Genomic DNA, 72,089 nt, shown 5'->3' on the forward strand with positions numbered 1-72,089 from the left:
TCCTATAAAATGATCTATCAGGAAAGTGCCTTTGACACCATACTTTAACAAGGCATGCATATCCCTGACAAGACAGTAGAAACTTTCGTCGTATGATTTACCTTTTGATCATGCCTTGTGTCAGCGGTACTATCTCCCAGAAGGGTATTAAGAAGTACATCAATGATCCCTCTGCTCGGTCAAGCGGGATAGCTGCTCGGCTGGGAACTTCTCCGCTCGGTCGGACTCGACTGCTCTTCCCAGCGGTGACTTGACTCGGTAGCTTGTTTCCGCCCGACCGGACTAACGCTTCGGTCGTCCCAACGTTCCTCTGCACCGTGATGACCGCTTGATGATCTTAGCTATACGGGTGTTTTGTTTGGACCACCCTTTGCCGATCAGATGGTTCGTGCTCGATTGGCCACTGCAGTAGAGCTTCGCTCGACCACTACAAGAGAGTTCTGCTCGACCCCTCTTTTGGTGAACCCATTAGTTTTTTGATGTTAACCTTTTTAACTTTAACCTCCATACCAAATGTTATCTCCGTCCTTTGATTTGTACTTAATGACCCCCTTTTATCATTGCATCAGGATATTTTTTTCTTAACCCAATTATTCTTTACATAGTTAAAATCATAATTCAATAAGATATTTATATCTATTGAAATTAACCTTAAAATTTATTGAAACAAACACGGTCCGCCAACCTAATAAATTGAAATTATGAACTTCCGGGGGACCGACAATCACCTCTAACTAATAAATTCTGACAGGTAGAGACCTAATAAATTGAAATTATAAACTTCCGATAGACAGGACTAATAAATTCTGAGCTACATTATTTGGAACTGAAATTTTCTTTCAAAATTATTAAGACAGAATTTTCATTAATTATTTGACCGAGTCAATCATATAAAATGATCGACTTAAAAATTAATAACATGCCATTTATTACCTTATAAATGGCAATTTAACCAATAACGTAATTTTTTTTCTACATCACCACATATATGATTTTGAAAATATTGAAACACCTTATATCTCTTTGTTTTTTTAGTTGTCTGTTTCTTTCTTTTCATTGTTGCTAATTTTTGAAAATCTATAACACCGTGTTATTAATTTTTAAAATCAGTGATATTATAGAGTATAAACTCCGAATCATTATATATTGTTGATATTTTAAAATCTGGCTAACAAAAATTAATAATATTATGGAATATAAACTCTGAGTTACCGTATGTTATTGGTTTTTGAAAATCAATAATATTATAGAGTATAAACTTTAAATCATCATATGTTTTTGATTTTTTTTAATCAACAATACTCTACTGTTAGTTTCAGTAGTATTTATTTTTAAAAATCAGCAATATAATATTAGCAATGCCAAATAGAGTTGCATTGGATTCAACTGATCCCCTATATTGGCAGTGTCAAACAGCCCCAATAAATTTAAATTTTTAGAGCAAGGTGACATAGTTCGTCTCTAAGGACGCATCCAAATAAAATTTTAACGAGGGTTAATAGAAGTTTTTTTTACAATAATAAATATATTTAATAATAAAAAATTCAATTCGACATAAATAAGTATTTGAACTCAGCGAATTGCATACAGCTTAACTATAAACCTTCCGGCTCTACTGGTTAAGATAAAGGGTTGATGAATAAACCTACAATGACAAGTATAAATAAATTAAATAAACTTAATGAGCTATAAAATGTTACTTGGAGATGGTAATTGATTGTTAAATTAGTTTTTTTTACATGCATTTGTCTAGAAAAAAATATTAGATGATGACACTGGGAGGACATGACAAAACTAATTAAAATGCAGCATACATGCTGTAAACAGTCCAGAGCAGTAAATGATGGAAATTTATCCAATTCAAACAAATAAACAGAAAAATAAAACTTACCTTATCATCACCACCTAAGTTCAGCATGTTAAACAATAAATGCCGATAGGAATTATCTACATTAAAAGGTTACAGTTACAAACTAGAATGCAATAGTAATATCCTACAAAGCTATGATATCAAAAACCCAAAGCATCTAAGAAACTTTCTAACAATCATTATCGGGATGTACCAAATTTGGTGTAGTATGGACAGGATTGTTGGAATGATGTTACGGTGTGCAATTCCCATCTTCTTCAAATGAGAGAGATAAAATAGAATATCAGAGAAATCACAAACAAAAAAGAAGATATGATGCTTGGCGATCACGTGGGTCAGCAAGACAATGAGATAATAAGGGGAACAGGGAAAGCATCTAAGTAACTAAGTTCGCCCAGGTTCTTAAAAAGCAAAATTAAATTGTTAGCATGATGCTAATTAGAAGTAGATATCCGTTCTACCGCCTACTATAAATTCACACTCCATGTAGGGATCAGCAATGGCCTGGCAGTATTCTTGCGAGAAAGAAGAAAAAAAGGAAAGACAAGGTCAAGGAGGGATTTTCAGGAAGCGGACGACTAGGATCCAATTATACGCTTCGCTTATGCATTTCATCAAACGGATATTGCCAGGCGAATATTGGACGTAGAGCGAGGACATCTCCCGCGTGCAGGTCACGCAACGAAGAAGCCAACAGTGCTCGGAAAATGTCACTGGACTTATCTGACAGTGCTCATGATGGAAGTTGACGCCAAGCGGTTGGCTGCTCGCTGGACGTCTTGGGAAAAATGGATGACTATGTTGGAGATTAATTAAACTTTATTTTAATATTGATAAAATTTATAAAGATAGAAGGATGAGGTGGTAAGTTTGATCAAACTTTGTGATAGGATTGTTGAGTTGTCAAGATAGGATAAGAGTTTCGTAGAGATATAATTTTAAAAAAAAATCTTGATTATTAGTGCTTATCCAATAAGCCTATAAATATGTACCTCTTTTCAATGAATGAAGCAAGTTGTGTGTTTTGTTTTATTCTCCTCCTCTCCACGTAGAGATTCTTCACCTCTTCCATATTTTTTTTTTTCTATAATCCTTTTATTTCTTCTCCAATAATTTCTTTTTTTCCAACAAAGTGGTATCAGAGCCATGTCGATGCTTCCTATCCCTCGTCTTGTTGATTTGAAGTATGGCAATTGGAGTATCCAAATGAGTGCCTTACTGGAGAGCGAAGGCTTGTGGGATATTGTTGAAAGAGGCTATAAAGCGCCTCAAGAAGGAATCGACCAAACGGAGACAGAAAAGATGGCAATGGCGGAACAAAAGAGAAAAGATAAAAAAGCTCTTTTCTTTATTTATAAAGCTCTTGATGAAGCTACTTTTGAGAAAGTAGCCGAAGCTACAACTTCCAAAAAGGCATGGGAGATCCTACAAGTAGCATACAAAGGTGATGAAAGAGCAAAAAGTATTCGCCTTCAAATCCTGAGAGAGGAATTTGAATCGTTGGAGATGAAAGAGTCCAAAAATATATCAAACTACTTTACAAGGATATTGGTTATTGTCAACCAATTGAGAAGAAATGACGATAACATTGAAGATAGTCGTGTCGTAGAAAAAATTCTACGCTCGTTGGAACCAAGGTACGACTATGTAGTTGCGGCCATAGAAGAATCTAAATATGTGAAAGAAATGAAGGTGCAAGAATTATTAAGCTCTCTACAAGCTCATGAAGCAAGAATGCAAAGAAGAAGGAGAGAGCCTATGGAGCAGGCTCTACAAACCAAGCTCACCATTATTGACCAAAAAGAAGAGTCAAAGACTGAAGGTTCGCAAGAAAATGGCGGTGGTCGTGGTAACTTCCGTGGACGTGGCCAAGGTAGAGGTCGTGGCAGGGGCTTTGCTCGAGATCGAGGAAGAAGTAAAGACAACAATCAAGGTAGAAACCAAAGGTATGACAAAAGAAATGTAAGATGTTATACTTGCAACAAATTTGGTCATTATGCAACGGAATGCCGCTCTAACAATGTGCAAGGGAATGCTAATTACGCGTCAAAAGAAGACAATGACAATGATGTAGTTTTGCTAGCAAGAAAGGATGGAGATTCCACAAACAAGAATTTGTGGTATTTAGACTCCGGGGCAAGCAATCATATGTGCGGGCATAAAGATATGTTTGTCGAGTTGGATGAAACGGTGAATGGACAAGTTTCATTTGGAGACGCATCCAAAATCCAAGTAAGAGGCGTTGGTAAGATTCTTATCAAACTTAAAGACGGAGCTCACACATACATCACTGATGTTTATTATGTGCCCGACATGAAAACAAATATTATCAGTCTTGGACAATTGCTTGAGAAAGGTTTTAATATGCAACTAAAAGATGGTAGTCTTTGTCTAAAAAAGCAAAGCAAACTTATTGCTCATATTCCTATGTCTAAAAATAGGATGTTTTCTCTTGATATTAAGCATGTTACTGCAAAATGCTTAAGTGCATGCATAAAGGATATTACATGGCTATGGCATATGAGGTACGGGCATGTAAACTTCAGAGCTCTAAAGCTTCTCTCAAGCAAAGGAATGGTGAATGGTCTTCCTCATATTAATGCTCAAGATGATATCTGTGAAGGGTGTATTCTTGGCAAACATCCTAGAGCAAGTTTTCCGAATGAATCGCACAATCGAGCTAAGAAGCCTCTTGAACTCATTCATACAGACATATGTGGGCCAATCACTCCGACATCCTTTGGAGGTCGTCGATATTTTCTAACCTTTATTGATGATTTTAGCAGGAAAACTTGGGTCTATATTTTGATGAATAAAGACAATGCTTTTGAAAAGTTCAAGGAATTCAAAGGATTGGTAGAAAATCAATCTGGCTATACTATCAAGGCAATGCGGTCAGATCGTGGTGGTGAATTCACCTCAAAAGAATTTGAAAAATTCTGCAAAAATCATGGCATCTGGAGGCCTTTGACAGCACCTTACTCCCCTCAACAAAATGGAGTTGCTGAAAGGAAGAACCGAACTATTCTCGACATGGTTCGAAGTATGCTCAAAACGAAAGAAGTACCGAAAGAATTTTGGACTGAAGCTGTAAACTATGCGGTGTATTTGCTAAATAGATCTCCTACAAGAAATTTAGAAGGAATTACACCTCAAGAAGCATGGACCGGATACAAGCCATCTGTATCTCATTTGAAGATTTTCGGGTGTATTGCCTATGCACACATTCCAGATCAAAGAAGAACGAAGCTTGATGACAAAAGTTTACCTTGCATTTTCATTGGCTACGATGCAAGATCGAAGGCTTACAGACTCTATAATCCAGTGAACAAAATGATTATCATAAGTAGAGATGTTGAATTTCAAGAAGATGGTGCTTGGAATTGGAACACTAATATGGTGATGATTCAAGAAGAAGAACAAGTGAAGGAGAAAGAACCAACTCCACCACCATCGCCTACTTCTTCATCACCCTTGGATGAAGAAGATCCTCCACCACAAAAGACAAGAAGTCTTCAAGAAATATATGAGGTGACAACTCCACTTAATCTCATTTGTCTTTATGCTAATGAAGAAATTGAATCTTTTGAAGAAGCTATTAAAGATAGCAAATGGAAGAAAGCCATGGATGAAGAGATGAAAGCAATTGAGAAGAATGAAACTTGGCATCTTACTACTTTGCCCGATGGCCATAAACCCATTGGTGTGAAGTGGGTTTATAAAGTGAAGAAAAATGCTCAAGGAGAAATAGAAAAGTACAAAGCGCGACTTGTGGCAAAAGGTTACAAACAAAAGGCCGGCATTGACTACAAAGAAGTGTTTGCTCCCGTTGCCCGAATGGAGACTATAAGGTTGATAATCTCTTTAGCCGCTCAACTAAAATGACAAATATTTCAGCTTGATGTTAAATCGGCATTTCTTAATGGCTACTTAGAAGAAGAAGTCTATATTGAACAACCGGCTGGCTACATCAAGAGGGGGCAAGAAAGAAAGGTGTTGAAGTTGAAGAAAGCTCTCTATGGCTTGAAGCAAGCACCGAGAGCATGGAATTCAAGAATTGATGCATACTTCAAAGAAAATGGCTTTATGCAATGCCCTTATGAGCATGCTCTTTATGTAAAAGCAGACAATGATAACATCTTATTGGTATCATTATATGTAGATGATCTAATCGTGACAGGAAGTTCATCTCAAATGATAAAATCTTTTAAGGAAGCTATGGCAAAAGCATTCGATATGACTGATATGGGTCTTATGCCCTACTTTCTTGGCTTGGAGGTGAAACAAGGAGTTGATGGTATATTTATGACTCAAGAACAATATGCAAAGGAGGTCCTCAAGAGATTTAGAATGGATGATTGTAATCTAGTTAACACACCGATGGACTGCGGAACAAAGCTATCCAAGAATGACGAAGGAAAGACGGTTGATCCTACACGTTTCAAAAGTTTGATGGGGAGCTTGCGGTACCTAACTTGCACTCGACTGGATATATTATATGGAGTCGGTCTTGTGAGCAAGTTCATGGAAGAGCCTAAAGAGACTCATTGGAAGGCAGCCAAGCGAATCCTTCGTTATGTCCCAGGTACTATGAATCATGGACTATTTTATTCTCACTCTAATAATTCTCAGCTTGTTGGATATTCAGATAGTGATTGGGGTGGAGACTGTGATGACCGGAGAAGCACTTCCGGCTTTGCATTTTTCGTTGGAGATACGACATTTTCTTGGATGTCAAAGAAACAACTAATTGTTACTCTTTCCACGTGTGAAGCAGAGTACATTGCTGCATCCTCATGTGTTAGTCATGCTATATGGCTAAGAAGCTTGCTAAAGGAGATCAAATTTGAACAAAGTGAAGCAACTCAAATTTGCATTGACAACAAATTGACAATTGCATTGGGGAAGAATCCAGTATATCATCAAAGAAGTAAACATATTGATATACGCTTTCATTCTATTCGGGAACATGTGAAAAATAAAGATGTTGAGCTAGTCTATGTGAAGACCAAAGATCAAGTTGCTGACATTTTTACAAAGTCACTCAAATTTGAATTCATCAAAATGCGGAATCTACTTGGAGTCACAAAATAAAGTTTAAGAGGGGGTGTTGGAGATTAATTAAACTTTATTTTAATGTTGATAAAATTTGTAAAGATAGAAGGATGAGGTGGCAAGTTTGACCAAACTTTGTGATAGGATTGTTGAGTTGTCAAGATAGGATAAGAGTTTCGTAGAGATAGAATTTTTAAAAAAAAATCTTGATTATTAGTGCTTATCCAATGAGCCTATAAATATGTACCTCTTTTCAATGAATGAAGCAAGTTGTGTGTTTTGTTTTATTCTCCTTCTCTCCACGTAGAGATTCTTCACCTCTTCCATATTTTTCTTTCTATAATCCTTTTATTTCTTCTCCAACAATTTCTTTTCTTCCAACAGACTAAAGGGTGGAGTAATTCGTGAGTGTAGACAAGCGGAGGTGATCAAGTTAGTTGTCGACTATCGACGAAGGACGATCAAGAGGACAGACTCCTCCTTGGCTCATTCTCCGATAGATCTTGACTAGGGCTGGTCTCAAATGGCTGAGTATATATAGATAAATTATAGAGTATTTTGTATTTGTATGGAAAAAATCAAATACTCAATGAGATATTTTATATTAATTACAAATTAACTTCATAATTTATTAAAATAAATCTTGATATGGTATCAATTGCACAAGCCCTTCGAGACCTAATAAATTGAAATTATGTGATAAAAATTATTCGCTCCCAATAATCCCTGCTAATCTATCCCTAAGTCTGACACGGAGAAAATATATCATGGATGACCATTAACTTATTAATATAGTGACCAAAACATTCAAGAATGTACTGAATTTCAATCCCATATATTTATTTCAATCCCATAATTTAATATAGTAATATCTCATATTAATTATAGTATTACTCCAAGAGACCCCAATAAATTGGACTTCCTGTAGACGGACAATGACCTTTAACTAATAAATTTTTAGCAATATTATTTGAAACTGAATATTTCTTTCGAAATTATTAAGACAGAGAGTTTGCATTAATGATTTGACCGAGTCAATTATATAAAATGATCGACTTAAAAATTAATAACATTAGCCATTCATTACCTTATAAACGACAATTCAACAAAGTGAATATATATGTTCCTGGTCACTTATACAATTTTCAAGCCATTATAAAAAAATTAATTATGGATTTTTTTACTGTGCGGTTGATTTTAAAAAAATCAGTAATAATATTATGGAGTTATGTTACTGATTTTCAGATTTTTTTTATTGATTTTTGAAAATTAATAATATACAGTGAGTTATAGTTTATACCGTATAATATTGTTGATTTCGGTGTTGAATGGTATTGTTAATTTTTAAAAGCAAGCAAGATATGGTGATATAATATTGTTAGTTTTTTAAAATAAATAATATAAAGTTTTTTAAAATAAATAATATAAAGTTTTTTAAAATAAATAATATAAGGTGATTCAGATTTTATACTTTATTAATTCGGTAACAATGATAGGCCCACAGACAATTAAAATAAGGAAGATAGATTGACGTAGAAAATAAAATTAAGTAGGGTATTCAAGTCTATCAAATAGATTGGCAACGATCGGGTGGATTGAGTATTATCAAGCGGATCGAGTACTGCTGAGTAAATGATATCAGTTTGAAAGACAAAGTAAGTTGGGCCTTTCTCGGGCGAATAAATTGTCCTCCGATCGTAAAGAAAGATCAGCAGTCACTAGTGTCGCATACCAGGTACCACGCTTGGTCAGACGAAGATAATTGAGGACAGTCGGGAAGCTTTAAAATGGACGAGCTAGCAGGCCTAATAACACTACTGAGCGAGTGAAGCCCGGTCGAGTGAACGTCGGTTGGTCAATCAAGGTCCCGCTAAATATCTTATTATATCTTTTTTAGAGTTTGTACCGTTGACAGCAGGACATGTTCAGTAGGTAAATAGTACTTTAGAAGCTTCCAGACTATCACGTCAAAAGATTGCAGGACTACTTAAGGAATGATGTCAGGATACTTTTCGTCTTATTTTTTTTAAGATACCTAGGAAAACATGCGTACGCATTGGGACGCGCACGAGCACTACAATGGCACTATAAAAAGGGTTTTCCATCCACAAGAAGAGGTATACGCAATTTCATTTTCTAAATCTTTTAGCTACATTTCTTGAGATCGTCGAAGACTAACTTGAGCATCGGAGAGTCAATGCCGGGAACCCTTTCTCGATACGGCACTGACGTTTTTGTATTACAAAATTATGTGGAGTGTGTTATCGCATTAACTGCATCGTCATATCCTCAGCTTGTTACCTTCACTTTTTCTGAATATAACATTCCCAAGTCCGATCCTTCGACCTACCAGGTCTTTCTGCCCTTCGGCCGGGTGGCTTAATCAAACCATGGTTGTCCCCCCTACCAGGTCTTCCTGTCCTTCGGTCCACTCGATCTACTAGGATTTCCTTATCTAGTGGTTGATCCTCTTTAATTCGAAGATAGGAGTCCCCATTTTCTTTATCCGAGGTAATATTGTAACCATATGACTTAGTCAGACAATCAAAAAGAATTTAGATATCTCGACAATTAGCATGATATTGTCCATTTTGGACCTAAGTCCTCATAGTTTTGCTCTTGGACTCTCCCCAAAAGTCTCATGCCAATGGAGATATCTTTTTTCTTTATAAACTATGATCTTTCCCATATATTTTACAATGTAAAATTATATTTACAACTTTACAAACCCAACAAATCATCCATAATATTGCTGATTATCACAAATCAGCCGCATACAATGATTCAAAGTTTATTAAAAAATCAATAACATACGGTGTTTCTACTGTATAATGTTGTTAATTTTTAAAAATTAGTAATACTGTATTATATATTTTTAAAAATCAATAATACTGTGTTTTTAATTTTTAAAAATTAACAATATAAGATGATTCAGTACTCTATAATATTACTGAATTTTAAAAATCAGTAATACCGTAAAAAAGTCCGTAATTATTTTTTTGCCTAAAAGGTTATTCAAAATTTTCAGACTAACAGTGAAAAGAAAGAGAGACACACATAAAATGAAAGAGAAACTACGCTGTTATTTGAATATTTCCAAAACTTCATGTGTGATTTGGAAAACACATATTCAAATATGTTATTTGATAATTTACTGTTTTATAAATCCCCGTAGTTGGGCTTCAACTATGGGTCAAGACGAAAGGCCCATTAAAGCTTCTCTATTTAATTCTCACGCTTCCCTTCTCTTATCCGCTCACAGCTCACTCCAATGGCTTCTTTAGCCACATCTGTAGCCCTCGCTTCTCTCCCGGCGAAACTCCGCCAGGCTCCTATCAGATTCCTGTTCTCCTCCTCGGTCTCCGCTCCCCCGCATCTCCGGTCTGTGAGGCCTTTGTCAGTTGGTGCCCTAACGTTCGATTTCTCAGGATCTTTTTTCGAGGATGGAGGAGATGAGGAAGGGGACGGCCCCTCCGCTGTCTCCGTTGCCTCGGTGGATTTGGAGGATAAGGAAGAGCCTCAGTGCCCCCCGGGCCTTCGACAATACGAGACCATGGCCGTGCTGCGCCCCGACATGACTGAGGACGAGCGCCTTGCCCTTATCCAACGATATGAGGAGGTAGTCTTCAGCTTTTCTTTCTACATTTTTTTTTATCGCTATGGCATTCACCGGAAGATAAACCATCCCCTGTTTTCAATTTTTGTATATCTTAGCTTTGACTTAGTTCCGCTTCGATTGTTATCTATAATTTATTCAGTGACGTTAAGCGCCATGTGAACTTTTCCTTTGTTTCAGAAGTACTGCAAACAAATGCAAGTAGGGATTTGGAATAAGCTCAAAAGTTGTCTAGGTTGTGTCAAGATTAATCATAAGTAGACTCTTTTTTTTTTCTTTGATTGGTTGTATTGAATAGTAGGGCTGTCCAAAACATACAACCGATAAATAAACTACGAGAAAGCTGCAGCTTAAATTCTATTCGCAAACAACATACAATGTTGGTCCCAACTTGGCTACATGGATGCTAGGAGTTCATGCAGACTGCAGAGGCGAAGCATGCAGCACTGTCTCACTTGCCCTCATTTCTAAAATCTGATAGACAACACACTATATTACTTGGTGCTAATTAATTAAGAATTTTCATTACACAAAGTTATAAGTTTTCACATAAATTTGATTCCCCTCTCTAGATGATGATAATAATATGCATAACTATGATTGCTTGTTACTGGTGAAAGTAATCAACTTCTTTTCCCCCTGAAACAGGGTAGTAATAATAAGAGCATAAGATGTAGCAAACTTCAACATCTTTGTATTTCTTAACTCTACATGTTGATTTACCTCTGCTTTAAATACAATTTTTATACCATGAATAATTTCATTTCTGTTCTCTCAAAACTGTCTTTTCATTGGAACACTCAATACTAATTGAGGTTGACGGGCATCAACACCTAACATTTAGTAATTCATTTCCATTGATTTGTAGTACAATATTTCTATTTTCCATCTCTATTTTTTTAAACTTTGATAATTGTATCTTTGTAATCCTATCTTCCATAATACCTCATTCGTTTTTATGTCTAACTTTTCTACTATACGAAGTTTTTAAAATTGTGTGGATTATTTCTTTAGCATTTTCTCTTGTCATTTTCTTTCTTATAACATAGTAAATTTATTTTCTTCTGATAATTACTTATACCATTGAAAATTTTTTTCTAAAGGATTTTTGATATTGCTAGTTAGTAGTAGTCTATGCTTATAAAGTTGTAATTATGGACTAGCTTCTTTACCTGCAATGCTTTCTAGTTACTATAATATTATATGGCAGATAGGCAAGTTCCTAGGCTACTATCTACATATTGAAACACTTGGGTGGTGAAGACCCCTACTTTGACCAACCTAGGCAAATTCTATTTGCTATTTGAAATTTTTTTGTTCCTATCATTTATCAGTTTTCTGGAAATCTGTGAAATCTGACTGGTTAAAGTTTGCTGTATGACAAATTTTTCTGTGTTTTCAGTTTCATGCATGAATGAGAATGATGTAGTATTTTGCCTTAGACTATTACTATCACTTAGCAAAAAAATTTAGGATTATTGTGGAATCTCGCCACATAAAAAAAAAATAAAGGAATTGAACCTTGACAAACTAAATCTAGTCAATTTCCGGTACACCCCCATTTAGTCATTAGCTGAAATGCATGGGCTAATTGAAAGGGGGTGCATAAGACCTAGATGATTCTTGTTATAAATCTAGCCTATCAATGTGATCTAGTGGTTCATAGTTTTCAAGATTTATACTACTAGGTTGTATCGAGACAAATAAAATATTGGAGCAGACCTAATCTTAGACTTGATGGATAGATTTTTTTGGAAAGAATCTCTCTATTATATTAACCATTGGGCCTCACACTGTGAACTAAGGATTATGCTACATTTCTAGATTTTAATCTCGACAAGGATATCAAGCATTAAATATCAGAAATTGTGTTACTCTACTAGTCCTGTACAGGAATTTGTGACTCAGATTTTTTAATCCGTGCTTCTATCATATCAAGCTAGTGAGTCAATTTTCTCCTCAGTTAAAATCGTGATAATTATCATGGCAAGTTAGCCTTGTGGCTCCTTTGCTTGAATGATGCATTCTTAGATTTTTCTTTCTTGTTCTATTCTATTTGGAGTACAAAGAAGGTTTCCCAGTTTGTCTTCAAATGATCATGCTTGAAAAGATTCTCTTTCGTTTGCTGAGTGAGGGTATAAAGATTTCCGTATGTCAAATGTTTCTGAATTTGAATTTCATCCTGAATAGTCTTGGTAGAACCAGAACACTTTTTGAGTTACCGCCATACAAGAATAACTTGTTGGATTTAATATCCCTTAAGGTAGGCTCACATGTGATTTAAGAGACTTGCGAAGGTTATTGGATTTCAGGTTATTGGATGTGAGTTTAATGTATAGAACCCTTTAGCCCAATCCGTTATTATTTATGGGCTGATAACGGATTGGATTCCTATATAAAGGGGAGATCCCCAAGGGTTTAGGGCATCATCTTGACCTAGTTTCTTGTCTCTATTGACAAGAAGCTTTTCGACTCCATCATCCCCTAAGTCCCTTGGAAGATCCTCCTCGTTGCTTCTACTTTTTTCTCAGGATCTTCTAGACGATGCTGAAAGACAAAATCATTGCTTTTCAATCAAGTTCTTTGTCATGCTTTTGTATTATTGTATTATGTCATATTTTTGATGAAACTAGATCTTCTTGTTCTTGTTTTTCTTATTCGAATTCTTGTTTCGGTTGTCTAGAATTCATGCGGTTAGGAGAAAACTCTAGTTTTAACATAACTTACATGGATTTTACCCTTTATTGGTGTGACAATGAGGTTACTTTGTAAGTTGGACCACGTCTAGAGCCATCAACTGGTCCTTACTAAACACCGTGCCACTTTATTTTTTGTTAGAATGGACCACTCTCGTCCTTATGGAATCATCCTGCTCGGAGCCACCTAGTTAAACTTTTTCATTGAATCTGTATTCATGAACCCTTTGTCAGTTAATTAGTCACTAGTATGATCTTTTGTTAATTTGTGACAATTTTATTTGCAACCTATATGAGTTCAAGGTAGGAGTATGTTCAATCATGTTTCCTGAGTAAATTTAAACATAATAGGAGTATGTTTACAGAAGGTGGACATATTTTTAGACATGATTCTGAGTGGTGATTATATCTTACCTTACGTGGTTGTAAGTTCTCCTAATTCTGTGAAATTTTGCATTAGGCATCCTACGGTTCATTGTTTAAACAGTTTTTGAAACTGTTTGTGTGAAAGTTTCGATTAGCATCTTATGTTTTCATTGTTTAAACACTACGAAACTGATCTTTTTGTTTGGTCAGCTTATGTTTTCTACTATGTATGCAGTTGCTCGTTGCAGGGGGTGGAATGTATGTGGAAGTGTTCAACCGGGGAGTAATTCCACTGGCATATAGCATTCGTAAAAAGAACAAAGCAGGAGAAACCAATACGTACTTGGATGGCATATATCTCCTTTTCACTTATTTCACCAAACCTGAGTCCATGGGGGTTCTCGAGTCTAGGCTTCAAGCTGATGATGATGTGATCAGATCGACAAGTTTTAAGATACGAAAAAGGAAGTACTAATCTTTGTTCATTAGAAGAGGATGCATGACATGATCAGATCTTGTAAAACAGTCTCGATCTTGTCAATCTTGGAAGTCCCTGAATTTAGTCACTCTTTGTACGCGAGATGATCACTTGGTATTTATCACAATTTATTTGAGATTTCCTCAAATATTAGTTTCTCCCAGTGCAAATAATTTAAAGAGCAGGTGTATTGGTTATAATGCAAGAATCAGTAAAAAAGTACTACTTGAATGCAACGCATGCACATGATTATAGAAATCTTCTTGGCTACAATCCCCATTATTATGATTTGACTATGCAGTGCGGCAATTCCGAAAAAGGCCAAAAGAAGTCTACATAAAGGGTGAGCTTTGATGACTCTTGAGTAATTTGTCCTATCGATTTGTGTTTGATTTTATCTGCTAATCAAATTACGGTAAATTAGAAAAAAAAATTTAATCATAATATTAATTTTATATGTAGTTTTTGTATTCAAAAAATTTTATTTCCACTCTTTGTATATAAAGTATTATTTGTTTTAACTTTCTTATGCAAATATTGATACCTAAATTGTCCTTCAGATTTTTTAGGTACAAAAATTTTAAAATTGAGTATAAAAAATCCAAAAATGAATATAATTATTCTTAAAGTCAGTATTTTATATTAAAAATTGAATATATTTTTTATTAAAATTGTCCTTATTATTTTTTAGGTATAAAAAAATTAAAAATTAGTATAATTTATGTTAAATTCAGCACTTTACACTATAATATAGTACTTTATACTATGATCGAGTATATTTTCTATCGAAATTAACTTTCATATTTTTCGATACAAATAGTCTAAAAATGAGTATAATTCTTATTAAATTCAACATATTAAATTAAAATTGAGTATATTTTGAGATGAAAAAAGAATCGTACTCAATTTGATAGAAAATATATTAGATTTTAAGTTAATATACTCAATTTAAGAGGATTTATACTGATTTTTAAATTTTTTGTACCTAAAAATATCATGGAGAATTAGGTAAAGATGTTTAACTGAGGAGTGAAAATAAAAATTTTCATGAATGAGGACTACATACAAAGATTTGTTTGTCAATAGGGATTGCATATAAAATTACCCATCAAACTAACTCTTGATGATCCAACAAATCTAGAGTAGGGCTGAGGTTGGAAAATAAATTTTCAGTTTGCAGCTTCGCTGAATCACTGCAGAAATAATTGATCGAGGGATGTTTCCACTGAAATCTTCGGATCGCTGACGGCTTGATTAGCAGATTGAACTGGGTGAAGCTCGCTCATAGATGAGAAAGGGCCAGTCTTCTTGGGACGTGATTCGATAAAACCGAGAAAGTGGGGCACGATCCAAAATTAAAAAAAAATATGGTGAAATGCCGCCCATGACTTTTCTTTGGAATGTGTTCGCCAACTTGAGGCGTGATCGATCGAGGCTTTTTATCGGGATCTGATAGCAGAAACTGTTCGTATAACGAACTACGTAGGCGTCTGCGCGGGTTGGCAGCCAAAAGGGGAGACAGCTTAGCGTGGACAACATGCACCAAGTGAAGCTAATAATTTCCCCCCCTCCCTCCATCAATATTCTCCCTCAAGTAAATACTCAAACAGCTGTTGTAAAACAGCATGAACAATTGCCATGACGCATTCTAAAAGCATTCGATGGACCTAGACATTATCGTTATCTCGTGAGGAATAATGAGTTCAAGAAAAAGTATGACAAGTCTGTACAATTTGAATGAAGTCTGCATCTGACGTGAAATCATTCTGCACGATATTGCTACTGTCACCTGATATGATCACAGGTTGAGCTAGCAAGCCGGCTGATCTAATCAATTTTTTTTTTTCATAGATCGGTTGAAAAGGACACCTGATGAACTGAGCACTGGCACTTTTTTCCTCCTCCTCCTTCTTCTTCATTTATTTCTCCACCGATGCAAAGATTGTTCCAAGACAAGTGATTTGGGAAGAAAGTAGACAAGAAGTTGAGCCAGTCTTTTCCACTGGAAACCCGGAATCAGTTAGCGCAGCCTTAAGCAATCTTTACTGGCACCTGGAAATCTGTACTGACCTCACTCTCCTCTGTCTCTGGTACCAAAACCCACGCTATTAACACGAGCTTCCCATAATTCGTGCATGATGGGAGGATGTCACACGGCTCCTGATGCCATGGCGGAGAATGTGAAGCCTGAGGTTGGCAATTGACCAGCGATTTGAGTTCTTGGCAATGGAGGATGAGCTTAGCAGAGCGGAGTGGGAGATCGAGGAGCTAAAGCGGAGGCGAAAGGAGGACGCGCAGGCGAACGAGAAGGTGGTCAGCATCTTCGCCGCCCGCGAGAAAAGATGGATGGCCGAGAGGCAGAGCCTCCGCCGTCAGATCCAGGCGCTGCTCGGCGAGCTCTGCGGCCTCAAGTCCAGTGACGCCGAGTCCGCCTCGAACTTAAAGACCGCCTGCAATGAGGAGTTGGAGGAAGAATCGAGGAGGAGAAAGGAATTGGAGAAGAAGGTGGAAGCCGGCGAACAGGTGGCGGAGGAGCTGAAGGAGAGGCTCAAGAAAGCAGCGCAGGATCACGCGGATGAGCTGCAGAAGCACAAGTCGAGGCTGGTGGAACTGCTGTCGAACCAATGCCGGATGGAGTCCGAGATGAAGCGCGCGCTGGGGCAGATGGAGGCGGCCAAGGAAGAGCTCGAGGTGGCGGTGCAAGAGAAAGAAGCGGCGGAGGCGAAGCTGTCGGAGGAGTGCGCACAGATCCGGAAAGACTGCGAGCAGAAGGACAAAGTCTTGGGCGCGGTGCTGAGGAAATCCAAACTCGACGCGGCGGAGAAGCAGGCGCTGCTCAAAGAAGCGAAGTTGCTGAGGGCGAAGAAGAGGCAGGTTGAGGAAGAGATGGAGAGGCGCAGGAAGATGTGGGAGTCGAAGCACAAGAGAGGAAACCCCAAAGATCTTCTGTTGGAGTACCTCCAAGTCGAGGGAAAGAGAGATCGCTGCTCTTCCGCTTCCATCAGCTCCGACCTGCCATTAAGCGATGGAAATTATGAACCAGGTACAGTTTCCATTATGTTTTCTTCAATTTGGATCTACTATGATAATTCAGTACGAAAATCTCATTTTGCTGCAGGACTCGATGGCTTGCAGGAACTGCAAGACTGGGTTCGAACCCGGAATGAGAAGCATGCGACGAGCATCCTCGAGCAGAGGCAACATGCAGAGATAGAAGCTTTCATAGAGCAGATAAGACAGAGAGAAGAGAAGTTGGAAAGTTTTCAGCGGCAGGTTCTGGGAAGGGAGGTGGAGATGAAGATGCTTCGATCTCACATCGAAGGGCTCGATGCGAGTCTGTCTCATTTGAGGGAGGAGAACATCAAACTGGAAACCCTGCTGTTGGAAAAGGAGAAGGAAATGGAGCTACTGAAGGAGCAGCTCAGCTTCCTTTTTCAGCATTATCAGAAGAGCGATGCAAGTTTCTCTCTTAATCTTGATGCTTGCCCACAGAAGGCTCTCTGCTCGGAGGTGGAACTTAAAGAGAGGAAATCAAGGGAGAAACATAAGGATTCACAGTCCAACTCTACTGGGAAATTTTCAAAGATCAAGGTTGAGAATACAAGATCGAGGCAGCTGAGGTCAAATGAAGAGAACAAACACAGGGCAAGCAAAGATATTGATGTTAGCACAATTAATTCAACTACTCCGGAAACTAATCATTTTCAGCAACATGACAAACACTGCAGAGACGATATTTCTGCGGAACCAGAAAGAGCAGAAAGCTCATTGAGGGAGGATGGTGAGACTTCGGTGGCATCACACTCTCCTATAGAAGAAATCAAAGAAGTTAAAGAGGTAAGCATGAACCCTATTAATTCTAACAAGCGAAATGATTTGCAAGAGGATGCTGAAATTTCTGACAAATTTACGTCCCCTGAGCCATCATTTGCAAGAGACGAATCTTATTGGAAGACAGACATTCATGCTTTTGGTGTCTCCTACAACATCAAAAGGTTGAAACAACAGCTACTTGTTCTTGAGAAGTTGGCTGGATTACTGGCAAAGAAACAGTTCACAAACCTGGATACAGTAAATAATGACAGTGTCGGAGCTAATGACATAAAGATTGATGAAAACAAGCAAAACATGAAAGGCTTCTTCCTAATGAAATCTTTGCTACAGAAACAAGTGAAAAGATATCAGTCACTAGAAGAGAAGACTGATGAGTTATGCAAGAGATTGGTAAGAAAAAAGAAAATAAAAATAAAAAACTTCCTTATATTGCCATTGATGCATTTCTTTAATGACTATCATGATTTGCCACATTATCCAATTATTTTCCTCCTCGGTGTGCCTCAGGAGGACAATTACCGGTTAGGAAGCAGAAGAGACACACAAGGTGTCAGAACAAAGGAGCAATCTGAAACACTCATGTGCTATCTGGAAGAAGCATTTGAGCTACAGAAGTATATCGTGGCAACGGGACAGAGGTTCATGGAAATGCAGTCCAAAATTAATTCTACCTTCTCTGGAGCTGATGCACATAATAAATCTATAGGCTTCAACTTGAGGCAGTTTGCTGATATTATCAGAACTATCTTTAGGCAAGTTCAGAAAGGCCTTGAGGTGCGAATAGCTCGGATAATTGGTGATCTAGAAGGGAAGTTGACCTGTGATAGCATTCTTTATCAGTAAGGATTACTCCTCTACAGGTTCAGTCATGTATCTTCACGGCCTAAAGATTAGACTTTCAGGTTGTCCATCAATGTGTTTTCCTTTTAAAAAAAAACAAAAAATCTCAGTGGCTGAATAATGGAGGATTTTACAGTCAATTTAATGTTGGTTTCTTCTAGTTTTCTTTGCTGATCCAAATTTCCAAGAAGTTACCTACTTATCCTCATAATTTAGTACAAAAACAATAAATAGACCAATATGTGATTTCATGATCTTTTATTTTTTTTAAAAAAAAACAGAAGCCATTGAGGATCAGAAGTCTGTTGTTCAACAGCAATTTGGCAGTCAAATTGTTCATTGAGCACCCAGTTAAGAAAATGTATAAACAGTTAGTATATCCAAATACTGCAGTTCTTAAAGCTGTTCTTCATGGATACAGCAGGAAAAGGTACAAAACATGGAAAGTTAAAGGCCAAACGAAGAAAACCTTACAAACTAAAAATAATTGAGTAATACTTCTACTTCAAACATCCAAGAACTAAGCAAAAAGAACGTGAGCACGAAAGCATAAACTTTCAACAGGAGCAAGGAAAAGAACTTGTTTTCAAACTTTAGACAGGTATGAGGAACCAGCATTGTTTCGTTGCAGATACATTTTTATGTATCTAACTCAAATTTATTTATTAAAAATTTTATCAAGCTTAATAGAACTTGAACTTTTTATTGCATTAAGGACTAATAAAATTATATTATTGTTCTTATTTTTAATCGACTATAAACAATATAAACTACATTTTTCTAAATTTTGTCCATGAGTTAACAAATTACAAATGGGGTGAAAAAGTTGAAAACGGCAAGTTGGTAAGCTGTATTAAAAAATACAAAGATATTAATATAAATGCATGCCAGAATCAATTCGGTTCCATGGTCTAGTGGTAAGGACATTGGACTCTGAATCCAGTAACCCGAGTTCAAATCTCGGTGGAACCTAAATGTTTTTGCCAATTTCATATTTTTGCTGTAACATTTTGGATATTGGACGCAGGATAGATCATGCACCCAACTATAACATTTTGATATTTTTAAATTTTATTTGTAGTAAAAATGATTATGTCAGAGGAAGGTAAATAACCAATAAAGGGTGGGAGATATTTTCGAATTTCATACACCAAAATACAGAGTGCAATAACAGGAGGTCAACGAGGAGCTGACCGACCAAGAACACGAGACTTGTATTGGATCACATCCAACACATGATAGATCTGGTCAATCAGGAATTGACCATCGATTTACCTAAACAACAACGAATAGTAATCCTAAGCAAGATACATCTGAAGCTGTTGATGCCGTTTAGGTTTTACTTGTCACAAAAGCTTAGAAATCCCATGTACTCATGGTGCTTCATCATAGAAATGGACTTGTCCGTGCCAACGACGCCTGAGACAAGGGAAATCAAGCAAGTTAGTTTAAGTGCTGAGAAGATCATGGTAAGGATGGCCATGCATGCATCGTTTTGATTGACTGTCAGACATACCCATGGTCACAGCGCTGGCAAAGATGACCGAAGAGAGAATGAAGACGATTATTGATGCTCTTTTGAGCATCTTTACTAGTCTCCTGACAAAGAACTGGCCCCAGAACCCGGCCAACACTGAGACCGCAATCAGGTAGAGAGCTGCCATGCATGCACAGGAAAATGACACGATCGGAATGAATGTTTAATTTTCACGCAGGTTTCAAGCGAACGGCATACCGTAAGGGATGGGGAACCGCTTCAGGAAGTAGAACTCCACCACTGATAAAGACGAGGAGAACATCATCACGAACGTTGCAGTGGCGCTAGCAACCTGAAGGATCGTTAAGCAAGACAAAGATTAGGAATTTTCAAGTCTTTTTGAGTCGTTTTGATGTGTTGAACGCGCACCTGAGGGATGACTCCGATTTCAAGGAAGAGGGGGCCGAGGATGAAGCCGCCGCCGGAGCCGAGAAGGCCACCGACGGTTCCGCCTAGGAGGCCGCAAAAGGCACAGAACAGCAGCTGCGTGGCAGTCCACTCTATGGAGGCCTCGCAAACGCACTCCCAGTTGCCTCGCCTCCGCCGCTCCCGGCTCTCCCGCCATAGTTTCGCCGCCTCCCACCCGAACACGCTCAGCGCCACCGGGAACTGCGATCGTCGTCGGCCACGATTAGTAATTCGATCAATCACCTCGATCATAAACAAACAAATTGAAGGCCGCCGCCCACCTGTAGGACGTTGACGACCCAGTAGAAAAGGCCGCAGGCCTCTGAATTGCTCTGCGACATTTGACAAACATGAGAGCGGAGTACTAGAGCAGAATAAAGGAGAGGAATCTGTCGAAAGGCACACCTTGAGGATCTGAAGGAATAAAAATGCGAACCAGGCCAGTGCCAACAACAAGATCCCCTTCCACCTTACGTTGAACATCAATACTTCCTTTATCGTCGATGAACAGATCATGGATTCAGCAACAGAATCAGGGTAACAAAAGAGAATGGAGACGCGTACGGAAGGCGGAGCTTACGAGTGTTGATTTCTCCGGCCGAGGAAGAAGAGGCTCGCATTTCGTGTCGACTTCCACTGTCGAAGAAGAGAGTAATTGTGATCATGTTTGTCATCACTTCAAATTGGCTAAATGTTTTTTGTTTTCACATACCTTGTTTTTGATTGGATTGTTTAGCGTGTTCTTGTTTCTCCATCTGCACTTTCCATGTGAGAAATATATCAATCAACGTGAGTGAGCACAAACAATAATGATCTCGACTATGCAAAGGACAATTTAACCTTGAGCAGAGTCTCCTGCTTCCACATCTCAACAGCTTTGCACATTGACCTTGAAGAAGTACCTGAATCAATTAGACACGGAAATTGATTCCATGAGCATGGCAGATTGATTTTTAGTTTGATTGATTAGAAATAGAATTGGGAGCAGAGATCAACCTATAAAGAGAATGATAATGAGGACGGTGATGAGCCAGTAAGGAAAGACCACGCTGAGCTCGACGCCAATGGTGATGCCCAACATGAGCATGGGCTGGAACAAGAGCGCGAGGTTGTAGTCGATGATGGGAACTTCCTTGAAAGGGTGCGCCACTCGGAGATTGTACCACACCGACGAGGCCGACGCCCCCATGATCATACCTGGCCGCCGGGAAAATCAACATTAACTTAACTGGCTTCGTGGATGATGATTCAATAAAATCAGTCATGCAAAATAGATTTTCTGGCACATTTCGAGAGGGCCGCCGCGGACTTGGCGTCGAATCCGACGATCAGGTTGAGCATGGGGACGAAGATGCCGCCGCCGCCGACTCCGCCAACGGTGCCGAAGGCGGAGCCCAAGAAGCCAATGACGGTGGCCAAGGCGCTCCTCCAACTCAGCTCCAGTTCCTGGCCACGCGCGAGAATAATTACGACGACAGAAGATGTGTCACGGAGAAGAAACAGGCGAGAGGACTCACCGGCCAGACGCGAACGGTGCGAGAGGACAGGGAGAGTTTGTTCCCGGAGGAGGGGGAGTGGGAAAGGAAGAAGGCGGCGTAGATGGCCACAGACGATGCGGCAAGGAGGTAGACGGCGAAGCTTTTGCTGCCGCCGCCGCCGCCGCCTGCGTTGATGGCGGCGTAGGCAGTGGAGAGGGTGTCCATGGATGTTTGCAGCAACGACAGAGCTGATACGGAAGGAATCGAAGTGGCCTGAATCAGAGGAGCGAATGGTCGTGATCGCAGGGAAGAGATCCTCGCAATCTAAATATCTGATCGAGTGGAGGACAGATCGATGAGAAATGGCCGTATATAATGAAAATAAAAATAATATTTATTTTCCAAACTTTGACTATTACTAATGAGTTTGTTTAAATCACGTTTTCTTTTTTTTTTTTTATCTCAATCGAGAGTGCATGCTCTCCCTCCCCCTCCTACTGCTAGTAGGCTAGTGGCTACTGCCCCGGGGCTAATGTGGCGGTTGCCATTTTGGGTTTTTGCTCTCCGACTAATTCATTCCTTTGGGGTTTCTCCTGGTGATCTAAAATCACTTGCGCTCGATTTGGATGTGATCTATGGATTTGGACTTTCGTAGATTGCCACGCGTGACAGACAAAATGAGAACATATTAAAAAATTAAGAAAAATATTATAAAGCAAATAATAAAGTAATAATGTTAGAGAGACTAAAAAGAAAAGGAGTTTGAGTTGTGTCTGTTTTTTTGTTCATTTAATTTTCTTGCCTTTTTCTCTCTTAACTTCCATCACGTGGAAGATAATTACTAACTCTATTTGTCCACATTAGCAATTATTTGCCCGGAGTACTTGGGCACTTTCATAGTTTTTCCATGATTGAGTTTTAAATTAACGGATGAATTTTATTTAATGGATAGTTAATTTAATTAAAAATTTTAGACGGATGATCGTTCTAATTGTTGATCATATCATCATGAAATATTTCACTGCCGATGTCCGTTTAAAGCAAGAACTCTTCGATTTACGGTTCTCTTCTTCTCTTCCTAGTCAAGAGAAAATAAGAATAAGTGGATTTATAAAATGGCAGTGTCCTTGAGAACCTCGATTCATTCGTTTAGTGAGTCAATTAATAGGTTCATAGACAATCATAAATAGAATTTCAAATTATTTAAAAATATTTTAATTAATATTTATATTGATGAACTAAGGCTGCGTTTGGTAGAGAGTAATCTACCTTATAATGTAATTTGAAAGGCTGATTAATTTGTTTGGTTTTATTTTTAACTTGTAATGTAATGTAATCTGGATTACAAAATGTAATGAAGTTTTGTAATCTAAATTACAAAACAAACACATTGTAATCCGATTACATTACAATGTCATCGTTTAACAAAAATTTAAATGTCAAATATACCCATAATCTGTCGCCGCCCATCGTCGCCCGCCGCCACCGCCCACCGGCCGGCGGCGGCGGTCGGCGGCGGCGGCGGCGACCGGCGACGGCGACGGAGGCCGGCGACGGCGGCCGCGACCGAGAGCGGCGACCGCCAGTGACCCGTGATAGCGGCGATCGTAAACTCCGACAGAGATGTAGCGCCCACCGGTAGAGGTCATAGGATATTTTTGTCATTTTATAATAATACGAATTACATTCCTTATAAAAAATAATGAACACCAAATAAAAGAATGTAATCACCCTTGTAATCAAAGATTACATACATTACACACATTACATTACCAAACGTAGTAATGTAATCATGATTACATTATATTACATTATAAATTTGATTACATTATAAGCTCAATTACATTACACCCAATCAAACGTAATCTTATAAGTAGTTAGCAACGGATAATTGGTTGAACTACCTAGTTTCCTTACATTAAAGTCCCTCTTGGATGTCTAATTAATTAAAAAATGACAGATTTACTATAATAAAATATATTAATTTTGTGTGAATGTATGATTTTGAAAAAAAAATATCTTTAATTATTTGATCGTCCATTATAAATTAATGTCTATAATTTATCCCTAATATATAATCTAAAACTTATAAAAAAACATTTAAATAAATACAATTATGTTTTATTACAACAGTGTCCTTGCATTCAATGCTTCATTTCGCTTAAATGTGCCACAAGTAGCATTGAAAGATTCAAAATTTAAAATTTTGATTTGAACTAGGATTTCGAATTTCAAATATTATTTTAATATCAGACCGTATAAAACGAAATAATTTTGATAATTGAGAGGGTCGGGGATGAATTATTTTTAATTATAATTAAATTATGATCATAATTTTTTTTTTTTAGGTTCATCGTCTCTTAGGTTGTAGTTTGAATCGGGACAGGTAATCAGATGCCACCCTCTCTCAACATATAGCAATTTGACCACCTATCCACCATCGATGATCTCCAAATGGCCTCCGACCATTCGTTTCGATCAAAATTATAATTTGAAAGGATGACAAAACTAAAAAGAGATCATAATTAATTACGATCACAATCTAATCACAACTATAAATGACCTATTTTTAATTCACTTTTTAATGAACTAGAAGGATCTAACCTCCGCCCATAATTTATTTCCTCCGTATTAATCTTGAGATAGATTTACGGGGATGCTGAAAATAAACATATTCACCTTGTCATAATAGAAGGATCTAACCTCAATTAATTTGGAGGTTTAGAACCTCTAAAGATAGCTATTATTGGGCGATGAAGGAGGTCGAGTAATAGCTGAGACTATTAAGTACTGATTTTTCTAAAAGACAAAATTATTAAATTTAAAATTTATCAAAATTTTGAATCGTTAAAAAAAAAATAAGTTTTAAAAGGGTTTATATGAGTAAACTAGACTTTACAGAGACTCCCATAATAATGTAGCAAAACCGAAGTTCAAAGTTAATTGTAAGGGATTGAATGTCACGAGTCAATCGTGCAAAGCAATCATATATATATATATATATATATATATATATATATATATATATATATATATATATATATATATATATATATATATATATATATATATATATATATATATATATATATATATATATGATCCATCACATCAAACATGACATAATTAAAGTATATGATAAATTTCCATTTTTGTGAATCTCATCACTTTATGTGTCTATCCTTGAGTATATCATTTCTCTCTCTCTCTCTCTCTATATATATATATATATATGATCCAGTTGGGAAGCTGAGAAGACGGACCTGTCGCAACAACGTGTCTGGAATATTGACCGATGGTGAGCTATCTTCTGTGTTAACCAAGTCACCAAAAGTCCTCTGGTCAACAGTACCTGCAGCTAGTGATCGGGTTGTCCCTGTCTCTAGTACCCCGATGCTCGAGGCGGACCCCACGGATATATAAGCAGTCGAATAATAACAGCACAATGAAATAAATATAAGAGTAGTACGACGACGTACCCTGGCCCCAGGGGGGCGCCCTCGGATGGATCGGTGAGCTGGTCGAGATGCAGATCGAGTCGTCACGACCCTGAGAGTGGATAGATGTCCACCAGCTAAGTAGCTGGATCCGATGGCTCGAAGCTGGACGCGATATGTATTCGCAAGACGGCGCGCGATCTAGCTATAACATTGGCTCGTAGGCCGGACGAGAGGCACGAAGGCCGGAATACAATAATGTCTATCCTTGAGTATATCATTTCTCTCTCTCTCTCTCTCTCTCTCTATATATATATATATATATATACATATATATATATATATATATATATATATATATATATATATATATATATATATATATATATATATGGGAAGTAAGAAAAGACAATATGGGAAGTAATATAATTGATGGTGAGCTAAGTTAACCAAGTCACCAAAAGTCCTCTGGTCAACAGTACCTGCAGCCAGTGATCGGGTTGTCCCTGTCTCTAGTACCCCGATGCTCGAGGCGGACCCCACGGATATATAAGCAGTCGAATAATAACAGCACAATGAAATAAATATAAGAGTAGTACGACGACGTACCCTGGCCCCAGGGGGGCGCCCTCGGATGGATCGGTGAGCTGGTCGAGATGCAGATCGAGTCGTCACGACCCTGAGAGTGGATAGATGTCCACCAGCTAAGTAGCTGGATCCGATGGCTCGAAGCTGGACGCGATATGTATTCGCAAGACGGCGCGCGATCTAGCTATAACATTGGCTCGTAGGCCGGACGAGAGGCACGAAGGCCGGAATACAATAATGACTCCGAGGCCGAATACTCTATCGGCTCGCAGGCCACATCAAATAAATAGTACCAAACATAAGCACTCGGCGCGACTGCTATCCGAAGGGTGACGACGACATGTGGAGACTGCTGCTGAAGGCGGCGAGATGGCGGCCGACGGAGGTCACTGCAGTGGCCGTTGGGGGCGGCGGTGGCTGTGCTGGCGGCAGCCCCCTCCTAAATCTGGCCCCGACCCCTTTCTCTGAACAGTGCTTTAAGCACTAAAACCCTAAAGGCCTTAGCCCATGAAAGGACAAAAATGCCCTCCTCCATCTCCTTAATTCCACCTAAGTCCCCTAATAGATCCGTATCACAAGTTTCCCCTTCAAATCTAGTCGAAGGAGGTGCGTGTCCGACAGATTGAACAGTCTATCACAAAGGTGAATCACTCTCAATAATCGAGTCAAATCATTGAACTCATCGTATAATGACACTCGAGCGGTGCTGTAGTAACGGTATCGCGTGGCATGGTAATGGCACCAAGCGGACGAGCGGACGAGCGAACGAGTAGTACCAAGCGACACGCAGGATAACAAGCAGGCGAGTGATGCCGAGCGCGCGGCCACGAAGATAACGAGCATGCGACTACGAAGATGCCAACCAGTCGATCGGAAGGACGAACCCCCAAAAAATGTTGGCCGGATGGTTGTGAAGTGTGATCAGGAAATGTCGGACATGATGACCATAAAATGTCGACCTGACGACCGAGCGGGCGATGCCGCACTGGTGACCGCGAAAATATCGACCAGTCGACCACAAGATGCTGATCAGACCATCGAGAGAATATCGAGCGTTCGACCGAGTAGTCTAAGTGTATGGCTGAACGGATGACTGAGAGATATCAGTCGGACGACTACGAGAGTGCTAAACGAGCAGCCAGGAGAATGCCAACAGGACGATCGTAAAATGCCGATCAGATTGTCGTAAAATGCGACCGGGCGACCAAAGTATCGACCGTGAGATGAAAAATAAGGCCGAGCGACTGCCAAGCAAACTATCGGGCGAACGCCGAGTGAGCGCTTGGACAAATACCGAGCGAGAGACGAAGCAGCGCTTGGCAAGAGTACAGCTCGACATCTGTCCGCCAGCACCTCCCCACAGACGGTGCCAATTTGATCCTGTCGGAAAGCTGAGAAGACGGACCTGCCGGAACGACGTGTCTGGAATGTTGACTGCATCTCCATGACCAGGATGGTGAGCTGTCTTCTGTGTTGACCAAGTCACCAGAAGTCCTCTGGTCAACAGTACCTACAACCAGCGACCGGGTTGCCCCGGTCTCTGGTACCCCGATGCTCGAGGCGGGTCCCATGGATATATAAACAGTCGAATAATAGCAGCACAATGAAATAAATATAAGAGGAGTACGACGACGTACCCTAGCCCCGAGGGGGGCACCCTCGGATAGATCGGTGAGCTAGTCGAGATGCAGATCGAGTCGTCGTGACCTTGGAGAGTGGATAGATGTCCGCCAGCTAAGTAGCTAGATCCGGTTGCTCGAAGCTGGATGCGATATGGATCCGCAAGATGATGCGCGGTCTAGCTATAGCATTGGCTCGCAAGCCGGACGAGGGGCATGAAGGCCGGAATACAATAATGGCCCCGAGGCCGAATACTCTATCGGCTCGCAGGCCGCATCAAATAAATAGTACGAAACATAAGCACTCAGGCGACTGCTACCCGGAGGGTGACGATGGTGCGTGGAGATTGCCGCTGAAGGCGGCGAGATGGTGGTCGCCGGATGTCGCTGCAGTGGTCGGGGCGACCTCTGGCGGCGGCGATGGTTGTGGGAGGTGCTGGCGGACGCTGTAGGTGGTGTCGGTGGCCACTGGAGACGGCAGCGATGGTACTGGAGGTGGAGGCAGAGCTCCTCGACGGAAGGAGGTGCCGGCGGATGCTGGGGACGGTGCTAGCGACCGCCGGAGGCGACAACGATTTTACTCGAGGCAGAGGCAAAGCTCCTTGACTGCATCAGCGCCAGAGAACGGAGGAGATGGTGGAGAGGGCAAGCAGAGGTGACCTCGTTAGCCAGAGATGGTCGGTGCCGGGAATGCTCAATAGGAGTGACGTTGAAGGTGCAGACGCCGCCGCACCAGGCTGAGGTAGCAACGCCGACGGCCTAAAGTCCAAGCATGAACCAGCCCCTTTCTCCTAGCGTCGGCGTTGGAATGAAGGCTGGAGGACAGGAGGTAGAGGGGAGGAGCGACAGGCGGCCGACGAGGAAGGAGGAAGAAGGTCCCGTATATATATATATATATATATATTTTTTTTTTTTGATGCGGATCTATTAGGAAATTTAGGTGGAATTATATATATATTATTTTCCTTGTGTTTTTTTTAATTCCTACCGTCTTTTGTTGTCTAATCTTTTTCTCCCTCTTTTTTTATTTTGTGGAACAACTTGAGCCAAATATCCACCGTCGCTCTCACACACTGATGTGTTCCTTATCGCATTATGTGCTTCAAGACAAAAAGGCATCTTGCAATACCACTCCAATTTCCTTTCTTCCTTCTTGTAGAAAGATGCCGGTACAATGCATCATGCATGTATTGGTTTTGAATCATTTCACATCGGCGTGTATTTTTTTTTAATTCAATTATGAAGAGAGTGGACCGACCTTCCCACGTTCCCACCTTCCTATTGTTGTTGTTGTTGTTCTATGTAATGTAAATGTTAAATAACGTTTTAGTGAACCGTATAAGTAAAGTTTTGGAATTACTAAATCGCATACGTTAGTTTTAAAATATCAAATCATGTATCAATTTTCCGTTTTACTTTTAATTAATCGATTGATAAAACATTCAGTGGAATTAATTTCTATCTGAAAATTAATCTACTAAATTTTAGTACCGGTCGAATCAATTTTTTTTATGTATCGAAATTTCAAATAAATCAGTTTAATAATAAAAAACAGTTGATTGATTTATTTTATATCAATTGGATAAAACTTGTTCATAAATAAAATGACTTTGGATTGATATAAATAAAATGACTTCGGATTGATATAAATATAGTTCTTATGTGTTCGTCGAGTTCTCCTAATCATATTTACGTACTCAAATGTTAATTTGACTTAAATATTGAGAGCATTAATTTTTTGAATGCGAATGGTCAGTTGATGAACTAAATAAGCTTAGATTGACATGAAACTAGCTAATATAGGTTCTTCTAATTCTCATGATTATATTGATATCCTTAAACTTCAATTTCACTCAATATGTTAAGAGCATTAATTTTTTGAACACGAATTATTTTTTTAAATACAGTTGTGTTAAAAAAATCATTGCTCGTAATATATTGGATCAAATTGATGCTTGAGAGCATGGATATAATTAGGAGAATTGGACGAACACATAAGAATTAGTTTTATATCAATCCGATGTCGTTTGATCCATCAACTAATTTTGTCTGATGGACTAAAATATCTTGGATTGATATGAAACTAGTTCCTATATGTTCGTCTAATTCTCATGATTATATTCATATCCTTAAATATTAATTTGACCAAATATATTGAGAGTAATAATTTTTAAACACTAATTAGATTTTATGAACATATTTATATTCAAAAATTCATTGCTCTAAATATATTAAATCAAATTAATATTTGAGGATTAAATATAATCAGAAGAACTAGGTAAACACATAGAAATTATTTTTATGTCAATTTTTGAACATTTGATCCATCAATCGATTTTACTTAATTGATACAAAAGTAAATCAATCGATTGATTTTTATTATCAGCCGATTGATTTACTCGAAATTTTGATACAGATAAAAATTAATTTAACTAATTTTTAAATAGAAATCGATTCAATTAATTTTTTTTATCAATCAATTAATTATAGAAATAAAACGGAAAATGAAAATATCATTTGGTCATTTAAAAAATTACCCAATATAATTTAATAATTTTAAAATGTTACCTATTCGGTGAAGAGCTGAATGTTAAACTATCAGCGTTAATTTTGTCATCGTCAGGGTTCTCATACATCAAAATAATAGCTCCCTGCACTATGATTCTGTGACAGGTGCTTTAGGTGGCCCCTTGATCACGTGACCAAGCGACCAGAAAAACATGACCATGTGGTCGAATGATGAGCTGCTCCTCTTCAATGTCGTCGGACTCGGACTAAAATTTAGATAGGTTAACGTGGCTCCGCCCTTAATTGAGTAGGGTATTCGGTCGTCTACTTGATAGCGACTTTGGAACCAATTCTTTGCAATTGTTGGCTATGAAACCGTGGCTACGTTATTAAGCGGTCGCTTAGTCACAAAAGCAACAAATTTGGCCGTCTAATTGTGATTCCTCATCCAACTCCAAATCTTGGTCGTGATTTTGCTGTCGCATCGATGTGTCTGTCATCTATCGATTTGGTTTAGATCAGTAGATAAGATAGAGGACGAAAAAGAGTATTTTAAAAAAATTTAAAAGTTATTTAGAAATTTTAAAACATAGAAGAAATGATTTAAGAATTTAGAAGGGAAAAAAAAAGTTAGATGCTTCAGTATGCTTCGATAGATCACGAGACTAGAGAAAATGAAAGTGGCTGAAATTGCGGGGGCTGTTCCTGTCCCTATCTGTGTCTTGAGAACTGAATGGCAGGATTTTCATAGGACGTGTCTGGAGATTTTATTTGATTGTTTTATTTTTTTTCATGAGATGATTTTCACTTTATTCATTTGTATATAAAATGTCACATCGTAGGGATTTCTGTCGATCCTGCAGGCTGGCAATTCAATCGGCATGCTTGCTTAGCATGTTGCTGCCAGAGATAAAGTCAATTTAATTTGCTGCCAAAAGCTTTAATTCAGTTCAGTGCCAGGCGTCAGCGTCAGCGTCTGCGTCTGTCGAGAATTATGTATGATAAGGCTTTTAAAGAAGGGGAACATCTGTACCAGCATCTATGGCAATCAGGACGACTACGGCCACAAAGAGAGATCCGGCGGATCGAACGATCAATCCGTGATGGGACTTAAAAAATCCGATGGGACCATGAGTTAGAGTTTGAGAGGATGATTAATTTCAATTGCTTATGAATTACAGTGGAAATTTAAAATAATACGAACATCTTAAATTTTATTTGGTACTCATCTATTTAATGGAAGGAGATGTGGCAAAGAGAAGAAAGGGTAACGAAGGAAAAGAAAATTTTAAAATTAAGAATTTTTTTATATCTCTATTTAGGGTGTAAAGAAAGGTAAAAGAAATTAAAAAAAATTATATTTTAATTTTATTCTATTTTATTATATTAATTTTAAAAATTATTTTTTAGGTATTTTTTATATCACAATGAAAAATACTAGTACGGCTCGACTCGCACAGTCCGATGCTCACACTCCGTTAACGTCGATGCCAACGCTGACTTAGACATCAACACCGATATCGACTTTGATAACGACTTCGATGTCATGCCGACTTCGACGTCGACGTCGACTTTAACAAATGAGTTACAATTAATTGAACTAATAAGTCTTAATTAATAAATGTATGCAAGATGCGTAATGTTCTTGAATGCACAAGTCTTGTCCCCTCGGGGCGATGCGATAGTTAAGACATGGGGTGTTGTCACATGAGGTCTTGGGGTCGAAACTCGACGTAACCGAGCATAACATCCCTCATGTCTTGGCCATTTGCACTAATGGCTAGTAGCCACCTGTGATTTACCTCCTCCGTATTGGCCTAGGGACGGGTTGGCGAAGGCGCTGGGGCGAGCGTATTCACCTTTTGCCACAATTGAATGCACAAGTCTTTCCCTTATGTGCTAGTCACTATTCCAAAGGCTAGTAGCTGCTCGTGATTTACCTCCTCCGTGTTGGCCCTGTGACGGGTTGGCGGGGGCGCTGGGGGCGAGCGTATTCGCCTTTTGCCACAATTAAATGCACAAGTCTTTAACAAAAGTGAGGATAATTTTATAACTTTATATATTTAACCTTCATTACCCTCACTCTCCCAAACACGGTTACGTTAATGAACCTTCTATCCCTCCCAAATAAGGAGAATATAAATATTTTACTTTCTCTCCCTTTTCCTCCATTCCTCTCTTTTCCCCTTCTGTTAATGAACCTTCGTCTATCCCATCCAAATAGAGGGTTAAAATGAGTAATCGAAGAATTCACTCTCCCCACTCACATATACACTATGAAACCTTATTTGTGGAGATGGAGAAATCTTGTACAAGCATAATACGAAAAATATAACAAGAATAAACACAAGTAAATAACAAAAAATCAAACATAATTTACAACAATGAACTCTTGCTTATCTTGCTTTTGTCTTGCTTGTATTTGCCTTTTGGTGCTGGAAAATACAACAACACTTTGTTTCCAAGCACCCAAGAATCAGTAGTTAAGAGCGGAAAAGAAGATGTTGATTTTGTTAGAAATTATAAATGGAAAAATAATCAAAAAGGTTTAAATGCCTTTTGGATGATTAAAGGGTGTATCTAATGAAGAGGTAGTATGTCTCTTAGGAAAGGATGCGATCTGCATCACTCATTTTGAAATGGATGGATGAGATCTAATTGAACCAAGAGGTTCTTATACCCTTTCATATGTATAAATAAAGTCCCTCGCATACTCATTCATTCATTCACTCACTTCCTTCCAAGCAAAACAAGCATTGCATTCTAATCTATCGTAAGATAAAAGTCGTTGTATCTTGGGAGACGATTGCCGTATTTCGTGAGCACCGTGTGCGGGGTAAATTCCTCTTAAAGAGATAGAGTCTAACTCTAGCCTTGACTTAGTAGAAAACGATGATATACCATCATTCTGCCTGCACTCAGTTTGCATCAGCAATAAATGACCCAACATTTTTTAAGACGAATTTGCTTCGTACAAACTGATGGCTGGAATCAACGACGTTCCAACCGCTGCTCCAACCGGAGAGAAACCGGAAAAGTTCAACGGAGCCGACTTCAAAAGATGGCAGCAGAAGATCTTGTTCTACATGACAACATTAAACCTCGTACGGTTTTTGCATGAAGACCCGGTAGGGATGGCAATGGAGCGGGGCGGGGGTAGGTTTGCCATTCCCATCTCTGCTCCGTTCTCATTTTTTCGGATTCGGAGATTCTCCGAACCTGAACCCATGGGGATCAAATCCCCATCCCCGTCCCTATCCCTGCTCCATCCCCATATTTAATTATTATTATTATTATTATTATTATTATTATTATTATTATTATTATTATTATTATTTTATCATTATTATTAATGATAATATTAATATTAATATTAATATTATTAATATTAATATTATTAATAATAATATTATTAATACTTTTAAAAAAATCTTATCATTATTTAATAATAATAATAATAATAATAATATTCGGGGCGGGTTCGAGAATGGGGATAATATTCCCATACCCGCCCCATCCCCGAAAATCGGGGATCCCCATCCCCATTTCGGGTTTTTCCCATGAGGCCTTGAATCCACGGGGAAAATTGTCATCCCTAAGACCCGCTAGTTGCTACGGAAGGTAATTCCGATAGTAAGGTTGCATGCGATGCGTGGTCGCACGGAGATTTCCTGTGCCGTAACTACGTTCTCAACGCATTGGACAACGTATTGTATAACGTGTATTGTTCAATAGAGACGACAAAATCTCTATGGGAGTCACTTGAAAAGAAATACAAAACTGAAAGCACCGAGTTGAAGAAATTCATCATCGGCCGATTTCTGGATTTCAAAATGTTGGATTCCAAGAGCGTAACATCTCAAGTCCAAGACATGCAACTGATAATGCATGTATTGGATGCCGAAGGCATGAAGCTGAACGAGTCGTTCAAAGTAGTCGCGGTAATCAAGAAACTCCCTCTGTCGTGGAAAGATTTCAAAAATTACCTAAAACACAAGCAAAAGGAGATGAGACTTGAAGACCTAATCCTGAGGCTACAAATAGAGGAAGATAATCGAAAGATGTTCGACTCCAAAGGAACGAAGCGGGCAGTCGACAAGATGTCCAACCTAGTTGAGCCAAAAGCCAAAAAGCCGAAGTAATCCAAAAAGAATGCTCAAGGCAAGAAATTCAAGGGCACATGCTACACTGCGAAAAGCTAGGATACATGTCCAAGGATTGCAGACGTCCGAAGAAACCAACCAAGAGTCAGAAGGATGCTGTGAACCAAGTCGTAACTTTTGACGACATGGAATTAGATCTCACTACGGTCGTGTTTGAAGCAAGCACGGTGGTGGATAACCCAAAGCAGTGGCGGATCGATACTTGAGAAACCCGTCATATTTGTTCTGATAAGGTGATGTTTTCCAAGTATACTTCGATAAGTGGAAGAAAGATCTATATGGGAAACTCCATGACATCCCTGATTGTCGGACTCAGGAAAGTTGTTCTGAAAATGACGTCTGGGAAAGAGCTAACGCTCATTGATGTGCTCCATGTTCCCTACATCAGGAAAAATATAGTTTTTAGATCAGTACTTGTTAAGGCCAGTTTCAGACTAGTGTTCTAGTCAAACAATTTTGTACTTACGAATAATGGTGTATTCGTAGGTAAAGGGTACTTAGAACAGAGTCTGTTCAAAATGGTTGTAATGATTGTACACCGTGAATTTGATGGTAATAAAATAAAAGCTTCCAGTTATGTTGTTGAGTGTTTTAATTTGTGGCATGACCGACTTGGGCATGTCAATAATAATACTCTGAAATGTTTCGTTAAGTTAAATTTATTACCAAACGTCAATGTTGACGAAACACACAAATGTGAAGTGTACGTGGAAGCAAAAATAACGAGACTACCTTTTCATTCGATGGAAAGGTCAATGACTCCTCTACAGTTAATACATAGTGATCTATGTGACTTAAAATTCGTGCATACTAGAGGAGGTAAAAAATATTGTATTACTTTTATTAATGACTGCATGAGGTTCTGTTATGTCTTTCTTTTAAGAAGTAAAGATGAAGCCTTAGAAGCTCTGAGAACCTATAAAACAGAAGTTGAAAATCAACTTGATAAACGAATTAAAATAATTCATAGTGATAGAGGAGGAGAATATGGTACACTGTTTAATGAGTTTTGTTCAGAATCTGACATTATCCATCAAACAACGACACCTTACTGGCCTCAATCAAATGGTGTTGCCGAACGTAAAAATCAAACACTAAAAGAAATGATGAATGCCTTGTTGATAAATTCAGGCTTACTCCAGAACTTGGGGGGGGGGGAAGCTATACTATCAGCAAATCACATCCGTAACAAAATCTCTCACAAGAAAAACGATAAAACACCATATGAACTATAGAAAGGCCGCGAGACATCATACAAATACTTAAAGGTATGAGGGTGCTTAGCGAAGGTCGAAGTACCTAAGCCAAAGCAAGTAAAGATCAGACCTAAAACGTTCGATGTGATATTTGTCGGATATACCCATAACAGTAGTGTATATCGATTCATAGTTTACAAGTCAGACATTCCTGATATTCATGTGGGAACAACCATAGAATCTCGGAATGTGATATTCTTTGAAAACATATTTCCAAAAAAGAAGGGAAACGTTCAAAGTGATAACAACGGAAGTTCTAACGAAAATGACGTTTCTGAACTTAGTTGTCGTAAAAGGACTATTGACAATCAAAGCGAAGAGCCATGTCGGAGCAAACGAGCTAGAGTTGAGAAATCGTTCGGGCCAGACTTCATGACTTTTATGTCGGAAATGGACCCAAGAACATTAAGCGAAGCTCTCTCTAGTCCTGACGCCCCAATGTGGAAAGACGTCGTCAATAGTGAAATTGAGTCCATTATAAATAATCATACTTGGGAACTAGTAGATCTTCCTTCTGGTACTAAACCATTAGGTTGTAAGTGAATACTAAAATGCAAGTATAAAGCTGATGGATCAATTGACAAGTATAAGGCCAGATTTGTAGCCAAAGAGTACAAGCAAAAGGAAGACCTTGACTACTTTGATACTTACTCACCGGTGACAAGGATTACATCCACACGAGTGCTGATAGCCGTCGCAACACTGTATGACCTTGAAATACACCAAATGGATGTTAAGACTGCATTCTTAAATGGTGAGTTGGAAGAAGAAATCTATATGGTGTTGGTTGCTACTCGAAACACCGTTCTGTTTCCCCTGTACAAAAATTTGTACAAGCACAGAACTTAACCTAGCTACCCATGTGCTCTACTGAAGTTAGACTTGGATTGTAAACGATGCTTAACATTATTAATCCAAGTTGCTCTTCAGAAGTTAAACTTGGATTGGAAACGATATTTAACATTTTTACTTTAAGTTTAACCTATGTGTTCTTCAGAAGTTAAATCATATTACAGAAGTTAATTAAATATCTATTTCAAAGATTGACTTCTAGGTTAAACATGGCGAGGTACTAGGCCTTCTTAGTTATGGGATCATCCATCACTTCCTAGACAAAGTCTTTCAAAGAAATTGGATATTAAACTTCTTACAGTAACCCTAGGTTTAACTAAAAAGACCTCAATAAAAGCACAAGATCGAAACACGAAATCGAAAACCTAAAAACGATAGCCTCTTGTGTTGGTATTTTAGGATCCATACAAAGAAAACAAAACTAGTACGTAGCGGGATAATATACTAGTTGTACCTTTCTTTGTAGCTAAAGATATCTTGATCTTCTGTTGTATTCTTCTCCTCCTTTTGGACGTCGTATGGGCGACGATCTACCAAGATGAAATCCACCCGAACCACTTCTTCTCCTCCAAGACTCTCGAGCCACCAAGGGATGCCAAAATAGAAAATTTCCTTCTTCTTCTCCTCCTCCAAGCAACCGACCACCAAGTGCTTCTCCTCTTCGTCTTCTTCCTCTCCAAGCAACCGACCACAAGGATTTTCCAATCCTTGATGCCGCCGGCCCTAAGGAAGCAAAAGAGGAGACAAGAAGAAAGGTGCCACCGACCCTTATGGGAAAGAAAACAAAGAAAGAATAAGAAGAGAGAGGACCGGCCACAAGGAAGAGAGGAGAGACGCAAGGCTTAAGTTGTGTGTCTCATGAGGCACCTTCTCCTTCTCTTTTATAATCCTTGGTCATAGTAAAAAAGGAAAGTTTTAAACATAATTAAAACTTCCTTATTTGTGGTCTCCCCTTAAAAAAAGGAAATTTTAACAACAATTAAAATCTCTCTTTTCTAAATTTCCTATTGTACATAGCAATAAAAGAAAGTTTTAAAATTAATCTCTCTCTTTTAAAACATGTAGATAACTACAAAAAAGGAAAGATTAATTAAAACTTTTCTTTTTAAATTATGGTTACAAAAAAAGAAAGTTTTATCAAAAATTAAAATATCTCTTTTTAAACATTATAGATAACTACAAATAAGGAAATATTTTAACAAAATTAAAATCTCTCTTTAATCTTTTGTAGATAGCTGATCCTGTCCGAACGCTGAATCAACGGACGCTGGACACGTGGCGCTCTCCGAATTGCTGATGTGGATCTCCGACCGGTCACACGGGCCTTCGTCGAATCCTGTAAAGAAGTCGGGCCGGGAGGGGGTTCCCGGCGACGACCCTCCGACGCTCAAGTCAGGCAAGTGGACAACAAAGAGGTGGCTTCGAATATGCGAGAATGCGTACCTTCGGTGAAGAATGAGGACACTTATATAGAGCCAGGAAGAGGCTTATGCACATGTACCGAGGCAAATACGTGTTTTCTCACCATACCTCAGTATGGGCTTGTTAGAAGAGCTTACCTGACACCATACTGCTACAATCCGAGCACATCTCTGATGGGACAGCGGAACCCTCTATCGTAAGATCCTGCGTATGGCCTGGTCGTTGAGCATATCCACTGTCAGAAGCTGTTCCCTTGTCCTTTTGTCTCTTCTTACCCCATGCCGAGCGTCCGGCCGGTCGGCAGTCCCCTCACGTCCGGCCGGTCGTATGTGCTGGTCCGCTCAGGAGATTCCCGGTCGTGTGCCCTGCTGACTGTTCACAGTAATGCTACTTTATGCCTTCGGCCGAGCGGGCTCCCCTATCGGCCCGACGACCCTGTTCCCTATGAGCGTCGGAGACCCGACTCCCCGTCGGGTTGTTTGTGATTTCGCTGAGACCCCGTTCGGCCGACCGGTCTCCCCTTCTCCGGTCGGCCGTTTGACCCTTTGACTTCCACGTGGCGTTGACTTCCCTCAGAGGGGGGGGGGGGGTCCTTGTTCTTACCGCCGGATCACTTGCCTCCCCTTCAAGTCTAGTCGAAGGAGGCGATTAGTCCGACTGACTGGACGATTGATTCGCCGAGCGACTCATCCAAGAACCTCCGCTCGGCCGATGTGGTGCTAACCACGGCCTCAGTCAACGCCTCCATCCCTCGGATCTCCTCGGAATTCGCACCAATCTCCATCATTAAGGCCAAGCACGCGCTCTGTGCCTCGATAAGGCGCTTATTAAATGCTCTCCCATGGTGGAATGCCACGTGGCATGGCTGCCATCATCGTACGGCGGCGGCGTCGCAGGCGATGAGACGGAGGCGATTTGAAATGGACGGCCCGATGCGTGCTTCGGTTCTCGCGACCTGAATCCGACGGTGGAGGTCGTTCGGGCTCAACCCTATAAAGCCTTCGCTTTCTCCGCCTTCATCGCATTTCTGTTGTCGCGTGCTTACCGCAGCTTCTCGCGTTCCAGATTTCCGGCGATCTTGCTCTTCTATTTTCGGCGATCTCCGGTGCGCTTCCCTTGATCCTTCTCTTCGTTGTAAGGTTCTCCTTCTTTCTCTCTTTGGTTCTTGTGTTTTCTTTGCATTTCTTTCCCGAGTTTCGATCATCGGGGTATCATTTCATTTGCTGCCTTCTTTCTCCTATCCTCTACCTTTCTTCGCCTTTTTTGATTTCGTCCGCTCGGCCAATGGCTAGCTCCTCCCAACCTCTAGACCAAACCCTCGGCCCATAGTATACTACCATGGAGTCGCGCTTCGATCGGCGCGACACCGATATTTTGATGGAAAATTTTGACATACCATCTGACTTCGAAATCATCTTACCCACTTCCTCCGCTCGGCCTCACAAACCGCCGCGCGGAGCCTTTTGTGTTTTCCGCGACCAATTCACAGCCGGTCTGCGGTTTCCCATTCATCCCTTCATCATTGAAGTCTGTAATTTTTTCGGCATTCCGCTCGGAAGCCTAGTCCCCAATACTTTCCGCCTTTTATGCGGTGTCGTTGTCCTATTCAAAATCCACCACATCCCCCTCCGACCGGAGGTTTTATATTATTTTTATTACCCTAAACAGTCCGAGCTGGGCACATATATGTTCCAGGCTCGGCCCGGTTTAGTTTTCTTCAATAAACTTCCTTCTTCCAATAAGCATTGGAAAGAATTCTACTTTTACTTTCGTATGCCCGAGCGGGCCCCCTTCTTAACGAAGTGGCAGATCGGACCACCAACTTCACCCGAGCTCAAAAGGTTCAAAACCCTACCGGACTATCTTCATGCTGCCAATATGCTGGCCGGTCTGAGGTTTGACATCAACAAATTCCTGCCTAAAGGGGTGATGTATATATTCGGTCTGAGTCCGACCAGGACCCCCCTTCCGAGCGGCTTCGGTAAGAATTTTACTTTGTGTATTCGTTTTAATTGCTAACTGATTTTCTCTGTTTTCCTTTGCAGCGAACATCGTCATGGAGTCGGTGATGGCTGGAATTTTGAAAAAGAAGGCGGCGGCGCTCGAGGCCGCGGCAGCTAAAGAGATGGAGCAATTGGGCATTCAGCCGGTCTGCTCCAACGAAGGCGAGAGCGAGACAAATGCTGGGGAGTCGGCCGCCCAGGCTTCTCTCCCGGAGCCAGCGGCTGGCGCAACTGCTAGTCAAGAGCCTTCCGTTCGGGAGGAGGGCTCGGCTCAAGAGGAAGAGCGCCCCCTCCGACAAAAGAGGCGCCGAGCGGATACACCACTCCGCTCGGCTACATCAGCGGTCCATCCGTCCGAGCGGGCCACCGCCGCTTCTCGAGGCAAAGCACAAGAGGTGGAGGCGATTTCGTCTGATCGGACGCCCTCCCAACTAGACGCGTCTGCGGACCCCCTTGAGGCCGTTCCGATCAGCGCCCTTCCACCTGCTCCCCGCAAAGTCCAACGTTCAGTGATTTTGTCGCAGTTTTCGGCGCCGACCTCTGATCCTTCCCCGGCTTCCGCCCAGACAACGCCCGGTTGACGCCGCACCATCCGGGTTTCCCTGCATCTCCCCATCGAGGAATTAATGCCCGAAGCCGATCGGCCAACAACGCCCGAGCACCTGATCACAATGAAAGGACCCTTAGCTGAAATGTGGGCCGACGCTCGGGCACGCGTCGCAATGATTCCCCTCAGTAATCTGGCCAACAGCCATATACAACAGGCCACGGGGGTAAGTTTGTTTTCTCTAGTCCTTTACGCATTCTCTCCGACCGGCTTCTAACAACTTTGCTCGTGACAGAGATGGGTGGAGGAGATCGCCGTTTGCAGTCGTCTGGCGATGGTGGACGCAGAATTAAAGAAGCTGAAGGCTCCGGGTGGCCCTTCCGGCTCACAAGGTCCATCCTACGCCGAGCTGCAAAAAGAGCTAAAAAAGACCCAAGATTTACTGGAGGCCGAGCGGAAGAAGTCGGCCGACCAGGCGCACAATCTGGCCGAACTTGATCGCCTGAACAAATCACTGGATCGCAAGATAAGCCTGGCCACCGAGCGGAAGAAAACGGCTATCTCCGATCTGGAGAAGAAGAACATAGAGGCTCGGGGGCTGGAGCAAAATGTAAAGGAGTTGATGGAGCAACTGGCCAATGAGAAGATTGCCCGATCAGATGAGGTGACGAAGCTCGAGACTGCTTTACAAGAATATCTGGCGGCCGCCGATGCTTCCCGAGCGGCACTTAAAGAATATCAAGAGGCCGAGCCAAGTCTGGTCGCCGCCCTGAGACAGACTTACATCCGCTCGGCCGAATTTTCGGAGAAAGTTTGCGAGCGGATGTACATGGCTTTTGAACTCGCCATGAATGCCACGACAGAATATTTGAAGTCCAAAGGGCAACTCTCCGATTCAGCCACCATCCCAGCTCAAGACCAGGCGACACTACTCAGCACCATCCCGAAGGATCTTTACGATTATCTGGAGTAGGAAGCATATGTATAATTCGGCCACTCGGCCAAAGACTATCCTCTTTTTTTGTAATTCGGCCGCTCGGCCTTAATTTCTATGATGCTATCCTTTTACTCGCTTTCTCTTTTGCTACTCAATATGAGTGTTGTCCCGCTCGGCTCTTATCACACCTCTTGTGTCCGAAACGGATTTTTCGTGAAGTATTTTGCGTAGCTATTCCGCTCGGCTGAATATGTCTTGCTTCGACAGAAGAAGTTGCTCGCTGGATGTTGACGAAGTACCTTTGGGTACTTAGCCGAGAGGAGCGTATAAGGGGTCAAACGGTATTGACGGCGAGTACTTTTGGGTACTTGCTCACAAGTCCTCTTTATTACCTTTGTCCGCTCGGAGGGTTTATAGTCGCCGGCTCGACTCTCGATTTTTAACGTCGGAGCTCGACGGTCTTCCGCTCGGAGGTTTTATAGTCGCCGGCTCGACTCTCAATTTTTAACGTCGGAGCTCGATGGTCTTCCGCTCGGAGGGTTTATAGTCGCCGGCTCGACTCTCGATTTTTAACGTCGGAGCTCGACGGTCTTCCGTTCGGAGGGTTTATAGTCACCGGCTCGACTCTCGATATTTAACATCGGAGCTCGACGATCTTCCGCTCGGAGGGTTTATAGTCGCCGGCTCGACTCTCGATATTTAACGTCGGAGCTCGACGATCTTCCGCTCGGAGGGTTTATAGTCGCCGGCTCGACTCTCGATATTTAACGTCGGAGCTCGACGGTCTTTAAGGCTAATTTTAACACTGCCGTTCGGCGAAGCTATTTGCCATCTTTTATCATTTTACTTCCTGCATTACAAGGACATAGGCGACCAAAACATATATAAAATTACACCAGCGCACCTCTCACCCAGCTCGGTACGGCTGGAGATGATTCGCGCTCCATGGTCGATCCAACCGCCGTCCGTCTTCATCCTCCAAATAATAAGCACCCGAGCGGAGCTTTTCGATGACTTTAAAGGGGCCCGCCCAAGGAGCCTCCAGCTTGCCAACGTCTCCGACCGGCTTTACTTTCTTCCAGACAAGGTCGCCAACCTGGAATGCTCTGGGATTACTCGCCGGTTGTAGTTTTGCTTCATCCACTGCCGGTACGCCATCAGCCGGACGGACGCCTTGGCTCGCTCTTCGTCGACCAAGTCCAGTTCCATGTTCCTCCGCTCGGCATTATCATCATCATAATTCTGGATCCGGACGGACTCGACGCCGACTTCGACCGGAATAACCGCTTCGCCGCCGTACACCAAATGGAATGGCGTGACGCCCGTCCCTTCCTTTGGGGTCGTGCGGATAGCCCATAAAACGCTCGGCAGCTCGTCCACCCAGCTTCCTCCTATATGGTCAAGTCGAGCCCGAAGAATTCTAAGGATTTCTCTGTTGGTTACCTCCGCTTGGCCGTTGCTTTGAGGATACGCCACGGAAGTAAAATGTTGTTCAATGCCATAACTTTTGCACCAATCTTCGAGCTGTTTCCCCGCAAACTGTCGTCCGTTATCAGATACGAGCCGACGAGGGATGCCGAAATGACAAATTATATGCTGCCAGATAAACTTCTTGACCATCTGCTTGGTGATCTTGGCTAGTGGCTCGACCTCCACCCATTTGGAAAAATAGTCGACAGCCACCAGTAGAAACTTCCGCTGACCGGTCGCCATAGGAAATGGACCCACAATATCCATTCCCCACTGGTCGAACGGACAGGATACGGTAGCTGTTTTCATTTCCTCCGTCGGTCGGTGGGAGAAGTTGTGATACTTCTGGCAAGAAAGGCACGCCGCGAAGGTCCGAGCGGCGTCTGCTTGCAGGGTTGGCCAGAAGTATCCGGCCAGCAGGATCTTCTTAGCCAACGATCGTCCGCCCGGATGCCCTCTGCACGATCCTTGATGCACTTCTTGAACGATGTAAGCCGAGCTCAGAGTTGGTCTCCAATGAGCGTGAACCGACCAGCTCTCCTCCTTAATAGCTGGGCTGCTTCCTGATCGGATGGTGTTGCCCCTGACCGAAGAAATTCTATGATGGCTGTCCTCCAATCGCTCGGAAACGCGAGGCCCTCCCTCCGGTCGACGTGTGCCACCAAAGATACTTGTTCAATTGGCTGCTAGATGACGACCGACGTTATTGAACTTGCGAGTTTGGCTAACTCATCTGCCGTTTGGTTTTCCGCTCGGGGTATTTTCTGGATAATGACTTCTCTGAAATTGGCCTTGAGCTTTTCGAAGGCTTCAGCGTAGAGTTTGAGCCGAGCGTTGTTAATTTCAAAAGTGCCAGAGAGCTGCTGAGCCCCCAACTGAGAATCTGAATGCAGCGTCACCCGACCGGCCGCCACATGCCGGGCGGCCTGTAAGCCGGCTATAAGGGCCTCATACTCCGCTTCGTTATTTGTAGCTCTGTAATCCAACCGGACGGATAAGTACATCCTTTCTTCTTGGGGAGAGAGTAATAGCACGCCAATCCCGCTCCCGAGCCGAGTGGACGATCCGTCCACAAATATTTTCCACATAGCTTCGGGCCTTCGGTGATAAAATCTGCCAAGGACTGCGCCTTTATCGCCGAGCGGGGTTGGTATTGAATGTCAAATTCGCTCAATTCCGTTGTCCATTTGATGAGCCGTCCGGACGCTTCTGGATTCAACAGCACTCTTCCCAATGGGCTATTCGTCCGGACGATGATTGTATGTGCCAAGAAATAAGGACGAAGTCTCCGAGCGGCGAGGACCAAAGCAAAAGCCAGTTTCTCGAGCCCAGTGTAGCGAGATTCTGCGTCCTTTAAAATATGACTTAAGAAATACACGGGTTCTTCTCCGCTCGCCCTCACTAATGCCGAGCCTACTGCTTGTTCAGTTGAAGATAAGTAAATACAGAGCGGCTCACCCACAGCTGGCTTGGCTAGCACAGGCAGAGAGTTCAGGTACGTCTTAGCTCTTCGAACGCCCGATCGCATTCTTCATCCCAATGAAACTTGGTAGCCTTGCGCAAGATTTTGAAAAACGGGAGACTCCGATCGGCCGTCTTCGAGATGAATCTGGACAATGCTGTTATCCGACCGGTCAGGAGCTGTACTTCCCTCAGATTTCTTGGGGGCGACATATCTTGTAATGCTTTCACCTTGCTGGGATTTGCCTCGATGCCTCGCTCGGTCACTATGTAACCCAAGAAACGCCCGCCTTTTGCTCCGAACAGACACTTCTGAGGGTTCAGCTTAACTCCATACTTCCTCAGCATTCGGAAAGTCTCCTCCATGTCTTTAAAGAGATCAGCCGCTCAGACGGACTTGATGAGAATATCATCCACGTACACATCCAAATTTCATCTGATCTGCTCCCTGAACACTTTGTTCATCAAGCGTTGGTAAGTTGCTCCCGCGTTCTTCAGTCCGAACGACATCACATTGTAGCAGTACGTGCCATCGGCTGTAACGAAGCTAACCTTCTCTTGATCTTCTTGGGCGAGCGGCACTTGATGGTAGCCCTGATAGGCGTCGAGCATGCATATCAACTCGCAGCCGGCTGTGGAGTCCACCAGTTGATCGATCCGGGGTAGAGGATAAAAATCCTTTGGGCATGCTTTGTTGAGATCCTAGAAATCGATGCAAACTCTCCACTTGTTGCCCGGCTTGGAGACTAGTACCACGTTCGCCAGCCAGCTCGGGAACTGAACCTCGCGTATGTGGCCGGCCTCCAGGAGCTTCTCGACCTCCGCTCGGATGATGACATTTTGTTCGGCGCTGAAGTCCCTCTTTCTTTGCTTCACCGGCCGAGCATCCGGTCGGACGTGGAGCTCGTGCTGCGCTATACTTGGCGAAATCCCGGGCAGCTCATGTGTTGACCAAACGAAGACATCACAGTTTCTCTGGAGACATTTGATCATTTCCTCTTTCTGGCTCGCCTCCAGATCGGCCGCAATGAATGTGGTGGCCTCCGATCGGGTTGGGTGAATCTGCACTTCCTCTTTTTCTTCATACACCAAAGAGGGTGGTTTTTCGGTTATGGCGTTTACCTCGATCCGGGGTGCCTTCCGAGCGGAATTGGATTCAGCTCGGACCATCTCGACGTAGCATCGCTGAGCTGCCAGCTGGTCTCCTCGTACTTCTCCCACTTTATCTTCCACCGGGAACTTGATTTTCTGGTGGAAGGTGGAGACGGCCGCTCGAAACTCGCTGAGCGCCGGTCGCCCCAAGATAACGTTGTATGCTGAGGGGGAGTCGACCACGACGAAGTTTGCAGTCCGTGTCCTCCTGAGCGGCTCCTCTCCCAGGGAAATAGCCAGTCGGACCTGTTCGATCGACAGAACTTCATTGCCCGTAAACCTGTAGAGGGGGGTGGTCATGGGCAGCAGCTCGGCCCGATCAATTTGCAGTTGGTCGAAGGCCTTTTTGAATATGATGTTGACCGAGCTTCGTGTATCGATGAAGACGCAGTGAATAGTATAGTTAGCTATTACCGCTTTAATGAGGAGAGCGTCATCATGTGGCACTTCGACTCCCTCCAAGTCCCTGGGCCCGAAACTGATTTCGGGACCGCTCGCCCGTTCTTGGCTGCAGTCGACCGCATGGATCTGAAGTTGTCTGACGCTCGCCTTCCTTGCTCTGTTGGAATCGCCTCCAGTCGGCCCCCCAGCAATGATGTTGATTTCGCCTCGGGAAGTGTTACTTCTATTTTCTTCTTCCCGAGCAGACGGCCTAGGCTGCTCCCTAGACCTCCGGGGATTGTCCTCACGCCTTGGAGTATGATGCGTTCGGGAGTCTGTCTCTGTCGCCTGTTGGATATCATCCGATCAGCTTCACGAGGGCGCTGTCGCCTGTCGGATGATGGAGATCGATGGTGGCCACCTCGGGGCACGGGGTGGGCGATCAGGGGAAGGCTCCGGCAATCTCTTGTATTATGAGTGTCTGTCCGGTGAAATGAGCAAAACATTGGGGTCCATACCTTCTTTTTAGGCTTGGCCCGCTCGGCAGATACTTCTTGAATGACGTGGGATCTTGCATGTTGCTGGGGGCGGGCTGCTTCAGCTCGCGGTCCTCTGGGCGGTTGATGAGCAATGTGCGGCTTCCGCTTGGCAGGGGGCGCCCGCTCTCGGGGGGCTTCCAAATGAGCGAGCGAAAGAAGTCCCCGTCCACGAGGCCTTGCGTGAACGCATTCATCATCGTTTCTGAGGTGGCCATTGGAATGTCCATGGCCACCTGGTTGAATCGTCGTATATAAGCTCTGAGCGGCTCTCTGGGCTCTTGCTTGATGGCGAATAAACTGACACTAGTCTTCTGATAACGCCGACTGCTTGCAAAATGGTGGAGGAAGGCCGTGCGGAACTCCTTGAAACTTGTGATGGATCCGTCCGGCAGCCTCCGAAACCACCGTTGCGCCGATCCCGAGAGGGTGGTAAGGAACACTCGGCACTTTACTCCATCTGTGTATTGATGAAGGGTGGCTGTCTTGTCGAACTTACCCAGGTGATCGTTCGGGTCGGTGGTTCCATTGTATTCACCGATCGCCGGGGGCACATAGTGCTTTGGCAGAGGGTCCCGCAAGATGGCCTCTGAAAATTGATGGTTGATCTATTCGGGAGAAGCGTCTGCTCGGGGGGCCTTGCCTTTTCTACTATCTCGTATTGGCACTTTGTCTGATGAAGATCCTCGATCACGATTAATTGCTGCGGCTTCAGGAGGTGTGCGGAATAGGGCCCGATGAAATGGAACCGTGGCATGCGGTGCTTCCGCTCGGCCCCCTGATGCTGATGTCGCTTACTGCTCAATCCGCTCGGCTTGCGACTTCTGTCTCTGTTCCACCAGCTTAGCTGCTCTTGTCTCAATCAAAGCGTCGAGCTCCTCTGTGGAGAGCATCACCGAGTGCGGTCGTCCAGCTTCATCCATTGCTTCCGATCGGATGCAGGAGCGTTCCCACAGACGGCGCCAAATTGATCCTGTCCGAACACTGAATCAACGGACGCTGGGCACGTGGCGCTCTCCGAATTGCTGATGTGGATCTCCGACCGGTCACACGGGCCTTCGTCGAATCCTGCAAAGAAGTCGGGCCGGGAGGGGGTTCCCGGCGACGACCCTCCGACGCTCAAGTCAGGCAAGTGGATAACAAAGAGGTGGCTTCGAATATGCGAGAATGCGTACCTCCGGTGAAGAATGAGGACACTTATATAGAGCCAGGAAGAGACTTATGCACATGTACCGATGCAAATACGTGTCTTCTCACCATACCTCAGTATGGGCTTGTCAGAAGAGCTTACCTGACACCATACTGCTACAGTCCGAGCATATCTCTGATGGGACAGCGGAACCCTCTGTCGTAAGATCCTGCGTATGGCCTGGTCGTTGAGCATATCCGTTGTCAGAAGCTGTTCCCTTGTCCTTTTGTCTCTTCTTACCCCATGCCGAGCGTCCGGCCGGTCGGCAGTCCCCTCACGTCCGACCGGTCGTATGTGCTGGTCCGCTCAGGAGATTCCCGGTCGTGTGCTCTGCTGATTGTTCACAGTAATGCTACTTTATGCTTTCGGCCGAGCGGGCTCCCCTATCGGCCCGACGACCTTGTTCCCTATGAGCGTCGGAGACCCGACTCCCCGTCGGGTTGTTTGTGATTTCGTTGAGACCCCGTTCGACCGACCAGTCTCCCCTTCTCCGGTCGGCCGTTTGACCCTTTGACTTCCACGTGACGTTGACTTCCCTCAGAGGGGGGGTCCTTGTTCTTACCGCCGGATCAATAGCTATAAAAGGAAAGATTTTAAAATTTTAAAACTCTCTTTTAAAACCATAAGGATGACTATAAAAGGAAATTTTAAAATAAAATTAAAATATTTCTTTTAACCATTGTAGATAACTACAAAAAGGAAAGATTTTAACAAAATAAAATCTCTCTTTTAACTATTGTAGATAATTACAAATAAGAAAAGATTTTAATAAAATTTTATTTTTTTTTAAAACAAAACTTCATTTTCCTTTTCTAGTGGTCGGCCCTAGCTTGGGCACCAAGCTTGGCCGACCACCTCTTGGCTTCCAAGCCCATGCTTGGCCGACCCCCTTGCACCAAGCAAGGATGTGGTCGACCCATTACTTGGGTAAGAAGTGGACTTTATGGATACAGGGATTTATAGAGGTTATAACAGGGACCGAGAGGAGAAATTAATTTTGGTCTCCCGATGAGCTTGAGCTTCCTGTGTTCGCCCCGAACATCCAACTCAAGTTCATCAATAATAACTCATACCACTAAAGAGTTATTATTGAACTACCACACTAATCCCGAATTACATTATGGGTTCATTCTTATCATGAGTGCATTAATCTCTCTGTGTTTAAGATATCGAATGTCCATTAATTAAATGAGTTACTGACAACTGACTTAATTAATATCTAGCTCCAAGAATAGTACCACTCAACTTTATTATTATGTCGGACTAAGTCCACCTACAGGGTTTACATGACAATCCTTATGAGCTCCTCAAGGGGACATCATTAACCTAGATTACTAGGACACAGTTTCCTTCTATAATCAACAACACACCATATAAATAATATCATTTCCCAACTTATCGGACCTATTGATTTAACGAACTAAATCTCACCCATTGATAAATTAAAGAAATAAATACTAAGTCTATGTGCTTGTTATTATATCGGGATTAAGAGTACGCACATCCATAATAACAGAGGTTTTGTTCTTTTATGCAGTCAATATAAAAAGAAACAACCTCAAATGGTCCTGCTCAATACACACATAGTGTACTAGTGTAACTTTATAGTCAAGATAAACTAATTCCAAATTACACTACAACCATTCCAATGATTTGTCCCAATCCATTTTGATTGTAAGCTACTATTTATAATTTATAAGGAACTAATAACATGATCTTTTGTGTGGCACCACACACCATATTATCTACAATATAAATTAAATGGATAACTGCATTTAACATAAATGCAGACATTTGACTAATGTTATTCTTATATTCATACAAAAAGCTATGCTTTTAGTATACATCCCAACAAATGGAGCAACTCGAGGGGTTCGTAGCTTCAGGAAAAGAGGAAAAGGTGTGTTGACTTGTTAAGTCGTTGTACGGACTTAAACAAGCGCCTAAACAATGACACGAAAAATTTGACAAAATAATGCTGTCAAACGAATTCAAAATAAATGAATGTGACAAATGCATTTATGTCAAAAACACACTTGAAGGTCATGTAATGATCTGTTTATACGTAGACGACATGTTTATAATGGACAGTAATTATGAGTACAAAGAAAATGTTGACCAAGAATTTCGATATGAAAGATATGGGTCTAGCAGATGTTATATTGGGAATTAAAATTCTCAGGACATCTGATGGGATAGTTTTGACACAATCCCATTATGTAGAGTCAGTATTGAAAAGGTTCAATGCGAACGATCTCTCTACAGTGAAAACACCTATGAATCTAAGTCAACACTTAGCGAAAAACCATGGTGAGCCCATATCGCAATTGGAATATTCTCGGATAATAGGCAGCTTGATGTATCTCACAAACTGCACACGTCTGGATATTGCCGGTCAACAAGCTGAGTCGTTTTACGAGTAATCCAAACGACACCCATTGGAAAGCATTGATGCGAGTTTTTAGATATTTGAAATATACTATGAACTATGGATTACATTACGGAAAGTATCCCGCTGTCTTAGAGGGATATTGTGATGCTAATTGGATATCAGATACAAAAGATTCCAAATCCACTAGTGGGTATGTATTCATAATCGGTGGAGGAGCGGTATCTTGGAAATCCATAAAGCAGACATGCATAGCTCAGTCAACTATAGAATCCGAGTTTATAGCATTAGACAAAGCAGCTGAAGAAGATGAATTGCTGCGGAATTTTTTAGAATATATTTCAAGCTGGACGAAACCTGTGCTTGCCGTACTTATACACTGTGATAGTCAATTGACGATTGGAAGGGCACAGAGTAGTATGGAGTGATTGCCGTACTTATATATATACGTCGTAGACACAATATCATTAGGCAGTTGATCTCAAATGGAGTGATTATAATCAACTATGTCAAGTCCAAAGATAATTTGACAGATTCTCTTACGAAGGGGCTAAGTCGAAATCAAGTATGTTGGTTGCTACTCGGAAAACCTAGAGGTTCCACTGTACAAAAATTTGTACAAAGGTCTGAACCTTTTCCTAGCTACCATGTGTTCTTTTAAATTAAATTTTGGATCGTCTGCGGAAATTAACACGTTTGATCCAAAACTTAATCTATTTGTTCTTTTAGGTTTTGACTTGGATCTCCTGCGGAACTTAACACGTTCGACCCAAATCACCTTAAGTTATTAATTCCATTAAATATTAATTTCCATAATTGGTTCCCAGTACTAACGTGGCGAGGCACACGACCTTCTTGGATATGGGAGCAACCACCACCGACTAGACAAAACCTTTTATAGAAATCTAATATTTAATTTCCTAAAATAACTTTAGGTTAACCGAAAAGAACAATCAAATCACAAGGAAAAGAAAAAACAAAAGAACACAACATCGAAGAACATATTCGAAATTCTAGAATCGTAAGCCTCTTGTATTTGGTATTATTTCCATAAATAACTAGTATGATGCGGAAAGAAAAATTACTAGTTATACCTTGTAGAAAAACCTCTTGATCTTCTACCGTATTCCTCTTCTAACCTCGGACGTTGTGTGGGCAACGATCTTCCGAGATGAGAAACCACCAACCACCTTCTTCTCCTCCTAGCTAGGTTCGGCCACAAAAAAGCTTCACCAAGGATGAAGAAGAAAACACCAACCAAGCTCCAAGAGATGCAAGCTTTCTCTCCTTCTTCTTCTTCTTCTTCTCCAAGTAGTATCCGGCCTCCACAAGAGCTCCAAGCAATAGAGAATTTCGGCCACCACAAAGAGGAAGAGGAGAAGATGTTGGCCGGCCACACCAAAGAATAGGAGAGGGAGAATAATAGAGGTTGTGTCTTGTGAAGGCACCCTCACCCCTTCTTTTATATTCCTTGGCCTAGGCAAATTAGGAAATTTAATTACAATAAAATTTCCTTAATTCCCTTGACATGATTTAATTGAGAAAAATAAAATAATATTTCCCCAATTAATCTCTAATGGCCGACCACATCAAGAGGAAATAAATTAGACAAGTTTTAATCAACAAATTAAAACTTCCTAATTTGTTTCCGGAAATTTTAAAAATAAAATTTCTCTTTAAAAATCTCTTCATGGTTGATAAAAGGAAATTTCTATAATTTTAATTTTATCAACATGTGGATAATTTTAAAGAGAAAATAAAATATCTCACCAATCTACAAATAAGGAAAGAGATTTAATCTCTTTCTTTAATCTTTTGTAGATTTTTTACAAGAGAGATATTTTAATTTTAATTCTCTTTAATAAATTATTTCTTCCACATAATAAAAATTAAAATTAAAATCCCTTTTAAATTTAATTTGGCCGGCCCCCACTAGCTTGGGTTCAAGCTAGGGCCGGCCACCCAATTTTATACCTAGGCCGGCCCTAGCTTGGTTCCCAAGCTAGCTTGGCCGGCCCCTTATTGGTGGGTATAGATGGTGGGTATAGGTGGGTATAGAACTCTATAAATAAGATGCTACGATAGGGACCGAGAGGAGGAATTGGTTTTGGTCTCCCGATAAAATTAAGCATCCCGTGTTCGCCCCGAACACACAACTTAATTTTATCAATAATAATTCATTCCACTAGAGAACTATTATTGAACTACCGCACCAATCCCAAATTACATTTTTGGGCTCCTTCTTATTATGAGCATGTTAATCTCCCTGTGTTTAAGATATCGAATGTCCACTAATTAAGTGAGTTACTGACAACTCATTTAATTAATATCTTAGTCCAAGAGTTGTACCACTCAACCTTATCGTCATGTCGGACTAAGTCCACCTGCAGGGTTTAACATGACAATCCTTATGAGCTCCTCTTGGGGACATTATCAACCTAGTATCTCTAGGACACAGTTTCCTTCTATAATCAACAACACACACTATAAGTGATACCATTTCCCAACTTATCGGGCTTATTGATTCATCGAACTAAATCTCACCCATTGATAAATTAAAGAAATAAATATCAAATATATGTGCTTGTTATTATATCAGGATTAAGAGCACACACTTCCATAATAACCGAGGTCTTTGTTTCTTTATAAAGTCAGTATAAAAGAAACGACCTCAAATGGTCCTACTCAATACACTCTAAGTGTACTAGTGTAATTATACAGTCAAGATAAACTGATACCTAATTACACTACGACCTTCTAATGGTTTGTTCCTTTCCATTTTGGTCATGAGCTACTGTTTATAATTTATAAGGTACTGACAACATCATCTTCTGCATATGACACCACATACTATGTTATCTAGAGTATAAATTAATTGAACAACTACAACTAAATGTAGACAATTTGACCAAATGTGATTCTTTATTCATAATGAATGTTTACAAAGCTTAGGCTTTCAGTATACACTCCAACAAAGTATACTGCTCATTAAGAGGAATGAGATTAAAAATCTACAACTAAAAAAGACTGTAGCGGTAACCCAACCTTGTTGACTGGAGATCCCAAGATCTTGGTTCAATGGGATAATGAAGTTACAGAAGTTGTGTTACAACACACGAGATATATTATCATTATCTCTATCCCAATCCTAGGATGAACTTGTGCTGTCCTACCACATGTAGTGAAGTTAAGCTTATGCTTTTAATGACTTCTATACCTGATCCGGATGTATTTGAGGGCATGAGGGAAATTAGGGAGATGAGGAAGGACACTTTTGCCTTTTGAGTGCACTTAGGGCTTGAGTACTTATATGGAGCACTACTCACACGAGAGGAGGAGGGGGCGTTTCCGCCATCGCCAGGGAGAAACAGAGGGGGGCCGCCAACCTTCTTCCTCCTCCCTCACCGGCGCCGGAGCCGATCGTCGGCTGCTCCTCTCTTCTACCCCTTGCCCTCCGGTCTTCACTACAGTACCGCCGTCGTGTATAGCGTCTAGCGCTGCCTCCTCTTCCGGCGTCCCGTGCTGCCTCCTCTTCCGACAGCGTATCCAGCGGTCGGTGCCGCCTCCTCTAGCAGTAGCCGATGTTTTCAGCCGCCTCTGGCAACTGCCGAAGTCGGCGATCAGCATCTCAGCCGCCTCCCCGAGTGTGCATCGTGGTAGCTTCAGGCGATGTCGCTGTCGGCGGGCTCCGTCTCCAGCGAGCCTCCGCTGCTAGCGATCGCCACCGCCTCTTCTGGCGCTTGCCGCCGCTCCTTCCGGCACCCACTGCAGCTCACAGCGCTTTCTGCCGCTCCTTCTGGCACCCACCGCAACTCACAGCGCTTGCCGCCGCTAATTCCGGCACCCACCGCAGCTCACAGTGCTTGCCACCGCTCCTTCCGGCACCCACCGTAGCTCCCAGTGCCTGCCGCCGCTCCTTCTGGCACCCACTGCAGCCTATAGGGGTTGCGAGTGCCGCTGCCAATGCCTCCGGACAGCCTCCTCCGGTGCCCTCCAGGCAGCTGCCGTTCGAGTGCTCAGGTATCATACTATTTGTCTATTCCGGCCTGCGAGCCGATATGGTGTCCGACCTTCGTGCCGCTGTTGCATGCCGGCCTAGGAGCCGAGGTTGTAGTCGGGTCATCCGTTGCCTTGAGGATCCATATCGCATCCGGCTTCGAGCCACCGGGGCCAGCTACTCATCTGGCGGACATCTATATACTCCTCACGACCGTGGTGACTCGATCATCATCGCGATCAGTTCATCCATCCATCCGAGGGCGCCCCCCCGGGGCCAGGGTACATCGCCGTATTCATTTTGTACTTATTTTATTATCCTGTTATTATGTGGATACTTATATGTTCGCGAGACCCACCTCGAGCATTGAGGTACCAGGGATCGGGGCAACCCGGTCACTGGTTGCAGGCGTTGTTGACTAAAAGACATCGGATGACTTGGTCAACACCGGAGACAGCTCATCATCCGGGTCATGGGGATGTGGTCAACCTTCCAGACACGTCACACTGGCAGGTTCGTCTTCTCAGCTTCCCGACAGGATCAATACCTTTATAAGGTGGAGTATGGTAGGATACTCTTGATAGAAGTGTCACCTATGTGAGTGTGAAAACTGGCCGTTTCAATGAAACACTTATAATCCAAGATGGTATCCATGGCTAAAACGGAACCAACCATGAGAACCCAAAGTAAGTGAGATAAATCTTTGTGTGGGTGTTATTATCTTAGTATACACAAACAGCTGAGCAGTTCAAGACATCACGTTTACTGCGCAGCCTAGTATGCTCGATATCATTCCACTACGGAAGGTTCAAAGCCACAAGCTACCTCTCCCGATGCATTGACTTATTGATTGAACTCTCCTTATGTGATAACATGCATGCATTATTTTTCATTTATGTGGGGGATTGTTAGAAATTATAAATGAAAAAATAATCAAAAAGGTTTAAATACCTTTTGTATGATTAAAGGGTGCATCTAATGAAGAGGTAGTATGCCTCTTAGGAAAGGATGCGATCTACATCACTCATTTTGAAATGGATGGATGAGATCTAATTGAACCAAGAGGTTCTTATACCCTTTCATATGTATAAATAAAGTCCCTCACATACTCATTCATTTATTGACTCACTTCCTTCCAAGCAAAGCAAGCATTGCATTCTTGCATTGGAGAGTTCAAGAAGCTTCCTCGGTTCGAAGGTCTTGCGATTTGCAATGCTGCTATCGCAAGATAAAAATTGTTGTATCTTGGGGGACGATTATCGTATTCCGTGAGCACCGTATGTGGGGCAAATTCATCTTAAAGAGATAGAGTCTAACTCTAGCCTCGACTTAGCGAAAAACGGTGGTATACCATCATTCTGCCTGCACTCAGTTTGCATCAGCAATAAAGGACCCAACAGATTTGAATCCTTCGAATGCCTTATATCCTACAGATTAGGGTTACCTTATCTCCAATCGATTGCCATGTCGGCTCTGAACAAATCCAGCCGTCTAAACCTCGCAATGACTCTTTTCTTCTTCTCCTAATTGATTACCTGATCGATTCAGTTCAGCTGAATCGATTACCTAATTGATTCACCAAGCCTTATTTTTGTCATAATAGAGCTCTTAATTGATTGGACTTCTTCCCAATCGATTCATCTCTGTGAGAAAGCTTCTCCCAATCGATTACCTAATCAATTTGGGAATCCACTGTTTGCTCATATTTTCTCCCAATCGATCACCTGATCGATTTTTCTCATCATAAGAATCTATTCCCAATCGATTAAGCAACTTTCTTAATCATTAGGATATGCGTAATCAATTAGCTTAATCGATTACGCACTTCCTGTGCTATCGTGACAAATGTCCTAATCAATTAATCAATCGATTAAAGAAAGTTTGATCGATTGCCCCAATCGATTACCCAACCTTTTATTCTCGTGAGAAAAATAGCTCCTAATAGATTAGCTAATTGATTAGTGAAGGCTTAATCGATTGGCTAATCGATTTAGCCTTCTTCTCTCTCGTGACAACACTCCCAATCTATCATTGATCGATTAGACTTGTGTTAATCGATTGCTCCAACCCTATATTACTTAGCCCAAGTCTATGATTCCCTTGCCCAACCTCCGATCAACTATGACTTGTTAGGACTTCCCCGCTAAGTGTCCGATCAACCTTTAACCCACTTAGACTTTTCCAACTTCTCGTTGGACTTTCAATCACCAAGTGCGGTCTTTCTTGACCTACTTGGATTTTCCTCTTGCCAACGTGCGGTTCTCCCATACCCACTTGGACTTTCTGTTGGGGCAATTTTCCTAGGTCAAGTTTGACCAGTTTGACCAAGCTTCAGTTGAGTCAAGCTTGAGTCGGGATTTGAGTTTTGATTTTTGACAATATATGAAGATTACTAGAGCAATCGTCTGTTTGACAATATACGGAGATTGCTAGGGCAATCGTCCGATTGTGGAGATGGTCAAAGAGTTGACCAGGTTGAGAAGAAGATAAGTTAAGTAGGTCAGGGATGACAGGAGACTTGGCTGGGTAAGTCCTAACTGGAGTTTAGGCAGTGGAGAAGTCCTAACTGGAGTTTAGGCAATGGGAAAGTCCTAACTGAAAATTAGGCAATGGAGAAGTCCTAACTGAAGTTTAGGCAGTGGAGAAGTCCTAACTGGAGTTTAGGCAATGGGAAAGTCCTAACTGGAAATTAGGCAATGGAGAAGTCCTAACTGGAAGTTAGGCAGTGGTAAAGTCCTAACTGGAGGTTAGGCAGTGGAGAAGTCCTAACTGGAGTTTAGGTAATGGGAAAGTCCTAACTGGAGGTTAGGCAAGAGAGAAGTCAATGTTGGAGTGTATACTAAAAGTCTAGCTTTTGTAAACATTTATTTTTGAAATAAAAGAATCACATTGGTCAATATCTACATTTATTTGTTAAATGTAATTGTTCAATTAATTTATATAGTAGACAACATGGTGTGTGGTGTCACACACAAAAGATCATGTTGACGGTTCTTTATAAATTATAAATAGTTGCTCACGACTAAGATGGAAAGGAACAAACCATCGAAATAGTCGTAGTGTAATTAAGTATTAGTTTATCTTGATTAATAAATTACACTGGTACACTTTAAGTGTATTGAGTAGAACCATTTAGGTAAGTTTTTTTTGTACTGACTTAATAAAAGAACTAAATCTTAGTTATTATGAAAGTATGTGCTTTTAATCCTAATATAATAACAAGCACATATATTTAATATTTATTTCTTTGACTTATCAAAGGGTGAGGTTTAGCTCGATAAATCAATATGCCCGATAAGTTGGAAATGATATTACTTATAGTGTGTGTTGTTGATTATAGAAGAAATCTGTGTCCTAGTTATCTAGGTTGAAAATGTCCCCAAGAGGAGCTCATAAGGATTGTCATGTTAAACCCTGCAGGTGGACTTAGTCCGACATGACAATGAAGTTGAGTGGTACTACTCTTGGAGCTAGATATTAATTAAATGAGTTGTCAGTAACTTACTTAATTAGTGGATATTTGTTATCTTAAACACAGGGAGACTAACACACTCATGATAAGAAGAAGCACATAATGTAATTTGGGATTGGTGCAGTAGTGCGATAATAACTCTCTAGTGGAATGAGTTATTATCGATGAACTTGAGTTGTGTGTTCGGGGCGAGCACGGAATACTCAAGCTCATCGGAAGGCCAAAACCAATTTCTCCTCTAGGTCCCTGTCGTAGTCTCATTTTAACCTCAAGTCCATCCAAATATAAGCCCATCTTGGTGTCCAAGAAGGGGGCCGGTCCAATGCTTGGTGACCAAGCAAGGGCCGACCACATCCTCATCTATAGGGGCCGACCCTATTGCTTGGTGTCCAAGCATGTAGGGGCCGACCACAATATTCAAACAAGGAGGGTTGTTTTTGAATTTTTAAAATCTTTTCTTTGTAGAAAACTATAAGTTTTAAAAGAGAGATTTTAATTTTAAAAACTTTCCTTATTTGAACATGTTTTAATAGAGAGTTTTAAAAGTTTTAAAACTTTCCTTTTTTAACCATCCTCATGGTTTAAGAAAAAAAAGGAAGATAAGTTTTAAAATTTAAATTTTCTATCATAATGCTAAAAAAGAAAATTTTATAAGAGAAGTTTTAAATTTTAAAATATGGTTTTAATTTTTAGAACTTTTCTTTTTTAACTCCTACTTTAGGAAAGAGAGCTTGTAAAATTTTATAAAAGTTTTTCTTCTTATAAAATTTTATAAAAAAAATTAAAATTCCTTTTCCTCTTATGGGGGGCCGGCCACCCTTGCTTGGTGCCCAAGCAAGGTGGCCGACCATGTTTAAAATTATAAAATCATCAAATTTATTTTTGGTGATTGATTCAATCAAGAGGAAAAAAAAGGAAAATTAAAAGGGAAAAGAAAAAGCTAGAGAAAGATTTTAATTTTTGTAAAAAATTTTCTCTTATTTGCCTTGGGTAACTAATTTAAAAGAAGGGTGAGGAGGCTTCATGAGATACAATTCTTATTCTCTTGCTTGGAGAACCTTAAGTGGTCGGCCCTCCCTCTCCCCTCTCTTTTCCCTTTTGCTCTCTTATTCTTGGTGGTGGTGGTGGCCGGTTTCTAGAGGAAGAGGAAGGAAGCTTTTGGGTGGTGATTATCTTGGAGGTTCGTCGCCCACACGACGTCCAAGGTGAGGCGAGGAATACGGCAGAAGATCTCGAGGTCATTAGTTTACAAAGAGAAGGTATAATTAGCAATTATTTTTCGCATCATGCTAGTTATTTTCTTTGTATGAATTTCAAACACAAGAGGCATTAGATCTAGTTTTTCGAATTAGTTTTTTCGAGTTTGTGTTTTCTTCTTTTTCGAATTTGTGATTCGATTGTTCTTTTTGGTTAACTTAGAGTTATTTAAGAAAATTAAATATTAGCTTTCCTTAAAAGGCTTTGTCTAGGCGGTGGTGATTGCTCCCATATCCAAGAAGGCCATGTGCCTCGCCATGCAGTCCTGGAAGCCAATTTAGGAAATTAATATTTAATGGAATTAATAACATAGGTAGATTTGAATAAATAGTGTTAAGTTCCGCTTGCGATTCAAATCTAAACCATTAAGAACAGATAAGTTAACTTTGGAATCAATGATGTTAAGTTCCGTCTACAATTCCTAATTTAACTTCTAAAGAACCTAATAAGTTATTTAAGGAAAGATTCTGTTGGTTGCTACTCGGAAAACCCAATGGCTCTACTGTACAAAAATTTTGTACGTGATCTGAACCTTTCCTAGCTACCATGTGTTCTTTTAAGTTAAACTTGTATCTCCTGCGGAACTTAACACGTTTGATTCCAAGTTTAACTTATATGTTCTTTTAGGTTTAGATTTGGATCTCCTGCGGAACTTAACACGTTTGATCCAAATCTCCTAGGTTATAAATTCAATTAAATATTAGTTTCCAAAATTGCCTTCCAGTACTGCATGGCGAGGCACTTGGCCTTCTTGGATATGGGAGCAACCACCACCGACTAGACAAAGCCTTTTAAGGAAAGTTAATATTTAATTTCCTTATATAACTCTAGGTTAACCAAAAGGAACAATCAAATCACAAGAAAAAAAGAAAAAGAACATAACATCGAAATTAAATTCGAAAAACAAGAATCGAATGCCTCTTGTATTTGGTATTTATACAAAGAAAAATTAACTAGTATGATGCGGAAATTAAATACTAGTTATACCTCTTCCTTGTATGCTTAAAAACTCGAGATCTTTTGTCGTATCCCTCGTCTCCTCTTAGACGTCGTGTGGGCGACGATCCTCCAAGACGAACACCACCCGGAAAGCTTCTCCTCCTTCTCTAGAATTCGGCCACCACCACCACAAAGGAGCAAAAGAGAGCAAAGGGAAGAGAGGGAGAGGGGCCGGCCACTTGATGATCTCCGACAACACAATATCAATTGTTATGTTTTTCAAGGCCTCCCCTTCCCCCCTTTTTATATTAGTTTCCCAACGGAAAATTATGGAAAGAGTTTTATAAAAAATTAGACTCATTCTTATTTCCTTTTAATTTTTTCTTTTTCTTTCCTTTTAATTAATCAATCCTAGATTGATTTATTAATTAAACAACTATTTGTTGATGTTTAATTATTTGACCGGCCCCTTGCTTGTACACCAAGCAAGGTGGTCGACCACTTATTAAAAGGGAAAGAAAGAAAATTTTTTTTTTATAAAATTTAAAAGAAGAAAACTTCTAATTAAATTTTACAAACTCTCATTTTTGTTCTAATGTGGATATTAAAAGAAAAGTTTTAAAATTTAAAACCAAGTTTTAAAATTTAAAACATCTCTAATAATATTTCTTTTTAAAAGAATGTTTTATAAATTTTACAACTCTCTTTTAAAATCTTGTGGCCTAATTTAAATTAGGAAAATTTTATAAATTTTTAAAATCCTCTTTTTACAAATTGTAAATATCTGAGGAAATTTAAAAATTCAAAAACAACCTTCCTAATTTAAATATTGCGGCTGGCCCCCTTGCCCAAGGCAAGGGCCGGCCACTTCTAGAGAATATGTGGCCGGCCATTGCTTGGTCACCAAGCAATGAACCGGCCCCTTCTTGGACACCAAGATAGGTTTTTCTTTGGATGAACTTGAGGCTTTATTAAGGCTACAACAGGGACCTAGAGGAGAAATTAGTTTTGGCCTTCCGATGAGCTTGAGTATCCCGTGCTCGCCCCGAACACACAACTCAAGTTCATCGATAATAACTCATTCCACTAGAGAGTTATTACCGCACTACCGCACCAATCCCAAATTACATTATGGGCTCCTCCTTATCATGAGTGTGTTAGTCTCCCTATGTTTAAGATTACGAATGCCCATTAATTAAGTGAGTTACTAACAACTCATTTAATTAATATCTAGCTCTAAGAATAGTACCACTCAACTTCATCGTCATGTTGGACTAAGTCCACCTGCAGGGTTTAACATGACAATCCTTATGAGCTCCTTTGGGGACATTCTCAACCTAGATCACTAGGACACAGTTTCCTTCTATAATCAACAACACACACTATAAGTGATATCATTTCCCAACTTATCGGGCTTATTGATTTATCGAACTAAATCTCACCCATTGATAAATTAAAGAAATAAATATCAAATATATGTGCTTGTTATTATATTAGGATTAAGAGCACACACTTCCATAATAACTGAGGTCTTTGTTCCTTTATAAAGTCAGTATAAAAGGAACGACCTCTAATGGTCCTACTCAATACACTCTAAGTGTACTAGTGTAATTATATAGTTAAGATAAACTAATACCTAATTACACTATGACCTTCCAATGGTTTGTTCCTTTCCATCTTGGTTGTGAGCTACTGTTTATAATTTATAAGGAACCGATAACATAATCTTCTGTGTGTGACACCACACACCATGTTATCTACAATATATATTAATTGAACAACTACATTTATCATAAATGTAGACATTTGACCAATGTGATTCTTATTTCTAGATAAATGTTTATACCAAAAGCTAGGCTTTTAGTATACATCCTAACAGGTTCGACACTTGTAAAAAAAAATTTTATACAGTGGAACCGGTACATTTTCCTAGGACTAACCAACAATTGATATCAGAGCTAGGGTTTGCCTCTGTGTGTTTTGGTTTTCAAATTAATTATGCACATGTCATACATAATTTAGGTAGGATAATAGTAGGGTGTGCTAACTTTGTGGTTGCAGGCTCCAACTATTATGACATTTAGATATTGTGTGTGATTGGACCCTTGGACATGTCAAGGGCATTATTTTGTGTGCATGATTATATGTATCAAATACAACAGGAGCTGTATTATTTTTAGAATTTTATTTTTGTTCGATCTAGAATTCATGTACATTCCTTTATGGAATATAGGATCGATATTTGTAAAATTCTATATTTGTCGCGGATCGTATCTTTACGAGGCGTGGTGTTATTGGAGGACCAGAGGCGCAGCGGAATAAGAAGTAAGATAGATGCGACAACTCGACCCGATGGCGATGGCTAAATATGGCAGCAGCTAGGGTTGGAGCATACTGAAGATAGTGAAGGAAAAGATCATAATAGTTAGAAAATTAATTTTCAAATTTATTGCTTTTATTTACTGTGATGTTTATGTGCATGTGATGTATGCTAACATAGGTTAAAATCCTCATTTTTAAATAACTAAGTGGGAGAGGGATTTTAATAAATCCTATGGTCTCCATTACTGGTTTGTAAGTAATGCAACAAGCTTGCGTGTTGGCTCTGAGTGTCTCCCTCCACAACGGATGAGTTTGTTGCGGATCACTAGATCAAACTTCCTTTATGGATGGTTATAAGAAATTATTTAGGAGCGTGTGATCTTTTCCAACTGAAGGGACACAATCCTATTTAATGGAGTTAGTATCAAGTAATGGTATACACTTAGACACATTCAATAGTATCATCCTCAATGGAGTCACTGCTATTGTTTTATGTGACCAAAGTGAAACCAACTATTAATTTTATTTGTCATAAAGTTAGGATGACAAGATAATAAAATTAATGGGTCACACCCTCCTCTTACAAATGTTGAATTTGTATATGTCCACACTAACGTGGCATGCAATATTCACGGTGATTTGAGGTGTTGGTTAATTTAAAATAGTATTGTTTGAGGAATCAATATTATTCTAAATTTAGAGTCTTGACCAAAGTTTTTTTGTGATTCTTAGGATGACTTTCAACCCACTGCCATTATACTGAAAGAGAACAAACTTACTGGTCCCAACTATATTGATTAGAAAAGAAACCTGAACATTGTTCTTACTGCTGAAAGCTATAAGTTTGTACTGACTGGGGCTTGCCCTGATGCACCTGACAGTGACTCTACCCCAGAGGAGATTGAGTATCATAAGAAATGGGTAAAAGCTGATAAGATGACACGGTGTTACATTTTGACTTCAATGTTAAATGTATTGCAACATCAGCATCAAGATTTACCAACAACTTATGATTTAATGAACAATCTCAAAGAACTCTTTGGGCATCAGAGTCAGACTGCTAGGTAAGAGGCAATGAGAAAATTAATGACAACCACCATGTCTGAGGGGACACCCGTAAGGGATCATATCCTCTAAATGATGACCTATCTGAACGAAATACAAGTTCTTGGAGGAGAAATCGATGGGGAAACTCAGGTCGATATAATTCTCGAAACGCTATCCAGAAGTTGAGCAGTTCTGCCTAAACTATAACATGAACAAAAGAGAGTATACGTTGGCGGAACTTCTGATAGAACTACAAGCAGCAGAAGGTATTTTTCGTCAAAGTTCTCAGATTCACTATGCTGAAAATGGTTCTACTTCTAAGTCGAAAGGCAAGAAGAAGAAGAAATAGATCTTTTCAGCAAAGAAGGTGAATAAACCTCAGGGTACTGGACAAAAAGTTGGAATGAAGAAGCCGAAGGGCAAGTGCTTCATCTGCAAGCAGTTAGGACATTGGAAGGCAGACTGTCCTCGTAGGAATCAGAACAATAAAGGTATATCTCATGCTCTGGTAGTTGAAACATGTTTAGCGGTGTTATCTACCAGCACCTGGTGTGTAGATACGGGAGCCACTTATCATGTCTGCAATTCTTTGCAGGGGTTCCAGGAAACCTGACGACTATTTGAAGGAGAGATAACCGTCTACATGGGCAATGCTACTAAGGTGGCGACTATTGCAGTGGAAGACGTCTACTTATCTTTTGATAGGAATAGAAATTTGGTTTTAAGAAATTATCTTTATGTACCCAGTTTTAGAAAGAATTTAATTTCAGTTTCTAAACTGTTTTTGGATGGATATTCAGTTTCCTTTAGTAACAATGTGGTTATAAAGAGAAATAAGGTGATTATTTGTTCTGGTGCACTGGTTGGTAATTTATATACTTTAAATCTAATTTCTCCCACAAAGCAAAATATAGAAATTAATAACACATCTTCTAACTCTAATAAGAGAAAAGAACCTTCGGAAATGAACCAAACGTATATTTGGCATCTAAGGCTTGGTCATATTAACTTAAGTAGGATTCAAAGGCTTGTAGCCGATGGACTCTTGGGTTCATTAGAGTTGGAAAACTTTCCAACATGTGAATCATGCTTGGAAGGTAAAATGACCAAGAGACCTTTTAAGGCCAAGGGGTATGGAGCCAAAGATGCGTTAGAACTGGTTCATTCTGATTTGTGTGGTCCTATGTCTATCCAGGCAAGAGGTGGTTATGAATACTTCACCTCCTTTATAGACGATTATTCAAGATACGGATACATTTACCTGATGCGTCGCAAGTCTGAATGCTTTGACAAGTTCAAAGAATATAGGGCTGATGTGGAGAAACGTCTTAGTAAAAGTATCAAGACATTACGGTCTGACCGTGGTGGTGAATACCTCTTTGGAGAATTTAGGAATTACATATCAGAAGTTGGGATTCAATCCCAATTGTCTGCACCTGGTACACCCCAACAGAATGGTGTGACAGAACGAAGGAATAAGACTCTTATGGAAATGGTTAGATCGATGATGAGTTATTCAGAATTACCAAATTCGTTTTGGGGATATGCTCTGGAAATAGCAGTGTATATTCTGAATATGGTACCTTCTAAAATAGTTCCTTCTACTCCCATGGAATTATGGAATGGGCGTAAGCCTAGTCTGAATCATATCCGGATATGGGGTAGTCCAACACATGTGCTGAAGGGAGATACTGACAAGTTGGACTCACGTACAGAAGTTTATCTGTTTGTGGGATATCCTAAAGGAACGAAAGGTAGTTTGTTTTATAATCCTAAAAATCAGAAGATCATTGTTAGCACCAATGCTCGATTTTTAGGAGAAGATTATATAATGAATCATAAACCCATGAGTGAAATAGTTCTAGAAAAAATAAGAGAGGATACGTCTACTTTAATACCAACAGTACAAGATGAAGTACCACAAGAAACTGCAACACGTGTCACACATGATACACAACCAGAGACAGTGCCTCGTCGTAGTGGGAGGGTTGTAAGGCAACCTGAGAGATTCATGTTTTTGGGAGAGTCTTCGGATTTGATCCCAGGTAAACATGAACCTGATCCCCGAACATATGATGAAGCACTCCAAGATATAGATGCAGTATCTTGGCAAAAGGTAATGAATTCTGAAATAGAGTCTATGTACTCTAATAAGGTCTGGGAGCTTGTAGAACCACCTGATGGTATAAAAGTCATTGGATGCAAGTGGATCTACAAAAGGAAAAGAGGGACAGATGGGAAGGTAGAAACCTTCAAAGTAAGGATTGTTGCGAAAGCGTATACTCAGAAAGAAGGAATCAATTATGAGGAGACTTTTTCGCCGGTAGCCATGCTTAAGTTTATCCGGATACTCTTATCCATTGCCGCTCATATGGATTTGAGATTTGGCAAATGGATGTCAAGACAGCTTTCCTTAATGGAAGTCTTGAAGAAAACATCCATATGAAGCAACCAGAAGGGTTCATTGAAAAGGGCAAAGAGCATCTAGTGTGCAAGCTCAATCGATCCATTTATGGACTAAAACAAGCTTCAAGATCTTGGAACATCCGGTTTAATGAAGTAATCCAGTCTTATGAATTTATTCAATGTCCGGATGAGTCTTGTGTATACAAGAAGTGTAACGGAAACGTGGTGGTATTTCTTGTACTATACGTAGATGATATTTTGTTAATTGGCAACAATGTCAAGGTATTATCAGACGTAAGGGTATGGTTGTCCAAACAATTTGATATGAAGGACTTAGGAGAATGTGCACACATTCTTGGGATCAAAGTTATAAGGGATCGCAAGAAAAGAATATTGTGCCTATCCCAAGCTTTATATATAGATACAATCCTTTCTCGTTTTAGCATGCAAAACTCCAAGAAAGGTTTCTTACCTTTTAGGCATGAAGTAGCCTTATCTAAAGAGATGTCTCCGAAGATATCAAAGGAGATGGAGGATATGAAGGCAACTCCTTATGCTTCGACTGTAGGAATCCTTATGTATGCAATGTTGTGTACGAGACCTGATATCTATTTTGTCGTGGGCATGATTATCAGATATCAGAGTAACCCTGGACAAGGACATTGGACTGCTGTAAAGCATATATTGAAGTACCTGAGAAGGACTAGAGATTATATGCTAGTTTACCAAGCAGACGATTTGCTCCCTGTGGGTTACACGGATTCAGACTTCCAATCAGATAGGGATAATAGTAAGTCTACGTCAGGCTATGTGTTTACTCTAGGAGGTGGAGCCATTGCATGGAGGAGTGTTAAGCAGAAATGCGTCTCGGACTCAACCATGGAAGCTGAGTATGTGGCAGCCTCTGAGGCAGCCAAAGAAGCTGTATGACTCAGGAACATTCTAATGGACTTAGATGTGATTCCTGGTTTGCCCAAGATTATCACAATTTATTATGATAATAGCGGTGCAGTTGCAAACTCGAAGGAACCACGAGTTCATAAGGCAAGTAAACATATAGAGCGCAAGTACCACCTGATATGAGACATCGTCAAGTGAGGAGAAGTTGTTGTCGCCAAGATTGCATCAGCAGATAACCTAACAGCTCCTTTCACTAAGACCCTTTCGGCGAAAGCTTTTGATCGTCATGTGGAGGGGATGAGAATCAGATGTATGGCAACAGATATGGCAGCTTAGTCTTTTAGTATAAGTGGGAGATTGTTGGAGTGTATACTAAAAGCTTAGCTTTTGTAAACATTTATTTTTGAAATAAAAGAATCACATTGGTCAATATCTACATTTATTTGTTAAATGTAATTGTTCAATTAATTTATATAGTAGACAACATGGTGTGTGGTGTCACACACAGAAAATCATGTTGACGGTTCTTTATAAATTATAAACAGTTGCTCACGACTAAGATGGAAAGGAACAAACCATCGAAATAGTCGTAGTGTAATTAAGTATTAGTTTATCTTGATTAATAAATTACACTGGTACACTTTAAGTGTATTGAGTAGGACCATTTAGGTAAGTTCTTTTTGTACTGACTTAATAAAAGAACTAAATCTTAATTATTATGGAAGTGTGTGCTCTTAATCCTAATATAATAACAAGCACATATATTTAATATTTATTTCTTTGACTTATCAAAGGGTGAGATTTAGCTCGATAAATCACTATGCCCGATAAGTTGGGAAATAATATTACTTATAGTGTGTGTTGTTGATTATAGAAGGAATCTGTGTCCTAGTTATCTACGTTGAAAATGTCCCCAAGATGAGCTCATAAGGATTGCCATGTTAAACCCAGCAGGTGGACTTAGTTCGACATAACAATGAAGTTGAGTGGTACTACTCTTGGAGCTAGATATTAATTAAGTGAGTTGTCAATAACTTACTTAATTAGTGGACATTTATTATCTTAAACACAGGGAGACTAACACACTCATGATAAGAAGGATCCCATAATGTAATTTGGGATTGGTGCAGTAGTGCGATAATAACTCTCTAGTGGAATGAGTTATTATCGATGAACTTGAGTTGTGTGTTCGGGGCGAGCACGAGATACTCAAGCTCATCGGAAGGCCAAAACCAATTTCTCCTCTAGATCCCTGTCCTAGCCTCATTTTAGCCTAAAGTCCATCCAAATATAAGCCCATCTTGGTGTCCAAGAAGGGGGCCGGTCCAATGCTTGGTGACCAAGCAAGGGCTGGCCACATCATCATCTATAGGGTCTGACCCTATTGCTTGGTGTCCAAGCGTGTAGGGGCCGACCACAATATTCAAACAAGGAAGGTTGTTTTTGAATTTTTTAAATCTTCTCTTTGTAGAAAACTATAAGTTTTAAAAGAGAGATTTTAATTTTAAAAACTTTCCTTATTTGAATTAGGCCATATGTTTTAATAGAGAGTTTTAAAAGTTTTAAAACTTTCCTTTTTTAATCATCCTCATGGTTTAAGAAAAAAAAGGAAGATAAGTTTTAAAATTTAAATTTTCTATCATCATGTTAAAAAAAGAAATTATATAAGAGAAGTTTTAAATTTTAAAACATGGTTTTAATTTTTAGAACTTTCCTTTTTTAACTCCTACTTTAGGAAAGAGAGCTTGTAAAATTTTATAAGAGTTTTTCTTCTTGTAAAATTTTATAAAAAAATTAAAATTTCTTTTCCTCTTATGGGGGGCCGACCACCCTTGCTTGGTGCCCAAGCAAGGTGGCCGGCCATGTTTAAAATTATAAAATCATCAAATTTATTTTTGGTGATTAATTCAATCAAGAGGAAAGAAAAGGAAAATTAAAAGGGAAAAGGAAAAGGTAGAGGAAGATTTTAATTTTTGTAAAAATTCTTCCCTTATTTGCCTTGGACAACTAATATAAAAGAAGGGGTGAGGAGGCTTCATGAGATACAATTCTTATTCTCTTGCTTGGAGAACCTCAAGTGGCTGACCCTCCCTCTCCCCTCTCTTTTCCCTTTTGCTCTCTTCTCCTTGGTGGTGGTGGTGGCCGGTTTCTAGAGGAAAAGGAAGGAAGCTTTTGGGTGGTGATCATCTTGGAGGTTCGTCGCCCACACGACGTCCAAGGCGAGGCGAGGAATACGGCAGAAGATCTCGAGATCATTAGTTTACAAAGAGAAGGTATAATTAGCAATTGTTTTCCGCATCATGCTAGTTATTTTCTTTGTATGAATTCCAAACACAAGAGGTATTAAATCTAGTTTTTCGAATTAGTTTTTTCGAGTTTGTGTTTTCTTTTTTTTCGAATTTGTGATTCGATTGTTCTTTTTGGTTAACCTAGAGTTATTTAAGGAAATTAAATATTAGCTTTCCTTAAAAGACTTTGTTTAGGTGATGGTGGTTGCTCTCATATCTAAGAAGGCCATGTGCCTCGCCATGCAGTCCTGGAAGCCAATTTAGGAAATTAATATTTAATTGAATTAATAACATAGGTAGATTTGAATCAATAGTGTTAAGTTTCGTTTGCGATTCAAATCTAAACCATTAAGAACAGATAAGTTAAATTTAGAATCAATGATGTTAAGTTCCGTCTGCGATTCCTAATTTAACTTCTAAAGAACACAATAGGTTATTTATGGAAAGGTTCGACACTTGTACAAAAAAATTTTGTACAGTAGAATCGGTACGTTTTCCTAGGACTAACCAATAGTCAAGTAGGTCAAGGATGACAGGAGACTTGACTGGGAAAGTCCTAATTAGATATTAGGCAAAGGTAAGTCCAATAGGAAGGTTGGCAAGAGTGAAAATCCAAGTAGGTCAGTGTTGACTAGACTTGGTGGTGAAAGTCCTGATAAGTGAGATCAGGCAATTGAAAAGTCCAAGTGTGATCTTGGCAAAGTCAAAGTCCTGGTGAGGAGCCAGGCAATTGGAAAGTCCAAGTGTGATCTTGGGAAAGTGAAAGTCTTGGTAAGGAACCAGGCAATTGGAAAGTCCAAGTGTGATCTTGGGAAAGTGAAATCCCTGGTGAGGAGCCAGACAATTGGAAAGTTCAAGTGTGATCTTGGCAAAGCAAGTCCTAGGGTGACTTGGCTAGGAGAACCCGACAACTAGGATGAGGCCGATGGAAGCTCCAGAAGGCAAGGCGTGAAGGATGGGGAGATATCCGAGGGACGCAAGGCTGATAGAGGAGGCTAGAAGGCTAGTTCGAGGTTGGTCGGGAGTAGCCAAATGCTAGGTGTATGAACCCAACAGGTCATGGTTGACCGAGAGTTGGGTTTGGGGAGCTGGACTCGAGTTTGAGTCAAGTCCAGGGTGTTCAATCGATCGAGCGATCGATTGAACAGGTTCCAATTGATCAACCGATCGATTGGAGTGTGATGTGATTATTGTGATGGCCCAATCGATCGGTCGATCGATTGAGGTCAGGAAATCGTGAGCACAGAAGCTCTCCCAATCGATCGGGCGATCGATTGGGAGCTGCCAATCGATCGGTCGATCGATTGGGCAGCAGAAGCTCTCGCGCGGACGTGAGAGCACAGAATGGGTTTGAATCGATCGACCGATCAATTCAGACAGTCCCAATCGATCGGTCGATCGATTGGGAAGTTACCGTTGCGCAGGTTGCAGGCGATGGACGGTTGGGATTGTCCGGATGTGACGTAGCGATCGATTGGGGATGAATTCAATCGATTAGAGCTACTGTATAAAGCTCAGGCGGATCTTTTTCTTAGCAGATCTCTTGCAATCTTTTACGCCGTTCTTCAGCAATTCACAGTGAGCTTCTCCGATCTACTCACGTCAGTTCTTGAAGGCACTTGGGGAGTTTCTTCAAGGTTCAAGAGGCGACGACAAGCACAAGTAAGCAAGAAGAAGAGTGTGTTGCATTGTATTTTTGTTTCTTCTTGTTGTATTTGTGTTGTGTTGTGTGTGAGTGTTGTACGAGGCTTCTCCGCCTTCGGTTGTGATCGAGAAGGAGGTTTTCATAGTGGAGTGAGCGTGTCGTGTGGATCCTTGGATTAGTCACCTCATCTTGAGGTGGATACCAAGTAAACCCTAGGTGTTAGCATTGGTTGTTTTTGTCTTTGTATTCCACTACACATCATCAAGACGCAACTGACGAACACGCGACGAGACGCTATTCACCCCCCTCTAGCGGGCACAAAGGTCCCTACAATTGGTATCAGAGAGAGGTCGCTCTTCTACGGACTAACCGCCAAGAGAGCAAGAAGCTAGAGGAAAAAGAAGATAGAGCTTGACGGACCACTCGGATGTGATATCCGAATTCCACCTCCATACGACAAAGAGGACTTTAACTTTTGGAGGACAAGGTTAGAGACTTGGTTCCAAATGGATTGGAACCAATGGGTGGTCTTGGAGGACCCATTTGAAACTCCAACGGACAAATAGGGGAAGCACCTCCGACCTCGACATTGGATCTGTTGGTTGCTACTCAGAAAACCTAATGGTTCCACTGTACAAAAATTTTGTACAAAGGTCTGAACCTTTTCCTAGCTACCATGTGTTCTTTTAAATTAAACTCGGACCGCCTGCGGAACTTAACACGTTTGATCCTAAGTTTAATTTATTTGTTCTTTTAGGTTTAGACTTGGATCTCCTGCGGAACTTAAAAGGTTCGATCCAAATCACCTAGGTTATTAATTCCATTAAATATTAATTTCTAAAATTGGCTTCCAGGACTGCATGGCGAGACACATGGCCTTCTTGGATATGGGAACAACCACCACCGCCTAGACAAAGCCTTTTAAGGAAAGCTAATATTTAATTTCCTTAAATAACTTTAGGTCAACCAAAAAGAACAATCAAATCACAAGGAAAAGAAAAATAAAAGAACACAACATCGAAAACTAATTCGAAAAACTAGAATCGCATGCCTCTTGTATTTGGAATTTTTACATGGAGATAAAACTAACATGATGCGGAAAACTATATTAGTTATACCTTACTTAGTAGATAATGACCTCTTGATCTTCTACCGTATTCCTCTTCTAATCCCGGACGTTGTGTGGGCAACGATCTTCCGAGACGAGAACCACCAAGGCACCTTCTTCTTCCTTCCTTCAAGTTTCGGCCAAGCATATCTTCTAAAGGATGAAGAACTTTTTTCACCAACCAAGCTCCAAGGGATGCAAGCTTCCTCTCCTTCTTCCTCAAGCTAGATCCGGCCACCTCCTCCAAGCTCCAAGAGATAAAGGATTTAGGCCACACAAGAGGAAGAGAGAAAAGGAGAAGGGTCGGCCACACCAAGGAAGAAAAGAGGGAGAAAATAGAATAGAGTCGTTCACAATGAAGCCTCCTCTACCCCCTCTTTTATAATCCTTGATCTTGGCAAATAAGAAAAATTTAATAAAAACTTCCTTAATTCTTTTACCATTGAAAAAGAAAATTTATTTAATTAAAAATAATTTTCTTCTCATCAGTTATAATGGCCGGACATATTAAAGCTACAAACAAGGAGAGTTTTAATTAATTAAAACTTCCTAATTTGTCTCCAGAAATTTATAAAAAATTTCACTAATAATTTTCTTCCCTTCATGATTGGTTAATAAAA

The 72,089-nt window shown here is 40.7% G+C and overlaps 3 protein-coding genes and 1 non-coding gene across 5 annotated transcripts; 3 read left to right on the forward strand and 1 right to left on the reverse strand.

The window, feature by feature from the left end:
* The first annotated feature begins 10,180 nt into the window (after positions 1–10,180).
* On the forward strand, positions 10,181–14,254 carry LOC122037592 (30S ribosomal protein S6 alpha, chloroplastic-like). The gene is made up of 2 exons (XM_042597125.1): positions 10,181–10,544; positions 13,839–14,254. The coding sequence occupies exons 1-2, from the start codon at positions 10,197–10,199 to the stop codon at positions 14,076–14,078; spliced, it is 588 nt and encodes a 195-aa protein (XP_042453059.1). The 5' UTR covers positions 10,181–10,196; the 3' UTR covers positions 14,079–14,254.
* Positions 14,255–15,863: 1,609 nt separating this feature from the next.
* LOC122037603 (calponin homology domain-containing protein DDB_G0272472-like) lies at positions 15,864–18,915 on the forward strand. 2 transcript variants are annotated; one of them, XM_042597132.1, is made up of 3 exons: positions 15,864–17,124; positions 17,200–18,305; positions 18,423–18,915. In XM_042597132.1, exons 1-3 carry the CDS (start codon positions 16,308–16,310, stop codon positions 18,756–18,758), a joined length of 2,259 nt encoding a protein of 752 aa, XP_042453066.1. In that variant the 5' UTR covers positions 15,864–16,307; the 3' UTR covers positions 18,759–18,915. The 2 variants fall into 2 exon arrangements, with proteins under 2 accessions (XP_042453066.1, XP_042453070.1); XM_042597136.1 differs by lacking the exon at positions 18,423–18,915 and having other exon boundaries at positions 15,865–17,124; positions 17,200–17,918; positions 18,017–18,208.
* A 740-nt stretch (positions 18,916–19,655) lies between these two features.
* On the forward strand, positions 19,656–19,727 carry TRNAQ-CUG. Its single transcript has one exon. It is a non-coding gene; the product is annotated as a tRNA-Gln (tRNA).
* A 138-nt stretch (positions 19,728–19,865) lies between these two features.
* Positions 19,866–22,533, reverse strand: LOC122037623 (sulfite exporter TauE/SafE family protein 4-like). The gene is made up of 12 exons (XM_042597142.1): positions 22,218–22,533; positions 21,987–22,146; positions 21,697–21,897; positions 21,541–21,602; positions 21,413–21,455; positions 21,281–21,336; positions 21,106–21,192; positions 20,982–21,032; positions 20,662–20,901; positions 20,491–20,584; positions 20,272–20,412; positions 19,866–20,174 (listed from the first exon to the last, which is right to left on the reverse strand). Exons 1-12 carry the CDS (start codon positions 22,401–22,403, stop codon positions 20,095–20,097), a joined length of 1,401 nt encoding a protein of 466 aa, XP_042453076.1. The 5' UTR covers positions 22,404–22,533; the 3' UTR covers positions 19,866–20,094.
* Between the last annotated feature and the right edge of the window lie 49,556 nt (positions 22,534–72,089).

Source organism: Zingiber officinale, chromosome 1A (assembly GCF_018446385.1).
Source record: "Zingiber officinale cultivar Zhangliang chromosome 1A, Zo_v1.1, whole genome shotgun sequence".
In the NCBI taxonomy this organism is placed as follows: Eukaryota; Viridiplantae; Streptophyta; class Magnoliopsida; order Zingiberales; family Zingiberaceae; genus Zingiber; species Zingiber officinale.

Excerpts from the sequence above, each read along its gene's own strand:
- LOC122037592 (XM_042597125.1), top strand. The coding sequence starts at position 10,197 with ATGGCTTCTTTAGCCACATCTGTAGCCCTCGCTTCTCTCCCGGCGAAA. Across the intron at positions 10,545-13,838 it reads TTATCCAACGATATGAGGAG|TTGCTCGTTGCAGGGGGTGG; the intron begins GTAGTCTTCAGC and ends CTATGTATGCAG.
- LOC122037603 (XM_042597132.1), top strand. The coding sequence starts at position 16,308 with ATGGAGGATGAGCTTAGCAGAGCGGAGTGGGAGATCGAGGAGCTAAAG. Across the intron at positions 17,125-17,199 it reads CGATGGAAATTATGAACCAG|GACTCGATGGCTTGCAGGAA; the intron begins GTACAGTTTCCA and ends ATTTTGCTGCAG. Across the intron at positions 18,306-18,422 it reads ATGAGTTATGCAAGAGATTG|GAGGACAATTACCGGTTAGG; the intron begins GTAAGAAAAAAG and ends GGTGTGCCTCAG.
- LOC122037623 (XM_042597142.1), bottom strand. The coding sequence starts at position 22,403 with ATGGACACCCTCTCCACTGCCTACGCCGCCATCAACGCAGGCGGCGGC. Across the intron at positions 22,147-22,217 it reads GCACCGTTCGCGTCTGGCCG|GAACTGGAGCTGAGTTGGAG; the intron begins GTGAGTCCTCTC and ends GCGCGTGGCCAG. Across the intron at positions 21,898-21,986 it reads CGCGGCGGCCCTCTCGAAAT|GTATGATCATGGGGGCGTCG; the intron begins GTGCCAGAAAAT and ends CCCGGCGGCCAG.